Source organism: Micrasema longulum, unplaced genomic scaffold (genome assembly GCF_059751315.1).
Source record: "Micrasema longulum isolate JH-2025_06_02 unplaced genomic scaffold, ASM5975131v1 h1tg000131l, whole genome shotgun sequence".
Taxonomy (NCBI): Eukaryota; Metazoa; Arthropoda; class Insecta; order Trichoptera; family Brachycentridae; genus Micrasema; species Micrasema longulum.
In genome coordinates, this window is record NW_028277337.1 from 1,328,684 (window position 1) to 1,400,772 (window position 72,089).

The 72,089-nt window shown below is 31.2% G+C and overlaps 2 protein-coding genes and 1 long non-coding RNA gene across 5 annotated transcripts; 1 reads left to right on the forward strand and 2 right to left on the reverse strand.

The window, feature by feature from the left end:
- Window positions 1–11,955: 11,955 nt before the first annotated feature.
- ATPsyngamma (ATP synthase, gamma subunit) lies at window positions 11,956–26,363 on the reverse strand. The gene is made up of 6 exons (XM_088241694.1): window positions 26,252–26,363; window positions 24,119–24,282; window positions 21,695–21,831; window positions 15,629–15,789; window positions 13,742–13,906; window positions 11,956–12,554 (listed from the first exon to the last, which is right to left on the reverse strand). The coding sequence occupies exons 2-6, from the start codon at window positions 24,280–24,282 to the stop codon at window positions 12,288–12,290; spliced, it is 894 nt and encodes a 297-aa protein (XP_088097820.1). The 5' UTR covers window positions 26,252–26,363; the 3' UTR covers window positions 11,956–12,287.
- A 302-nt stretch (window positions 26,364–26,665) lies between these two features.
- On the forward strand, window positions 26,666–27,811 carry LOC148284331 (uncharacterized). 2 transcript variants are annotated; one of them, XR_015825164.1, is made up of 4 exons: window positions 26,666–26,830; window positions 26,915–26,960; window positions 27,084–27,414; window positions 27,512–27,811. It is a non-coding gene; the product is annotated as an uncharacterized LOC148284331 (long non-coding RNA). The 2 variants fall into 2 exon arrangements; XR_015825163.1 differs by having other exon boundaries at window positions 26,667–26,830; window positions 26,912–26,960.
- A 2,849-nt stretch (window positions 27,812–30,660) lies between these two features.
- LOC148284332 (uncharacterized) lies at window positions 30,661–37,350 on the reverse strand. Of its 2 annotated transcripts, none has more exons than XM_088241610.1 (3): window positions 37,150–37,350; window positions 34,803–34,849; window positions 30,661–31,720 (listed from the first exon to the last, which is right to left on the reverse strand). In XM_088241610.1, exon 3 carries the CDS (start codon window positions 31,688–31,690, stop codon window positions 31,172–31,174), a length of 519 nt encoding a protein of 172 aa, XP_088097736.1. In that variant the 5' UTR covers window positions 31,691–31,720; window positions 34,803–34,849; window positions 37,150–37,350; the 3' UTR covers window positions 30,661–31,171. The 2 variants fall into 2 exon arrangements, with proteins under 2 accessions (XP_088097736.1, XP_088097729.1); XM_088241603.1 differs by having other exon boundaries at window positions 34,795–34,849; window positions 37,150–37,348.
- Window positions 37,351–72,089: the final 34,739 nt, after the last annotated feature.

The window sequence follows — 72,089 nt, forward strand, 5'->3', positions numbered from 1 at the left end:
TCAGATTGTCGAAAATACAAAATAGAAATTTCGTTAGTGTTGCCAGGGTAGTAAATGTTTTTACCCTACTTTGCTCATTTAATGAAAGAATTAATAAAAATTGAATCTCGAATTAAACAACTCTGTGGTGGACGTTTGACCGACATCATCTTCAAAACATCAAATATTATTTGACACGATATAAAAATATCCGTTTCATGTCAAAAAAAATTTGCTTTATATTTTAAGTTCAAAATTCGTTAATTCAATTACTTTTATTAAATGACCCTTTATTTATTTACTATGTTGTGTCAATCAAGATATCGATATTGTTAAGATATTGGTTCGCCAGTACATGAACTTTAGCATATTCCGTCTTTTACTAGTGGTGACACGAAGTTACATCGCCGCGCGCAAAGGGATTATTAACCACAGTCTTTTAAGAGTTAAAAATATTCTGCCGACCTAAAAATCACTCTCACGAATTTATTTAAGTAAATAAAGTCTTATTTTCTTACAGTTTTTTTGTGCTTTTCTATAAAAAACATTTTTATTCGTCTCCGAAAAAACGAAGCACCTCTTGGCTCTAGATTAAACGCTGTCCTATTTAATCATCTAATAAGCGAGACGTTTTTAATTCCAGCAAAAAAGAAATATGAAACAATGGCTACCTACTCTTTTTCAAAGACGAGCAAAAGAATAGCTTCATAATTTTCCATTACTTTTTCGCGGCATTTTTCTTGAATAAACTCCGTTTGTTGTAAATTATGAATTATGGCATCTTAATTAGAAAGGCTTCACTACCTTTTATCTTCTAACAATAGTGGCGTAAAACCTTCCATCTCAACCCGAGAAGAATATACTTGAAGAGATTTGGAAGGGGTTAGAAAGCTCTTATTATTAAAACTCTTCAGCGGCCACTAAAATCATTATTAAAAATTCAATTTGTAATCAATACTGCAAAATTATTAATCGTTAAATAGTCTTTAAAGTAGGTAGGGTAATAAAAAAAGCATTTTTTAATAGAATGTTATTATCGATACCATAGGAAAATTCTGCTCGTCTGAGTCATAACTTTTAAAAGACTGTGGTAAATAATTACTTTGCGTGCGAAGATAAAACATCGTGGCACCACAAGCAAAAGATGGAATATTCTAAAGTTCAGACATTTGTAGAAAAAACATGGACATATACTATTTAAAAATTTATTTTCCATGATTAATAAAGTGGCCATTTAAACCAGCCGATGACAGGTCATTAGCCCTGAAAATGTCTAGACTTTCATATTCCCTTCTTTAAAATGTTCTACATCCCTATTGTATTTTTTAAATCTTAATGACTCCTTAGGGGTGAAATCCAGTCCTTAGTCTACAAACATTTGAACGAAAACTATTGTTTAAAACCAACTGGTCCAAGAAGAAGTTTAAAAGTTGGAAAATTATTTTCAGGCGTTGCCTAGCATGTGAAATAATTCGATCAGATGAATTTCTTCACAACAAAATGGTTTTAGCTCTTTAACTTCACTTAAATCAGCAGATAGAAGAATTGAAGAAATATGGATGTTCAAACATAGGCAAAATTATTCATGTTACACAATGTGTAAAGTGGCTACTTAAACCAGTCATTGACAGGTCGTAAGCCCTGTAAATGCCTAGACTTCCATATTAACGTCTCTAAATTGTTCTCCATCCCTGTTGTAATTTGTTAATAAAAAAAACATATAATTCAGACAGTTATGGCAAAATAAATTAAAACATATATCTTTATATATTTATATATATAATTCCTCTGTACATGTAATGTCACCGTACTCCTCCTAAACGGCTTAACCAATTTACGTGCGGTTTTCAGAGAAATATAGATCTTTGCGCTGTGCGTGTTTGTAGATATTAAAATCTTCAATCGAATATGTAAAAAAAAAGTAAGTAGCATAAATGTTTTATTTATTGATCTACCAGGTTTGCATTCGAGGAGAATGCATTTGCAAAAAAATGAAAAGATATTTTTTTTTTGTTTGTAAAAAATGTTTACACACAACATTTGTTTTTTGCGGATCTCAATCAGATTAATTCCTTATAATTTTTACCCATTTATTTCTTTTTATTGGATTTTTGGTAATACTAAAATAATATTAAATTCAAAACATTAATTTAAATCGTATTCCTATAAAAGAACACCCCGCTGTTGGTAAGAAAACCGGAGTTTGACGTTTGCAAAATGAATGCCATATTTGAATAAATATTTATTTTATGTTTTGGAATTCAACCATAAATAAGTACCTCGGTACCTACTTAAATTTATTATAATTTGAATATTAATAATTTTTAATTTTGGAATTTAATATCAATGAAATGTCCTACTTATCAATGAAGTGTCTTTTTCCAAGGTAATAAACTAGTTCTACATTATCTCTGGTAATAAATAACAGGCAAGCCAACGTTCGGGCAGGACAACGTCTGTCGGGTCAGCTAGTATATTATATAAATGTAAGAGGGTGTGTTTGTGTGTATTTGTATACGAGTAAGTATTCAGATGAAGGAATCATTGAGAGAACCTAAACCCAAGTTGGCTCTTCTTCACACCTATGGGTTCTCACCGTCCTGGGAGGCCGTCGATGACGATCTTTTGGCTTCATTCGGCGGAACTAAGGGACGCGATATTGACTTGGGAGGAGGCGAGAGTGCTAGCTGATAATAGGATCTCCGAGTGCTGGCTGATAATAGAATCTCCGGAGGCGTCTGGTGATTTCCACATGATCCACCTAGGTGGAGGAATGTTTAGTCAACTCAATGCCTTTCAGGCATTGTACACTGATAACAGAGGGAATTAGAAGTTAGTGGACTGTATGGAAATTGTTACTCACTTTAAAGTTCTTCCGATTGTTTCGTATATGGAGCACTTTACTTTTGCCGTAGCACGGATACCGGTATCGTGTAAATGTTGATTAACTGTATAATTTAGGCCGTTTATATAACACTTAACTTCATTTTGTACAAAATATGCTGACACAGGCTATGATAAAGATTTATCAGAGAGACAACTTTTCTCATATGACTTGCTCACAGGACGGTAGAAGAACAGAAGAAGGCTCCTAGGAGCGGATGACGAAAAAGAAGAGAAGACCGAGGAATATCACATCATTATTTCGCAACTGGCGGATTAGAATATTACATGCCACTTGTTCCAGTAACAATGGCACATCAATTAAGCCATTTAGGAAACTAAACATGAATGTGGAGTCAGTGTTATTCGTTTTTGTAAACTTGAGATTTTTAACATTGACTCCATATCTCTGTAATTATGCTCTTCCCTCTCTAGCTCAAGCCCAACATCCATGCTTTTATTCTTATTTATTTATTTATTTGACACTTTATAGACATATACAATATATATACATATTACATATAAGGGCGGGCATATTGCCTTAAGGAAATATCTTCCCGAACCGTTCCGTTTGAGAAAATTATAAATACATGAACATATTGAAACTTACAATTTTATACAAAAATTAAAAACAAAATGAAAATATATAAAAAAAAAAATTACCCTATACTATGAAGAGAGGAGAGGGGATGAGAAGGAAAGAAAGGGGATAAAGGAACAATTTAAGTATTTAGATAGTGACATTTCAATCTTGACTTAAATGTAAATAAAGAAGGGGCGTCTCTAACATTAGTGGGTAAATTATTCCACAGTCAATCAGCTACTGCTGTAAAAGAGGAGACAAGAAAACGAGAGTGATAAAGGGTATTGGAAGGGTTCTCTCGTTACTAGAACGAAGAGATAGTTCGTATAGGTTGGAAGAGCTCTCTCAGATAAACAGGCGAAGTGGGATTATTTAAAATATTGTGAAGAAGTGATAGAATGTGAATGTTTCTTCTATGCCTGATACTGAGCCAGTGTAGCAGACAATCTTGCACCGATTCAATAATTAATTTCGTTCCGCAATAAAAGTTGTATTATTGCAATCGTAAAAATTTGCTCTTAATACGAAATTCTTTTTAACGTTTTTCCCAATTTCTGAAAATGTAATGTTGAGGACAATCCAGGAGGATTAACTAGAACAATATTGAATCAATCACTCGACACATTCCAAGCGAGTAGAATGTTTAATTTTTCGATACAACACACACCAATTCCTGGCAAGGGATTTTATATCCAATTTTTTGAAATATTGTCGGCTAAAGTGTCGCCGTTGAAATATATCGTTCTTTGTATGGCAAATAAATTATTATTCCTCTGTTATTTATTTCTTTTGGCTAACGCTACCAGAGAAGGTAGAACAACGTTAGATTTATCTTCGATGTAACAAGTTTAATCCCTGTTTTATCATTTTAGCGACGACATTCGTAGACATTATAATATAGGTGTAGTGCTAAATTAGATAGGCGGTGTTGGCTCAATTTTTGTAAGTGGATAAATAAGCGGGAGTGGAAATGAAACACATTATTAATTGTAACGTTTTAATAGTATGTAAATAGGTTTATATTTTTAATTTATACATTTTAAGCTTGGTAGAAAAATAACATTTTAAATTGTACTAAAGCGGCGTTCACACAAGGAAAACACAATACTGTCCTGTCCTAGCATCGGACCTATTCTGCCGTCATAAGCAAAAAGGCAGTTTTTTTGACAAAAATCATAAAATGAGTTAAATGTGGTAATTTTCTACAAAAAATTTCGAACCATTTGATTTTCAAATTTAAATTGATTTATTTTACCAAAATAATATTACAAATAACAAAATATTTTAGGCGTTATATTGGGACAACATATTAAACCAAGACCACTTGAGCAATGGTTTGACATTATTAAGGTGTTTCCAAACGAAAATATGAAACTAGTTATTCATCGATGGAGCTTTTATCATTTTATTAAAAAATGCTATTTATACGCTCATTTTCAATGGGAAATTTACAAAACTTGGTTTGCGGGAACTTATCTTACTTTTACATTACTTTTTTATTGATTGTAACAAAAACCATAACAATATAATTTCGGTCGTTTTCACAAAATGGTGTACAAAACAAAAATTACTTGTCTTATTTTCATATGTATTTTTTTTTAATTGATTTTTTTTGTTTTTTACAATAAACATAATAATAAAACAGAGTATTAAAAAAAAGCATAATTACATATCAATGAAATACATATTAATAGAAACATAGTGAACAAAAAATCCCACAAAGGCATGGCCTGTTCGTGGGTATACAAGAAAATGTTAGTGAATTTTAGCTCCTCTAATAAATAATGGACAGTTATAATATTTTTCTATAACATAAGAAAGAAAAAATAAAATATTCTGTAAAAGATAATTTGGTATTTCCGTTTACTATCTTAAACATAGTTTCACTGATGTGAAAGATGTCGATCTCCAAAGTGATAATGTTCAGCTGCCTAGCTGATCTTCCAGTCGGCATAACCAGAGGCAGGTTGGTTCTGAAAGCTGAGGGGGTAAAACAGTATGTGCTGATGCTGTCAGAGATAACCATCAGAAACATAACAGTTGACACTGTCATCAGAAACAGAACACTCATTAGTCTGAAAAAATGAATCAGTGCGAACTGTGAACCCATCCTTTCTAAGTTGTTGATGGTTGCAAGCATGCCCAAGAGGAATGCTGTGGAATAGAGCCACGGATAACTACCATACTCCCTCATGTAGAGATACCTCAGATTTTTTTTGATCTCTCTCAAACATGGGGAAAAATCTCGCGTCGTGTGGACTCTATATCGCCGAGGCACTCTCAAGCCTGGTCCGAACCAACGAGTTGTACGGAATTCTGAGTGTATGGGGATTGTCGAAAACCCAGCCAGTTCGAAGAATAAAACCCATTATCTTCAGCGCAAGGTCACTTGTTCTCTCGACGTAAAATCAATCGATGAACATATAGCAATGAGCAGGAAAAAAAATCATTACGAAAAAACATATAATGTTTTTTTTTCAAAGTTTTTGAGCTTTTTAAGCAATAACACTACATCTAGGGATCCATAAGCAAAAACTCAGTGTAGTTTGACATACGCAGCTTTAGAAACAGTTGAGATACTGTGTTTTCAATTTTGATTATTTACAGTTTTTTTTTTCAATTTGCATAAAGTTAAATAATATCAATACATATAATACATAATAAATATCAATGCTAAAAGTGTCACATCTCAAAATATGACTATTGCAAATAACTGTTATTTTGTTTACGAGGGCAGTATTGTCCTCGTGTGAACAGAAATTTAGAGAACAGGATTAAGAACCTAGACATTGTCCCAGAGATAGACTAACAGACTCTCTCCGCAGGACAATGGAGCACCCCTACCACCGCGCGCGGCCGCATTGTCCTCGTGAGAACGCGCACGGACAGGACAGTAGGGCAATAGTTAAATGCTCGGCGCGAGGGTGTCGCTCCCGCGCATTTTTTTTGCCGAAAATGTCGTCAGAAAAAAATTTCGTTTATTATTTAGTTCGTCCTTTAACAATTCTAATACGTGTCATATTGATATAAAAGAAATAACAAATTTCGCAAACTCGCTCGTAACGCAAGTCACCGCGTATTCATTTTCACGGCGTTCCTCGTTTGAGCTACGCCCGGATTGTTGTATCGTCCCATTGTCTTGTCCTGCGCGGTCGAGGCTGTTAAGAGGAATCGCGGTCTGACTTTTCTTCATACAAAGGTATTCCCGTATTTTTTTACTGGCACCTGAGTGGTGATTTTTTTACACAATATACATATTTATCATTAGCGTGTTCCCATAGTTTTGCTTTTATGATAAATTGTTTCGTATATTCAAAAACCTTAAAAAGCGCCCCGTTTTATGTGCCGTCTTCGGACGCAACAGAAAGATTCCGAGACAGAAAATTTTATTTAATTACTTTTTCTTTAAAAAAAAAAAACAAAATCGGTTCAGTTTTGAGGGGCGGAAAACGGGACAACGAAACCCCGATTTTGTATTTTTTAGTTAGGCATAATCAGTCCGAAGTGTTTTTCGTACAATATCGGGGAGGCGTCCGCGAGAGAGGTACAAAAAAACTATGTTCAAATACCTATTAAACAAATTTCTCTGACACCGCGTATCCTCCTAACGGAGCTGGGACGAGACCGTATTGTCCTGTTTATTGTGTTGTCCTCGTATGAACCCAGCTTTACGATAAACATAATTCCATAACAAGGGTATTCTACTAATTAAGCATGATAACATCGACCAAAACAAGTTACATGGATTTACAAATTATAGTAAACAACGCAAACAGAAAGGAATAACAACATGAACACAAACAATAGACAACAAAAATAATATTTCTTCAGGAATAACATAAAATGATCATTGTAATAAAAAACACTAACTAAAAATAGGCACTAACAGAAAAAAACCACCAAAAACCTGGTAGCTCTGCGCCTTTGTAACAGAAAAATTATGCTTATTAGATCTATAAATTATTCACGCTTTCTAGCGTTTTATTTTTATTTTATTCCTACCCAATTATTATTCTTTATTCAATTTTTGACACATGTTTGTTGTAGCAGCATCTATTGAAAAAACTTCAAACTAATCCTTAAAAAGCCAACATGATTATTGAGAATTTTAGGTGTTTTCAGCTTCTACAAGTTTTCCACAGATGACAGGAATTATTATTAATTTATACCTACTTTGATTTTTTTATAAAATACATCTACAAAAATAAATAGTATCTAAAATATGGTTTTCAAAATAATATGTAGTTTTGCTAAAACTTCAATCCATAATTTTATGTGTTTCAAAATAGTTCCCAGTAGATTCAATCAAGTACCTACTTAATGTTGCATTTGGAAGTTTTATTTCAATAATTTTTTGGTGCCAATGGTCAATTTTAAATGCTCAGTACCTGGCGGTTTTCCCAGACATAACCGTGAAAGGTCTGTTGGAAATAATAGGCAGGCTACAAGGATTTCTTTTAAAAGTTGCTTTAAGGCACATTATCATCTTCAGTGAACTTTAAGAATTGAATTTCACTTCAGCTCTTTTCTCTCAACTGAATACTGGGAAGATTATCGTATTCAACTACACCCCCTTCTCCTAAATCTTCATCAGTGAGATATTCGTTGGCATTTTCCAAAGGAAAAATGAATTGAACATTAAAACTGTTTCAATACATATGTATCAGTGGCGTGTTGTCCATACATGCGGCGCATGCCTTTAATGCTGGAAAACTACGTAGGTAGTAAGTACATAACTTGTAAATGAAATATATGTACACTGTTATTGTTAGAGCTCACATAAGAATATGTTTATGTGCGCCCTATTTCAAGATTTAGAATAATAAAAATCATCAAGTATTTTAATTATAGATTATTTACGTAATTATAAAACGTAATCGCCAGAAGCATTGGTAACAAGTAATCACACCTTACGGAGGGCCGAGGGCGACTGATGCACTGACGGACTGACTGATGCTGAGATCTAAGATACGAATACAAAATACTTTAATTATACTATAATAGAGATTTTGAAAAGTTGGCGCCAGCGCACCAAAACTTGGACCGCTAATTCCGCCCATGTATTGGAGAGTTTTACACTGTTATAGTAACCTACACTACCAACTGTGCATGCTGCTCGGATTTAGCATTTCCAAAGATTGCCTACCAAGTAATAATAAATTATTTTTGAGATACTTTTCCATTTTTTGGGGTAAGAACTTTTCTGTGGTGTTCTGCATTTTTATGTTTATAATTAAATCTGTAAACTAAAGGTACATAGAGTAAAATATTTAAGAAACTAGATTTTGTGAATATGATTTTCAAAACATTGTAACCAAATGAGAATTTCAATCTGTAGTTCCATTGACAAAAAAAGCAAACTGCTGTTCTAAAGCATCGATATAATGTTGATCAAATGATCAGGTTGTGGTTCAGTGGCTAGTGTCTCAGACTCGCGGATTAAAGGCCCGTGGTTCGAATTCCACTCTACCCCAACTTGATTCCCATTTTCTTATAGTGGTTATTTACAACTCGTTGAAAATGGCCCTCAAAATAATATATTTGGGTAAATCATAAGAACTCAAATATTTCTTTATAGAAAAAAAAAAGATGTAAAATAGAAAAATGGTGTTTTTTTCCTTCCCATGATCGCATGCCCTGTTTCAAGTCACCGCACGCCACAGGTATGTATGTATATAATGTAGGATACAATTCGTATATATATACGTAAACTTACCCACAGTCACATAGAAGCATAGTTAAAATTTTATTTCCATAAGCCCATTGACATAATATTATAATATGTCAATGTGCATATATAGTATTTATGAAAAACAATACTTTTTTATTTGATTTTTAAGTTATTCACATTATATTGAAATGTTTATATTATTTTTAATATGTATCTATTTAAGGTAAAAGGCACTGCGTGCTGTGTATATTAATTAATAAATAAACCATGTGGACCGCACTTTTGAAATAGGTACCTTATAGTTGTCAGAGTATATAAAATGATGCATAACCGTCGATTCAAATTGGTCAACTTATTATTTTATTTAAGGCCGTTTTACTATGAGCACGAAATTGTACAAGATCTTGGGCAAGTTCTTGCTCAGTTTTTTTAACGATAATAAAATTACTGTGCCAAATCGTTTCTTGCAACAATCAATATAAGGCGTGGGTATATCTCTTTAGACTGTGCATAAAGCTTCTAAATCAACATGGGTAGTGAACATTTGCTGCTAGCAGATTTTGCAGTCATTCAAATAAAATGACACAAGCAGCAACAAATAATATCGTTTACAGTTGAGTTAAGTAGTCTGATAATGTAATCTGTGGTCTGATAAAAGGTAAGGAAGTCATATGACATAGAATTAAGAATAGTCCAGAAACCGCATACGTGCATCAAACAGAAGGCGACTAAACTACTCTTAAAAGAGTAGTTTTACGCTTTGACCCATTAGTTTCTTTGTAGACGTGGCTCAGTATGCAACTCCCGATTTGAATTCAAATAAGTGGTGTTCTCGTTTTAAAGTGTAGAAATACTACTGGTATCTTAAAGAAACAGGATAGTATCACATTTCATGTGTAATTAGCAAATGCATGTGTAAGAAAATATGCATTACTTAAAAATTGAATTATTTTTCCATCTGTCAGATTAAAAAAAAAAAAAAGATGGACATTTCGTTAGTGTTGCTAGAGGTGTAAATTTTTTTACCCTACTTTGCTCATCTAATCAGAGAACTAATGAAAATTGGACCTCTGATTAAACAACGCCGTGGTAGACCGACATTATCTTTAAAACATCAAATATTATTTAACATGATATTAAATTAATTATTTTATGTAAAATAAAATTTGTTTAATATTTTAAGTTCAAAGTTCACTAATTCAATTACTTAAATGACCCTTTACTTATCTACTCTGTTGTGTCAATCAATGTTTCTGTGTGCACAATAAAATTTTAGAGAAATGAACAAATTGCTTTTTTTTTACCTTACATTTGTGTAATGATTATATTTTTTCTCATCTGGCAACCTAACGCGGCTATTTCACAAATGCACACGGCGAAAGTGGGGCAAAGTGGGGGGATTTTTGGACACAGTCCGATGTATTTAAATATGATTCTACGCTCCTTCTGGACTATTCTTAATTCTATGTCATGCGATTTAACAATTTGAAAACGCACTGTTTTTTCAAAATCGCAAATTTTGGTTTATAAAAAAAAAACAATCATTTAAGTCACAAAAAATTTCTATTATTCCTTAATTCTATAAAAAATTGTGTATTTGGCACAGCGTTTTCCAAAAAAGATACATAAAATATTTTATTACACACTTACCTTTTCTTTGGAATTTTATTTTTTGTCTTTTTTTTAAAAGAATATAGTGTTTTTATCTCAAGTATTTTATTTTTACAGCATGTTCTTATCAAATTAAATTAAAAATATTTTGTATTATTTCAAGCAATACTAAAATTTGTAATTTTTTATTCAATTTAAAGAAAACATTTTTAAATAATTAATTAGTACTAAACCTTAAAAACACGAAAATATAAATTGGAGTTTTCATGAAATGCATACAACGATTTTTTCCCTAAATATTGGGAAATTTTATTTATATGGTATCACGTTTTTTAGTATGGCACCACAAAATTTCAATGGTCATTCACATCGCGGCAAAACTGTTTCACACTTTTATGGTAACTGTTTAAACTATCTTCTTTTCACATTATGTTAACTTCAAACAATATTTCTATTGCCCAATTTTTAAATTTTCTGCATCGTAATTTATTGATGTAGACTTTATTCTTCCTAAACATGCGCCAACTGCATGTCACTATTTAGTAAAATGACAAAATTCGACACTTAAACTAAGTGGTCAATTACACTGCACCTACTTTGAATTTAGTTTGAGACAATAATTTACACATTTTTTTATTTACCTCAATTTTATTCTCCATTCTCGCAGCGGCGCGCGGCTCGTTATCTTTTGACAGATCGAATGAGTTTTTAAACATTTTCAACATAAAACCGGGGTTGTGAAAAACGTAAAAATATGTTTATTGGGGGGAATATTTGAAAATGTTTGGAAAAATATGGGACCTAAATATTTAGATGTAAAAAGCGGGAAAACGTAAAATCAAGGAACGTAAAAACGAGGTTTTACTGTATTTTATCCAACTTGTGTTTTTACAACACAATATTTACTGGACCAAATTCTGCACACGATCATGTACTATTCACTGACAAATGTGATACGGGCTTTAGTGTCCTTTTAAAAGAAAACTATGCGGGTTTTAAAAGCATACTTTATCCATCCGCATTTTTATTTTAAAGATTAAGTTTCGGTTACATTTGAGGAATTTTATTCTGAACTTCTTCTCTAGAAGAATATCCAAGTGTGGATTGCTAACTAATTCATAAAATAAAATTAGAGAATTGAAGAGTCTCCAATACATATTGGTAAAATACGAAGAGTTTGGGATCATTAAAAAGAGTAAAAAGGTGTCTTAAAGAAAACGTGCATAGATTTTATTTTTTTGTATATTTATTATCTTTAAATAAGATGTATTTATATCATGATACTACATAACCCGGTAGATAACTGATTTACCTATTATTAAATTAATTATATTTTAATACACAGAAAAACTGCCAAAAAAATACTATCAATTTAATAATACACGGTTTAAATTAGGAATAATATCCCCAATAAAAAATGTTCAATGTGTAGCTACGAAAAGTTTTTAATGGAAATGTACATATTTAAATGTAGCTAACATCGAACTGTCGCGGCAAATAGTTCTGAATGATATAGACAAGATGGTGGAAAACTAATCAAACCGACTGCCGTTATGCTGTTTATTGTAAAGCGGCAGCTCCAGAAATGATTTCAATCAGTTCTCTTGTGATCACAGCCTGCCTAGTTCTGTTAAATGTTAGAGTGAGTTTATCAATCATCTCGCCGGCGTTCTTGCTGGCATTGTCCATAGCTGTCATCCTGGAAGACTGCTCGGAACAAGCTCCCTCCTTCATGGCGTAGAAAAACATGGAAGCCATAGAGAACTCCAGGTAACTCTGGATGACATCAGAGTCTAAAGAATCGTAGATTGACATTTTAGGTGCGGCCTAAAAACAAAGAAGAACACATGATTCTCTTTCTCAATCGGAATCAAATACGATAAAATTTTACATTTTCTCGGTTTTGACACCGAAATGTTTGTATCTTATTTTTTTTATATGCATATTATCATACGGATATAATCTTGAATTATTATTTTTTTAACATTTTTATCACCCCTTTTCACATTGTAAATTTATATCATGTATGAAAAAAATAGAACAAAAGCATCCCTTTTCATTCAGGCATCTTTAGTACACGCATTTATAGTATGAAATAGAAAACATATATATTTTTTTTTAAGGAATAACCCGGTAAAGCTTTAAAGGCTTGTCAGCGGGTGGGAAAAAGGTCATATGGAAGAAAGTTGTAAAAAAATACACAACACTCCAATTAAGAAAAAAATATTTCATTGAATTTTTGCACGCGGAGAACAGAACAGACGCCGAAGGCATGCGGTCCACCAAGGTCCACACTGAAGAACCGATCATCCATGTAGTGTGCCCAATAAAAGTAAATCAATGCCATAAAATCGATTAGCGTTCTGCCGCGGAAGATCGGCGACGAAATTTCTGTTTCTTTTCTCGAGTGTGGCGCTAGCCTTAGATGCTCTATTAAAAAGATTCATTACCGAAACTGGGATTTTTCATACAATCTGTAGTTAACCTCTTACCTGCACACTGTTATGGGCCTCCAAATGTCACCATACCTTGGGATATCTCAGTGCCAGAGCTAAATGGAGCCTTTTTCGGGACAAATATACATGGCCATAGGTTCCCGGTGTGTACTGCAGCATTTTCTAAATAAAATCTTTATTTGTGTTTTGACTTGTGACTTGGCAGTTATATGGAATAGTCAACATTTACTTTTCACAACACAACATCGTATTTTTACAACAATTCCACATCTTTAGTGGACCTTTGGTTAAACCTGAGGATGCGAGAGCATTCCCCCCATACCTAAGGGCTTGGAGGATGAGATTTACCAATAGATGTAAGCATTCGTCCTCCATCAGGTAGCCCTGCTCATTAAAGACTAAGGCTTGGGGGGCGAGAATGAATTTACGAGGACTCGGAATAGATTTGACACTTTTCGTAGTGAGCTTGTTCAGCACTCGCCCCCATTCAAAAGAATAAGATTTTTTCATATTTATATGTGGGGCATATTTGACAAAAAGCAAGAATATAATAATTACCTCTACAGCGCCCTGACTGAAAAGTGGGAGTTCATCCTGAGAATAGGACACCACAGACTTGAATTTGTTGTAGACGATCTTTCCGGATGAAAACTCATATCCAGAGTTCAGGATGGCAATGGTCAGCTTGGCAGCATCCAAGAAAGTGGGAGGCAGGCGGCCAACCTAATAAAGAAAGAAAAAAATAAATAATAAAACATTATTTATTATATAAATAAAAGACGAGTGATACTTAAATCCACAAATTTGGAAAATCCAGTGACCGGTTTCATCGTTTTCGCGACATCTTCGAGACTGGTATCTTTATTAAGGAGCTCAATGTATTTATACAAAACAGAGGTAAGGATAGATAATTCAAAATTATATGAAAGTAAATTAAATAAAGTTATTTTTATCTTAAGGATCATTATCAAAAAAAATTCGGATTAACTAATGAGTTGATATAATGCTATTTTAATGAGTTTAAGTAGAAACCGGTCACTGGATTTTCCAAATTGGTGTATTGAAGTATCACTCGTCTTTTATTTATATAATAAATTACAATGAACTTCCATCAAGAATTTTCACTTACAAACTTAAATGTTTTAGATAAAATAAAAAATAGATTAAAAAAAATTAAAAATTGGGTAGTTGATAAATACATTTAATTCAACTTTTCATGTTCTAAAAAATAGCAATTCGTCATTGTGCCGGCAATAACTGTATAGTTATATTTTTAAAATTGTTCAGGAGATAATTAAAACAATGTATCTTTTGTGGATGGATTTTTTTAAATACTTTTTTGATAATAAAATGGGAAATTACGTTTTTTTTTATTGTGAAAAAATATTTAAGCATATTTTGTTGATAGATTGAGTTTTTCTACTGACATTTCTTAGTAGAACTGCATTTGAATTATAATGATAAAAATACATATATAGTTTAATTCCACTTTTATTTATAATTTTTACCAGTGACCAGTGACAGAATTATATAAAACCATGATTTACAACCCCTGCTTGCACTTATATAACATAGAAATTTGTTTTATCTCCCACCAGTCTGACGATGTTGGTCATGACAAAACCCGGCCACTGGTAAAAATTATAAATAAAAGTGGAATAAAACTGTATACGTATTTTTATAATTATAATTTTTTGTTGAAATAGAATTATAAAATTTTAGTAAGAAATTAAAAATATAAAAAAAAAAAAAGAAAGTTCAATTAACAGACAACAGATACGAGGGAACGATAATTGAAAGATATCTCAACCGAGATAAAGAAATCATTAGGGAATGTGGAAATCAGTGCATTTAGAGGATTTATGACTTGGTCATTGGCTGGTTTGAACAATCATTTTACATGAGATCTAAAATTTTCAGTAAGTATGTAAAGCAATAACTTAAACAGCCAATGATGGGTCATAAGCCTTGTAGATCCCTAGATTTCCACATTCTTTAATAATTGGCGACCTCCATAGTGTAATGGCTAAGACACTTGACTAATGCACGGAAAGTTCTGGGTTCGATTATCGGTGAGAACACAAGAATCAAATGGGAAATTTCTTAAGCCTCGGTGTTTTGCGCTGTAATTCACCACTGTAATTGGGCCTCCTTGCCTGTTTGATGTAAAAAATAAATTCCATCAACTCGTTTGAGATATCTATCAACAATGGTTCCTTCGTCTCTGTTGAGACATCGATATTTAGATGAAATCTTATAAGGGTTAAATACTAATCAGTCTGAAAAAAATTTCTGCTAAAAATATTGTTAAATTCATTGTAATTTGATATTTTCTCCACATACCACGTGTGTTACTTATTAATATCACACCAGACAAGAATAAAAACTGATGACGGCAGTATGCATAAATTAATATATCTTGATAATTTAGTTAAGTTCTCTCACTTCCTGGGCGACCAGCATGATGTTCTTCCCGTAGAGACGCTGCAAAATGTTACGCGACTTGTCTCCGACACAGACGACTTTGGTGTTGGCCGCCACTTCAGGAGCCGAGAGGTCATTACGGATGACCTTGGACACGCCGGTATGAACGGCACCGCACAGACCTGTAAAAGCATAACCAACATGAGAAATGCGAGGATTTCATATGTAGTTACTATCGCCTAAATAAAAACATACCAGCAGCAGCACAGGGTTTTTAACCAGGGTAGGCAGTTACTTAACTGAAACAATAATGACCTATTTCTTATCTTTATGCAGGATATTTTCATAACGAGTACTTAAGCGACATCAATATAAAATGTAGGTAATAGCTTCAATTTATCCAAATTACACATATTGATGACTCCGAAAAACACACGTTTCTAACACACATGTTTTTAGTAGCATTTGTAAATCTATTTTCCTATTAGCCTCATAAGCAGTCACTAACATTTCAAACAGTTTTAATATTAATATTGATAAAAGGAAAATAAAAAAAAATATGGTTTTTGTAATTTAGTAAACAGCCTGTAATGTTTGAATAATTAATGATACACTAAGTTATCCCATGTTGGGTCATTATCAAGTACTCTTTATTATTGTTGTAAAAACACTTTGACTTTACACTTATGCACAGATCATATTTATCCAGACAAGTACCTACTCAGTGTTGCTATAATACATAACATACCTTTCCATTTAAGTTAGTAACAAGCTAACCATAATCTAATAACACAATAAACAAATAAAACAATAAATCATAACATAAATGTTCTTCATTTCATATTAATTTCCGGTGCCTCATTTCTTGGTAGTTTGTCACTACCTTGGGCTACCTCCGATTCTTCTATACTTCGCATTCTTTTCAATGCCTTCCCTGCTTGCATGTTTGCTTCTTCTGAGGTGCTTGGAATTCCTATAATATCTGCCCACCTCTCCTGCGGAGGGATCTCCACCATATCATCTTCCTCTTCTTCTTCTCTACTATATTGAGGTTTAAATTCCTCCATTCTGGCATTTTCCTGGACCTCCTTGTCTTCTCCATGTTTTAATTGATTTACATGCCTTCTTTGTGTGTCGCCATTATCTAGTTTTATTTCATAATTAGACGTACCAATAATTTTTGATATAACTCCTTTACTCCATTTATTAGACTTTCCGTACTGTCTGGCCCACACTTTTTCATTTACATTAAAATCACGTATTTCCACATTTTGATTATATTCTTTTTGGAATGTCTGTTTAGTAATATCTGCATGTGGATGAAACTTATCAAATCTTGTTCTAAATTGTCTTTTATTTAACATTTCTGCGGGTGTTTTCCCTGTGGTTGTATTTGGTGTCGTTCTCAAATTATATAATATTCGCGGCAACTTTACAGACCATGGTAAATTACTCATTTTTCTTAACTTTGATTTAAAGATTTGGACATATCTCTCTGCTTGTCCATTCGTTGCTGGATGGTAAGGTGCTGTCTTCACATGTCTGATATTGTTCTCTTTTAGAAAGCTACCAAATACCTCCGATGTGAATGCTGTACCATTATCAGATACCAAAGTTTCTGGCAACCCTTGCGTTGCAAAAATATCCCTTAACGTAGCAATTACTGTATTACTTGATACGTCTTTAGCAATTTTAATTTCTGGCCATTTGCTGTAGGCATCTACCAAAATTAAAAACTGCCTACCTGCAAAAGGTCCGAAAAAGTCTATATGCAATCTTGCCCATGGTTTACTTGGTGTAATCCACTGATGTTTGATTGAGTTAGGTTGCTTTCCTTGCTCTTGACAAATATCACATCTGCCCGTTGTTTTCTCAATATCAGCGTCTAACCCTGGCCAATAGAAATAACTTCTTGCTATTGCTTTGGATATGACGATGCCATCGTGTGATTCATGTAATAATTTTAATAGATTGCTTCTCATTGACAATGGTATGATGACTCTACTACCATACAACAAGCAGTTTCTTTGAATAGATAATCCATCCCTTTTTTTATGATACACTTTGGCTTCCTGTTCAACGTTTTCTGGCCATCCTTTTAATACGTTATAATATACTTTTGATAGCACTTTATCCTTACGAGTGGCTTCCGCAATATCTCTACAATCGTATGGGAATGTTGTTGGAGTATCTTCCAAAAGTAAGACTTCTGCTGGATCTCCTGGTTCTTTTATTTCTTGTTCTACCGGCCATCTGCTTAAAGCATCCGCATTGCCAATCTTATTTCCCGGTCGATGCTCAATACAATAACTATAATTATTTAGAGTCAAAACCCATCTCAACATTCTAGGTGATAATACTTCTGGCATTCGTTTTTCTGCATTGAAAATACCTAACAAAGGCTTATGATTGGTTATTATTTTGAAATCTCTTCCATATAGAAATTGCTGAAACTTCTGTACCCCAAACATTATCGCCAATGCCTCTTTATCTATTTGAGCATATCTTCGTTCATGTATGTGCATCGTTCTAGATGCCATCATTATAGGCTTTTCATTTCCATCTGGCATCACATGTGACAAAATAGCTCCAACACCATATTCACTTGCATCACAGCACAATACCAAAGGCTTATTACTATCATAATGAACCAAGGTGCACTCTCCTGTTCATTTTTTCTTGGCTTCTTCAAATGCATTCTGTTCCTTTTTTGTCCACTTCCACTCCTTGTTGTTGTCTAACAATCTGTATAATGGCTCTAATGTATCTGATTTTTCTGGAATAAATCTTTCATAAAATGTATATAAACCTAAAAATGCTCTAAGTTTCTTGGTATTACGAGGTGTTGGTGCCACCTGTATACATTTTACTTTCTCTTCCGTTGGGTGTATTCCCTTATCATCAATTAGATATCCTAGATATTTAACTCTATTTGTTCCAAATAAACATTTTTTCTCATTAAGGTGCAGTCCATTCTGGTGTAGGATTTTCAACACTTTCTCCAACCTATGATTATGTTCATTCCAATCTTTTCCTGATATTAATATATCATCTAACATAACTGATACGCCCTCTATATTTGCTAGTGATGTGGACATTAATCTTTGAAATATGCCCGGACATGTTTTAACTCCAAAAGGTAACCTATGCATTGTAAATAGTCCCTTAGGTGTATTTAATGTTAACAATTTGGCTGTCTCATCATCCACTTCCACTTGCAAATATGCTCTATCTAAATCTAATTTTGTGAAGATTTTACCCCCCGCTATTGTTGATAATGCTTCATTTATTGTGGGTAAAGGATATGTATCTAAATTAGTTGCTTTGTTGATAGTACATCTATAATCCCCACATAATCTTATACTACCATCTTGTTTAACAATTGGTACTATGGGCGTCGCCCATTCTGAATATGTTATTGGTTTTAATATTCCATCTTCCGTCATTTTGTCTATTTCAGTATTAATTTTTTCTCTTAGCGCCAGTGGTGTGGGTCTACATTTCATGAATATGGGTGTAGACTTTCCTTCTAGTAATTGTATTGACACTTTCGGTCCCTTATACTTTCCCAATCCTTCATTAAACATATCTCTATACATTTTTTTTATATCTTCCAGAAGCAGTCTGTCTGTTGTGATATTGTGTATCTCATGAATTCCTTCAACTGTGATTCCCAAGTCTGCAAACCATGCTCGTCCAAGTAGACTCGGCCCACTTCCTTTTGCTACTAACAGAGTTAACATCTGTTTATTTCCATTATATTGGACTTCTACCAACATCTCTCCCATAATCTCTAATCTACTTTTCGTCCAGGTTTGGAGTTTGGCATTATTGGGCCTCAATTCAGGTCCTCCCTTTGGCCACAACTCTCGATAATATGTGTAACTTATGATGGATGCGCTAGCTCCTGAATCTACTTGCATATCCACCTTGACTCCGTTTATACCGAGTGTTACATAATATGGAGTCACCTTTGCACTCCCCCATGCATGATACACGCCACACATGTCATCGCAGTTTTCCTCTACATTATTATTGTTATATTTATTTTTAAAACAAATTCTTTGTATGTGTCCTCTTTTCATACATAATCTGCAAATTGCCTCTTTGAAACGGCACTCGCCTCTATGTTTCTTTCCACAATGTTTACACTCATATATCTGCATATTATTTTTCTTATTCACACTTATTTCGTTTATTTCCATCGGCTCGCTATTATCTTCACTGCTCAAGGTTGAAAGATGTATTGTCTTCAAGCCCCTTTTTGCACTTTCAAAAGCTTGACAGATTTCTACTGCTCTTTCATAAGTTAATTTCTCTCTCGTTAATAAGTCTTGTTGCAAATTTTTGTCATTCACGCCGCAAACCAATCTATCTCTTAATGTCCTTTGTAAATCCATGAAATTACAATGCTTACTTATTTTTTTTAACTCTATAATGTAGGCATTTATTGATTCCTCAACTTTCTGTTGCCGGTTGTGAAATTTGTAGGATTGTATGATTTCGTTAGGCTCTTTATTGTAGTGTTTGTTTAATACATGCAGAATTTCTTCAAATGTAACTTCTCTGATGTTTTTAGGTAATATTAACGCTACTAACTGGTCGTAGGTTTCTTCTCCACAGTTTGCTAACAGGTTGGCCTTTTTGACATTTTCTTCTAGTATTTGATTTGCTTCCAGAGCAAAACAAAATCTGTCGATATAATGGCTCCAGGTTTTACCTGGGCCATATTCACTAAATCTTAGTGCCATTTTCCTCGTTGCCAATGTAATGTTTGAATAATTAATGATACACTAAGTTATCCCATGTTGGGTCATTATCAAGTACTCTTTATTATTGTTGTAAAAACACTTTGACTTTACACTTATGCACAGATCATATTTATCCAGACAAGTACCTACTCAGTGTTGCTATAATACATAACACCATTTTTTACTACACAATCCAATAGCCAATAATTTATTGAGTCTTAGTAGTATTTTTATTACGTAGATCCTTTACTTACCTACGCCTATATCACGAACATTAAGATAATTTAAGATTCTTTGACTCTTTAATTAGTTTATTTAAAACACATTACAAGGGATGAATAATATTGCATAGAATTTATGCATACTTGAAAAACTGATAAACAGTCATTCACTACCTTCATGTAGCCTATTAGATTTTCGTTATCTAAAACATTTAAGTTTGTAAGTGAAAATTCTTGATGGAAATTCATTGTAATTTATTATATAAATAAAAGACGAGTAATACTTGAATCCGCGAATTTGGAATATCCAGTGACCGGTTTTATTGTTTTCGCAACAAGAATTACTAGAATTACTAGACATAGAATTACTTAATGAACAGGTAACGCACGTGCATTCTCCATTACTATACCCATTGTCATATATTTTTACTTATGACTTTTTACCCTTTGTTTTTCAGAAATCATAATTGACAAAAATCCCACTCACGAAGGATGGGACACTAAAAATAAAATACTTAAACTCATTAAAATAGCATTATATCAACTCATTAGTTTCCCAAAATTTTTTTTGATAATGATCCTTAAGATAAAAATTACTTTATTTTATTTACTTTCATATAATTTTGAATTCTCTATCCTCTGTTTTGTATAAATACATTAAACTCCTTAATAAAGATACCAGTCTCAGAGATGTCGCGAAAGGGATGAAACCGGTCACTGGATATTCTTAATTTGTGGATTAAAAATCACTCGTCTTTTATTTATATATTAGATTTTTGTACGTTGATGAATTTATTTTTTAATAAAAATGTATAGCACCCTTGAAGTGATCATTCACGAAAACAGCGCTATGGAAACCAATTTCACACTTCTTAATAATAATTTATGATTATTATTAAGAAATGTGAAACTGATTAAAAGGGCAAAGAAAGTTCTTGAAGGAGTTGAAAAGACTACAAGTGAGCTGTCAGATGAGGCCTGAAGGGCCGATTATGGAATGGCTATATTGCGGTTATCACTGACCATTAATTGCCTGCTGGTTTTAATATTAGTACCAATGGATACTATGGATAAGATTTCTAGTTGGATACCTAATGAGGTTGACAAAAACCTACCCCTGTCAGAAGTGATGGCAACAATCAATTTTTGAGGCGCAGGAGCATTTTCTGCTACTTCAGCTTTTTCGTAAAACTGTACAGATCCGGCTCCATAGGGACGGGCCTGTCTTAGGTCTCGTTCTGCGCGGGTGTACCTATTTAAAATACGAATGTTTAAAAAGTAAGTACAAATTTAAAATTTATGCTATTTATTATATTATTCATTATATGATACACAAATATGCTACAGACAACAGAAATGAGAACTTTGCATGCTATTGCTGGGAAGACTTTACATGCTCGTGTAAGGGACACCACAATCCGAGACGTCTGTGAGGTTCAAGATGTGGTCAGATGGGAGTGACAGCGTCGACAACACTAGTATCAACATGTACAGAGAGTGAATTTCACAAGAATCCAATACATAGCTCTGCATGGAATACCAGATGGTCAGAAACCACCAGGGAAACCTTTAAAACTTGGAGATACCTGGAGTTAGCATCACAAAGGGATAATCCTGTAATAACAGGCTCTTAAGTCTATAAAAAGTTGAAGAACACAAATATAATATAAAAATGAATTCCATGCTGAGGACACATTATACTTGAATACTTTTATTGTTATTAGGAAAACATAAAAATATCTTTATTTTACTCTTCCACATTCATCCCTAAGTGAAATAAGCGGACTTCACCTGATGGACCTTCACAGACACCTTTAACATCCAGCACCATTATTGCCTCTATTCAAAGTTTGTTGTCCTATTATATTCGATTTATTTGTTCTTTTACAATTTATGTATTACTTTTTTTACATTAAACATAATGTTCTCTGGGGAGTCCCGTGACGAGGGAGACATTTTATTTCATTTTAAAACATGCCCTATTAAATATAATTAAAACATAGTCTCAAATACAAATAAAACATAATAAAAGCACATAAAACTCGCAAATAAAAACACTATAAATAAAAACATATTTTTACGTATTGGGTCTGATTGTTCATTTCGTAATAGCGATTTTATAGTGATAGTATTTACTTACTGGAAGACTTAAATGGAGAAGTAGACCAATTCTCTTTGACCAAAAGTTGTGTTAATTTTCAATTGCTTTTGCAGCATCAGGGTGGAATGTCTAGTAACTCTATTAATTATGTTTGGTGTAATGGGAGGTATTGAATAATTGTATGAATGCATTAATAAAACTTTTGCATTTACAGCGAACTCGGTTATAACAATTTCGGAAATAGCGAGATCTCCGATGTAACATTGGTTGACATTTTAGTTCATGCTTTTTTCCATACAATTGTTCACTGTTATAACGAGCTACTTTTCAGACATACCAAACAAAAATATTGTCAAAAATTACACGAAAAATTCTATTGTTAAAAACAACATTCTCGAAATAAGAACCTAAGTAATAAAATCCAAACGGTCGGCTAACGTAAAGAATAAATACCGCCGGGCATTGGGATCGGATTATGTTTATGATAGCTATGTAATTGTCTAAGTACCTAATTTGTATTTTTCGCCGACAATATTGAAAAATGAACACACATGGTTTTTAAAAAATCCAAGCTTTGTGAACTTAGTAAGTGCCAGTTGGGCACATTGTTACAATTTACAGCTGCTTTTGTAGTTTATGAATGACATGCTTGTTTCGGGGTTTTTTTTTAGATTTTTTAATGTTCAATGCTTATTTCAATACCCAATAAACATTACAAATGGGTGATGTCAAATGAGTCAAACTAGACCAGATCAGTTAAAACCTTACCCCTGAATTATTAACATATCTACTGACAAGAGGAAGTGTCACTCAATTCGTGAAAAAGTGGCAATTCTTTGTAAAATTGAATGTGGCGTGAAAAATGTGGAAGTGTGTAGAGTTTTCTCTATCTTCATCCACAGTGTCAACATTGTGGAAAAATAAGGATGTTAATTTGTCTGCATTTGAAAAAAAATATCACAACACAAAAAAATTTAGAAAGTGCGATCATACTAATGTCAGTGAAGCATTGCTCCAATGGTTTTGTATCCAAAGAAATGCAGGATTTTCCATCGATGGACCAATATTGCGCAAGCGAAAAAGGTCGCAAAACAATTTGGAAATGACGATTCCAAATGTAATAATGTTTTTATGTGATAGATATGTTTGTAAGCATTTATTATAATTTTCCCTAAGATTTTTTTTAAATTCTGTAATTATATATACACATATGTATTTACTTGTTTACTTAGTGACAATGTGCAATAGCGATTGTATTAAAAAACCTTTTTCTGGTATAACGAGTAACGCTTATAACGAGCAAATTCAATCGGTCCCATCTTCCTCGTAATAACCAAGTTCGACAGTATTTGTTTTACAGTCATAATATAAGGATTTTTGTACATGTCAAGAGAGCTCGTTCTGACAGGGACTTAATAGAATAATGAACAAAACATACTTGGCAGCCGACACCATCTTCATGGATTGGGTGATCTTCTGAATGTTCTTGACGGACTTGAGTCGCATGGAGATGTGCTTGAGTGTTGCCATATTACGGCTCTGCTGGGTGTTCACCAGCCCAGCTGCCTGGCTACATACTGCGGGTGCTACTCGGCCCAACATCTAAGGAAGAAACGCAAATTCGACAATAAAATAGTAATTGATTACTTTTTAGAAAATATAATTGATTCAATTAAGATAGAGATAAGCATATAAAAAAAGGAAAAATTAAGTTAAGAATAAAATGCAGATAATTTCAAAGAAATTACCATATTCCCTTCTCAGAAGAAAAATATTTGGACATACCCAAAATATCATGAAATGTAAATGAGTTGATAAATATCAAAAGCAGGTATGTCCACAGACCACAATGATCCACCAGTGTCCATGTGGATCTACTAGCTTCTGAATTAAAACAGAGTTTTTTGACAGTATTTTATTGTAATAATGAAAACATGTTTTAATTCAAAAAGTACTGAAATGATCTTTTTTTTCTCTACATTTTGTAGAACAAATAATTTTTTTTAAATTGGGTTGACATACCGGCGTTTGATATTTATCAAATCATATGTATTTGTTCAAATTGTGCATATATATTTATATACATACATATGTATTTGTTCAGTATTAGGTGTTAACATAAGTTTTGTTGTTTTTTTTTCAAATTTAAACATGAGCACTAAAAGTAAAACCACAGATATAGGTAAAACAAACTGGTAAAGGTCATTCGTAAGAAATTTTTCTTCAATACCAATTATTGTATTATTGCTTTTAAGTTACATAAATTATTTTATTTTATTAAAATGGAATGTCAAGTAGATGCGAGTGAGCATTTTCGACACGTTCTTTTCGCAAATTAAGGGAATAACGGAGAAAGCAAATCAAGAGAATACATAACTGAACAATTCATTGTAAAATAATGATGGGGAAATATCAGGGCGTAAGTATAGCTTGTGAGGGTCAGTATTAAATAAGAACGCCAACCTGTAAGTTTCATTCAAATTTATAAAACTTTTACCTTAAGTGATAAAATAAGTTGTGTCCTTTTTTTCCAAATGAAGAGAACAAGAGTTCAAATTACAACAAATTAGTCAACAATGTATTATTCTTCACTAACCATTAGCTTCAGTCCAATCGGAAGTGAAATATAAAAAAACAAAAGAAAGTTTTATGTGTCCTTATGAGTGCAACCTACTAAGTGTTCGGCAAATGTGTTAAAACATTATAGTTTTCACTCATTTTTATTTTCTTTATGCGCAGATATACTTTCTCATATATTTTTTCAACTGTCTTTTTTAAAGCATCAATTAAACTATGATTTTTTTTAAAATTCAAATGTTAAAAATACTCGCATACACCTTTTTCAAAATTCAAGCACACAAATCGTTCTATTTGCAAATATTAAGGACAAATGCTGCTCATATTTTACAGCTCTTTAGCCAGAAAACGGACTTGCTACATAAGATTAAAACTACATGTGATTATTGTACACGGGTCAATCCCGATTTTACTAGAGGGTCAAGATCACTGATCTAGTAATTAGAAATATTAATACTACGAAAATACAATTGTACAAAATAAGTAAGTGTTTTGGCATTCAAAACATAATTTCTAGGTCAAGAAATGAATACATTATGATTAAAATCCTCTATTATAATAGTTTTTGTAAAATAGCAATGACAGAATGAACTTAGTTGTGAGGATAAAATCAAAAGAAACCTTAGTTTAAGTCTTAAAGTGATAATCTTGAACAAGTCAAATAAGGTAACCAATTGACACATCGACACGGATTGTTTAAAGGTATTTAGATAAAAGATACATTTACGTTTGACATCCAGGATATCTTCCAATCCGATTAAAATAAAATTTTCATATTAAATTAATATTATTGGATATTCTTCGGACAGGTTATCGTAAAATTTACCGTCAACCGGGGTTATGTAAGAATCGTATAGCAATATTTTACGGACACCATAAACGACTAATATGTTTAAAATAAAGTTTTACATGCGCAGAAATGCCTCGAAAAAACTCAAATCCCTAAAGTGTTAAGCGTAACATGTTTTAATAAATGAATATATTTTCCACAAACCTTGCGAATTGACGGAAAATCGAGGCGGAGAATGGCCACAGAAAACACTGACGGGATCTACCATAGACAAAAAATGGCACATCCTACCGTAGAAATAAAAACTTTCTTTGCAGGTAGGTAGGTAAACGTACAAGATTTGTGAGACTTTACAAATTATTATTATATTGCAATTTACTCATAAAATATTCTATTTCACACTACAATTTATTATTTTTTTCTAACTTTCGTTTTTAATACTTCTTAACAGTTGATTTAAATAAAAATAATATTCCAAAGTATGTATAATAGTTGTGAATATTTTTAGAAAAAAATGTATTTGGTATCTAACTACCGTGCTTGTTTAATTTTGATGAGTTGAGTTCCATTTTCAAATGCTTTTGACAAACAAAAGAGGTTAATTTTATTTTAGCTTTATCTTTTTTCCATTTTATTTTCAGTTGAAAGAAAATAGCAGAACATGTCGGGAGTAAATATTTTTTAGACCTGTTTAAAACTCAAAATCTAAAGTGATATTCAAAATAATTTTTCATTATTTAAAAATTAATTTTCTAAGACAAAACATTAAACAATAATGCCTGGGTAAGTTTAATTTGAGCCATAGTTTTTTGGTTTCACCCAGTTAGTTAATCAGAGTTATTATTAATTTGTTTTTATTTGCAGTAGTTGTGGAGGAACTTCTTGCTATCGATATGAAGATAAAGGCTCGCCCGTTCGTAAATATTTTGTTAATTTATACGAATGTCTTTGAATATCCTTTGACAGATATGTTAAAATCGTTAACCAATTAATACGTATACAATTGTTCAATTAGTGAAACAGTTTTTTTTTTCAGATAAAAAAGCTTCCATTGTCGGCTTATAAAAGGAATGGCTTACAAGATAGAGTGTTTTCAGAATATGGAAGCATAAGATATCTGTGTCAAGCTTCGTCTCCAAGTTGCTCACCTTGTGGGCCTTGCGCACCTTGTTGTGGGCCTTGTTGCGGGCCTTGTGGACCGTGCGGGCCCTGCTGATTTTGAAAGAAATTTTCAGGAAAAATAAATATGAAGTGGTTCCTTCCAAATAATATCTGTTTTTGCACTACCATAAAATATGCATTAAAATAGTATGAAAATGAACACAAATAAGTCAAAAAACCATGAGCAGTTAATGTAAAGTACATAGGTAAGACCTAGGCACATATTTATTAAGTTGCTCACTCATGATTGATTCAAGACATTATTCTTTTGTAGGCACCTATTAAAACATGTTTTTGTTTCAGGTTTTGGATGTTTCTGGTTCTCTTATTTCCTATCAAATGAGAGGCTATGCATGAGGACCGTGCAAACCTTGTGAACCTCACAGACTCGAGAACCTAGTTCCAAAACTTGTGAACATTGCTGTTAACAAATTGCAACAAAGTATCTTCGTTTACTATTTCAAAACAGGATACAGAACATATTGAAAACCAGTTATAAAGAAAAAAAAACCGTTTGAAAAACAAGAATCGTTTTCTAATACTAAAAGAAAATATTTGTTAAAAATAAAAACATTGATTTACATAATAAAAAATCTCCCGGCATGTTATGTTTTAATTTTTACAATGTTAAAATGTCGTTTTCACGTACTTCCATGTTTCTAAAAAATCAACACAGCTAGGTCGCAGTGACGTCAAGAGCTAGGCTTATTTAGCGAGACATATATACATAGTAATTTGTTGTAGTTATATCTGTAGTCGATAACTTTACAACATCCCAGTTAATCTAAACACAGCATCCATCAGATGAAAGAATGGGTTCATTTGACTCTGTATTCTATGAGCCATTTTAGATTCTTGTTCAATATATGAAATTATTTATTATATGTACTGTCTAAGTCAATTATAAAATAGTTATATGAAGAGACATATGAACGAGAAACTGTAGCAAAAAATAAGGGCATTAAAATAATGGTACCTATGCAATATATTCATAAACACGATCAGCATATTATAAAACTTCAATCATGGCACATGGCAGTCCATTTTTATCCCACCCTGTGTTAATGATGAAGAGATCTACGAAAACCTGGAAGATTTATCGCAAAGAATTCAAAGTTGTAATGAAAATTCACTAATCTACAGATTTTGGACATTGGGACATAAAAATAAAAGTTACTCTTAGAAGATTTGATAAATAGCAGATTTTGATTTCTGGTAACGTTTGGGAACATGAAAAATATAAATTGCCACCATAGAATTAATTCTTAATTCTACTATTACAACAGAGATGGGACATCACATTTGTTTAGTTCTCAGTATAATATTATTTAATTATTTATTTGACGGACTTATGCAGTCCATTCTAACGATGGTAAATACAATTTCTATATTTTATCTATGTCAACTCTTATAGTAAGCTTACAAATCGTCGTTGTGCGTTGGAAACTGACTATGTGCACTACAACAAACCATCACGCCATTCTCTCCGTATGGATAGGCAGAGAGGACAAAACGCCATATCACTTTGTCTTTGCATACTTATTTTGCTTCCTCTACATTCATACATTTTCTCATGAGCGCGCGCCGATTTTTCCGACTTTTGACACGTCCATCTTCAAATATTTATCTATGTGCGTCCATTCTACTAAATACGTTTTTTATGCCAAAAAAAGATTTTAATCACTTTTTAAATTATCAAGTACCAATTTTAGTAAACGTTCTACAGTTTTAAAAAAAAAACAGTATTCTAAGACATTACTATTAAAATCTGTGATGTTTTTTGTTTCTCTTAATTTTTTTTGTGAAAAACAGCTGATTTACAAAGCGCAAAAACGAGATATTATTAATAATTAATATAGGTTCGTACAGATTGTACACATGAGTGACATCTCACGGAAATAATTACAAACAAAATAAATGTTTGATAAAATAGAAATCCATGGACTAATAGCTTGCAAAATAAAATCATAGATGTAATTTTTTTTTGTGATTTATCTTCGATCATTCCCTAACTTTTCAAAATCAATCTACCTACATAACAATTATTATACAACATTAAAACCAATTGCGTTCAATATTCTCAAGTCACATAGAATTTTCATGGTAAACCTGGGCATGGAATAGCGTCTTAAAATATTGTATTAATTTTTTTTTTAATATCACGGACCTGAAAAACATATTGTAGGTTCGTAAAAATATACAACTTTCAGTTTTCAACTTAAACTGACTATATCTTTTTATATATATAATATAACGCTTTCAAATTTTAACACAAATTTGAGTCTATGTTTCAGGTTACAGAAGCATACCACACGTGTCATCATATTCATATCCTTCAATTCATTTATTATTTTTTTGTTGTCCCAAATTACCTGGAAATGTTGCAAATATGAGACACAATACGAAAGTCGTAGTTTCCCATGTAGCATTTTACTACTTTAACCATGAGACAATAAAAAAAAATTCAGTTTCCACGAATAATATTGTAAATATGTCATAAACAATTAGAGAAATTAAATAAAACAAATTTTCAGCTTTAAACAGCAAGATATAATTTGAAACGCTAACGTCATCAAATAAAAAAAAAATCCAATCAAAAAGAAAATTAAACCTCTTTCAAAAATCTCAAAAAAATCATATTTAAAACTCAAAATTGAGACTGTGTAATTTGAGACACGTATAATGCTAAAACAATAAAAAAATATTAAAATGCATACACTATCTTCAAAGTCTGTACTTTTCGGTAATAAAATAACTACTGTAGTCGTAACTTATTAAAAAATAATTGAGTTTTCACCTAATTATTATTATTAGAGATCCGAGACTTATTGGAAATTATGCACCTAATTTGAGACAGTCTCAATTTACCTTCCAAAAAAATGCTTTCATTTCTGGAAATTTTTAGATTCACTCTACCAACTACGCCGAAAGTGTCAAACATGGCGTTGACTTGTTTACAGAAAAGTGCTTAACGAGATCGTATTATTAAATCGATTTAGATCACTACAGTTTTCTTACCAATAATAAAGTTTTGAGGCATATGCCATTCAGAAATATATTTGAATTAAAATCAATATCAATTTCTCAATAAACACTTCTTACTTTGTCTAAATTTCCTTTTGACAGCAATTATACCTTCACAAGCAAAAACTTTGGAAGGACACAACCAGTGCGGCCTGAGTAGCAATGATAGCATGTGTTATATTATGTGCCGCGGAAGTTTCGTCTCAAATTACATTCAAGTCTTATTTTGTATGCTTTTACGGTACCATACAAGTTTTATGTACTTTACTACCTTAAAAAAAAAGTAAGTATATTAAAAATTAACATAAAACAACCTCTCTTCCTTGTTTCCGAATTATAAAAATATTAGTTTTATAAATCTTTTACATAATCTTATGGTGCATTTTTAAAAATATTTTGCAAATTGTTTTTTAAAAACTGTGTTTTTTACATATTTGTTTTTCTGTAAACTATAGCTTACTTAGTGGTTGATAATTCTAGAATGATTTTTATCCGTATGGGCGGCTCTACAGCTGTACCGGCGTTACTCTGAGGCTACAACTTTACTATTATGACCTGTAAAAATATCCCATATATGCCCCATTACAGGTTTTCAGTCAAATATGCTAAAACCTGTAAAAATAGCCAAAACACATAAAATGGATGTAATCCCATATAGTGCCAATCGAGGAACAATGAAGTATTAAGTGGAGAACCACATTCAAAATTAATATTTCACGTTCACCCTGCCAAGAATCAAGCCTGTGACCTCAAGCATGGTAGGCGAACGCGCAAACCACTACAATTCGAGGCATTCTTATCTCCACACAATTTCCATTGGAATATACTGTATATACGAGTAAGTATAATTTAAATTGTAATTTGTTGTGTTGTTTGTATTAAATTTTTATTATATTAATTAGTTACAGATTTTATTACAGTTTTTTTATAGCAGGTATTTTACGATTTAGCGGTCTGTGGAAAACATAAGTAGACAGTCCGTGCACCATCTGAGAGCCCGTCCGATTTCTGCATCACGGCCTTCGTGCTATTGTGTTCGCAATTATCACAAATCTTTCTTTTATCTTTCGAATCAAGTTTTTTTCCGCATCCGGGACAGTTGGAGCCAGATCCCGAGGTCGGCGCGCCTTCAGCCATCACAATAACAACGTCTGTAGATCCTTCTGCGTTTCCATGCGCTCCTGGTGGAGTTTTGGCGTTAGCGCCCGGTTTGTCGTCGCATCTGACTTTAAAATGGTCCGGATCTCTCTTGATGCTGGCGTTAGGGGCATCTCGGACCCTCTGGAGCGCCAACAGACCCGGGGAGCAAGTAGGCCCCCCTGGGGTCAGGCAGGCCGTACCTCCTTGGCACTGACTCCTGGGACAATCGTCCTGAAGACCATTTCTTCTGATGCAGTCACATCCCGTGTACAATACCCCAGCGCGAAGCTCTCTGCTCTTTACTCCTTTTAGTTTCATTTTAGTTTCTTCGTCTTCGGCATTTGGATCCTGAAAAATATTGTTTATATTATTTCAATTTAAGATAACAGTTTTAAAACATTTCAAATCCTTCCTAGCATCTAGCAGATTGTCTTTTCTACTTTCACCCCTTTCTCTCGTCAAAGCGTAATGTACGAGGCATGTTCAGAAAGTAGTATACTGTGACCATAACGGGCTGAGGTTTTTTGCTTTTTTGAGGGTTGGCAACACTGAGAGGTAGAAAGGGATCTCTTGACAGAGCGAGCATCGCAGGAACACGGAAGTACGTAAACTCACGTTGTAGTGCCCAGTTGCGTGAAATATGTCGGTAAGAAATCCCACCAAGTGCGAGCCGCGTATTGTGGCCCGCTTCTTGCTCGCGGAAGGAATAACGCCTACCAATCATTTTCCCAAATTATTACGACGAGGTGTTCTGAACAAAACGACAGTGTTTAAATGGTGTAGGGAGTTAAATTCAAAACCACAATTTCGGGCATAAAAATCACGGCCCCAGTGATTCGGGACCAAATAGGCATCAATTTGGTAAAAAATCTACCTCAGGGGGAGACCATCAATGAATAACGATATTGTTAGACCCTAAACATCTCAAAAGGAGCATTCAAAACAAAAAGAGGGCAATGCTGACGAGAGGAGTGTGCTTTTTGCACTACGACACGTCCGTCTTCACACAGCCTTAGCCTTCTAGGCGCTCTTGGAATCATTTGGACTTAGCGTCTTCAGATTATCATCTTTTCACCTCCCCAAAGGCACACATGGGTGGAATTAAACTTTCGACCGACGAGCAGATGCAGAAAGAGGTTCTGAAGTGAGAGAAGGATCTGACAGGAGAGTTCTTTGGGGAGGGCATAAAAAAGCTTGTGCCACGGCTCGCCACACGCATTGACCGGGATGACGATTATGTGGAAAAACAGTCATAAAGTCTTTCAACAATAACATGTTTTTTTTTTCAAATAGGTACCCTTTTTCTAAAAAAAAATTAAGATTTAGTACACTTACTTTTTGAAGATGTTTAATCATCATTTATTAATTAACAAACCCCTATTCATTTATAAAGCTCGTCAAGTCACATTTGAACTAGAATCTATATTACAAAATATAAGAGACAAGACAAAAAAACACAACAAATTAGACAAAACATTCAACGAAAACGAGACAAGATACGGACTGTTTATTTAGAGTTGGTTTAAATCGTAATAGACTTCAGAGAAACGTAGAAAGATTCCAGATCTTGTCTTGACTTCATAATACGACAAAAATGGGAGATTGTGCATTGAGGCCATAGTTTGTTCTATGCTGATCAAAGAACATCGGTTCATTATTTATATTTTATAAGTACATATACTTTATAAATAAAAAAGGTACTTTTTTCATTTATTAAATTAAAAGAAAATACTAATAATATAACATATTATAACATTTTTATATAAACCATGTATTTTCTCAAATTGGAAGGTTTAGGTAGGTGGGAAGAAATTGCCTCAAGGCGATACACCCGCCCTTATATGTTGGTATATAAATTGCATAATAAATCCTATCCAAATTGTTTATTTATGTTCATCATTGTGTATCTATTGAGGCATATTAATTATAATAACAAACATATGTTATAGTTCCAGCAAATAAAGCAGAGGTTTAATGCTACAGGAAATTGGATATAAAAAATGTTTTCTTATGCACGGTAAAAGTTACAGCATTAAATTGTGCATTAAATTGTTTGAACGACTTGACTAATTCTTCCAAAGCCAATATACCAATCAGCAGAATTCAGCGACAAGACTTGTGACGTCACAGGAGGAGTAATTTCAAAATTACGAAACTTTAAAAAATCAAAATCGTTGATAATACGAAACATGAAATTGAAAAAAAAGGCTTAGTTTCATGGTCCGAGTTAAAAACAGAAAAGCCTCTAAGCTAAGAAAGTTTACATAATCGTACATGTGCAACGTTTGTGTTCATGTGTTAGTAATAAAAAGTGTATAAATAAGATAATAGGCGGCCTCCGTGGTGTAGTGGTCAAGACGCTTGACTCACGCACGGAAGGTTCCGGGTTCGATTCCCGGTGAGAACACAAAAATTAAAAAAAAAAAAAATGTGATTTTTCTCAAGCCTGGTTGTTCTGTAATGTAATTCACCACTGTCATTGGGCCTCCTGGCCTGTTGTGGTGCAAAAAAATGAAATGAAAATGAAATAATGAATGCATACAGTAGTTGTAAAAACGGTGAAAAATAATTTATGTTTCTTCGCAAATAGGTAAATATTAACAAATACCATAGAATTAAGAATAGTTCAGAAACCGCACACTAATATATCAAACAGAAGGCGACTAAACTACTCATAAATGAGTAGGTTTACGTTTTGACCCATTAGTTTCTTTGTAGACGTCGCTCAGTACACAACTACTGATTTTAATTTAACTATGCCGTATTGTGTCCTTTTAAAGTGTAGAAATACTGCTAGGATCTTAAAGAAACAGAATGGTATCACATATCACGTGTAATTAGCAAACGAATGTTTAAGTAGTAAATGCATTACTTAAAAATTGAATTATTTTTCCATCTGTCAAATTGTCGAAAAAACAAAACGGAAATTTCGTTAGTGTTGCCACGGTAGTAATTTTTTTTATCCTACTTTGCTCATCTAATGAAAAAACTAATGAAAATTAGACATTGGATTAAACAAAGCCGTTGGGGAAATTTGAACGACATTGTCTTTAAGACATCAAATATTATTTAACATGATATAAAAATATCCGTTTTATGTAAAATTAAATTTGTTTTATATTTTAAGTTCAAAGTTCATTAATTCAATTACTCTTATTAAATGACTCTTTACTTATCTACTCTGTTGTGTCAATCAATATTTCCGCGTGCACCATACAATTTTAGAGAAATTAACAAATTGCTTTTTTTTTACATTACATTGGTGTTATGATTATTTTTTTCACATCCAGCAACATTACGCGGCGACATCAAGAATGCGCGCGGCAAAAGTAGGGCATATTGGGGGAATTATTGGACACAGTCCAATGTATTCAAATATGATTCTATGACAATGACCTTTATTTTTGAAATAATGTACTTACTGACGAACCTTTCTGTTTGTAACACGGAGTTTCACCTTCAGCACAGGGACGACAACTGAAAAGAACCCAAAATAATCTATGATTAAAATATTGCAACAGAGATGGAGAACATAGAGGCATTTACATGGCTTATGACTTTCATTTGCTGGTTTCATTAACATACTGAGTAATATTCACCATATGATGTTAAACTAAATAACTTCCTAGGGAGAACACAATTTCCAACTATCGATCTATGAAGCATCATCTCTTTTTAATTATACCTCCGTGTCTGAGAGGACAAATTACAAGGGGCGCCACGCCGAGAATACCTCGAGGATTCATGCAAAGATACGAGCTACAGGTCATATGAAGACCTAAAGAGGGCTACACAGAACAGACTGGAGTGGCAGAGGAGATGCAGAGCTTTGCTACAAATCAATCCATCTTGGAGGATTGAAACCAGAAAAAGAGATAGATTATGACAGCATTACCCACGATTCTAATATCTGGATTTTAACCTTTGGTATATTTATTTATACACTAGACGCAGCACAAAGCACCCGATTTTCGATTATTATTTATTTTATTCGAATACACAGGTATTCAAGGAGCAAATTATGAACTTGACAGGGATGAAAGTAGGCTAAATGCTATCGAAATGCGATTTCTCAGGCGAATGTGTGGTAAAACTATGTACGATAGATGCACAAATGTTGAGATCCGTACACTATGTAAGGCTGAGACAATCATTATCGACAAAATCAAGAAAGGAGCTCTGCGCCGGTTTGGACATGTAGAACGAATGGACAGCGAAAGAACGGCTAAGAATATTTACAGTGTTAATGTTGATGGATGCAGAAATAATGTAAGACCAAGAAAGAGATGGCATGACCAAATCCAACAAATACTTGAAGATGGGCATGTCAAAAGTCGGAATAATCGGCGCGCGTGCATGAGAAGCCTACTCTTACGGGGAAACGGCGTGATGGTTTGTTGTTGTTGTTGTTGTTGTTGTTGTTGTTGTTGTATATTCAGGAAGAAAGGTTTATTATTAATCACATATTTTACTTGCACCTAAATGACTTCTGCGTCGCTTTCCCATGTTGACAATCTACGGGATTTAATTTTTTATCAGTAGCGCAAAACACTCCTCCGTTTGGATCCAGTGGATTCTGTCTCTTCCTGTAGACCTCGTTTCTTTCATCAAAGAGTAGTTCTTCACTATTTATTAGATTGTTGAGCTTTCACTTAGTCCAATTATATCATAGTATTTTGCTCTTATGTTTAGTTATATTTCATTAGTTTTTTTACTGGTTCCACCAATATTCCACCAATATTACAGTGGTGAATTACATTACAGAACAACCAGGCTTGAGAAAAATCACATTTTATTTTTTTTGTGTTCTCGCCGGGAATAGAACCCGGAACCTTCCGTGAGTGAGTCAAGCGTCTTGACCACTACACCACGGAGGCCGCCAATTCATGTAGTATGCAGTAAAATATATTTTAGGAAGAAATGGAAATCAACCGTAGGTAGATAAAGAAAAAAAGGTTTCAAAATTATTTAAGTATCATTTATTTATTGTGTCCTTTATGTACTGCAATTTCTTTTCGGAGTTAATTACATAAATAGGAGAGGTGAAGTTTTGGCGCATAAATTTTTTCCCCCTCTTGACCATACACATTGTATGTTTTTTTCTTTTGTGACTATCTGGTAAGGAAAAATATTGTTTTGTTCACTGATATATATTGGTTTTTTTCCCTCAGAGGCGCTAAGGTGAGTGGTATTTAATTTATCAGAATTCAATTTTGATTTTCGATTGAAGAACTTTACTGCGACCAAGACATTGTCTTTGTCTAACTCTTTTAAAAAAGTTACAATAATATTCAACATAGGTTCCGGAGCTTATTTTGTATTTGGTTCAGAGTAAGCGGCATAAACAGTTGGACCTTTTTAACTTACTTTGCGTTTTGCACTGCAATGTTGTTGCATCATCTCTACTTAATTATACATCCGAGATTTCGACAAGTATTTTAAGGCGAATAGAAAAAGTTTTTAACAATACTTAAATTTAAATAATGAAAAGCAATAGTATGAATGGAACGTGTTTACTTAATGTGAGGGTTCATTTCAAATGACAGGCGCCGCCGCCGTGGCGCAGTTGGTTAGATAGCTAACCATGAAACTGGCGTCGCGGGTTCGATTCCCGCCAGTTACAAGATGGAAATACAAGAAATATTATTTTCTCAATTGGTCAGGGTGTTTGGTATATTTTTTTAAAATTCCTTCTACATCTTATCTTTCCCACCTGCTAAATAGACTCTAAAATAGAGGCTTAGCGGGTTATTGCTTAAAAATATATTTTAACTTACCCAGGCATTTTTATTTTTTAAAATAAAATTTCGTTATCTTATCAATTGTTTTGCGACAAAAAAGTTACACATAAAATTTTGAATTGAATCTAAAAATGTTAATATATAATTATTCACTATTAATTTTGAACTGCCGACGTCTCCGCATATTTTTGTGTGTTTAGTTCGTTAAAATTTCGATAACCATTGTTTTATTTTGATAATCTAAATTGAAATTCGAACAAAAGATGAAAGTAGGTTCTTAAAAAATAATATAAGAGTACGAAGGTATTTAGATACTAGGCATTATTGTTGAAAACAAAATGGAATGAACGAATTATTGATTTATTATTCCACACAGTCATAATTTTAAGGTCGAATGATTGTGCACTTGAATATTTACTACAGTTAAAATGATGCAGTCAAAAATACAATAATTAAAGACAAAGTTTAAAAAAAATAACAATATAATTTAAATTATTTATTATAATTAAGCTGGATGTCAATTTTATGATAAAAACAGAGCTCAGTAGCTCAATCACAAATAACTATCAACGTGTTAATGAGCGACGTGATAACGATTTTTCACCATGGTTGTTTATCGTATTCGCGATCACAATGGAACATCCGTGAACAAATAATATTAAATGTCAAAATATTTACGTTTCGCGACGTTAGCCCTGCTGCGCAATCACACATTTGAATCTCACCGGTGTAAATATGGAAAATATTCCAGAACTGCTATTTTTATTTATTATTTATCATGCTATATTGCATTTAGCCGGCGGTTGGCAAGCCAAATGTCAAGAAAAGCAGTCGCCATAGTAATTGTAATTTAATTTTCCCTTTTTTGTATTAGATACTCCTTACTTTTTTGCAAATGCAATATAAGTATTGTATTATTTTTATAATGAGCGCTGATTTTTCGCCAATGAACTGTATTTATTTACGAAGAAAACAAAAAAAACTGACACGAGCGTTGACTTAGAGATTACACACGCGTTGACTTACGACTGCGATAACTTAAGTATGTTCATTATTGTTTATTATGATCGCTCAAATGCTTAGCATGTTTTTAAGCACGTCGATAGTTATTTGTAATTGAGCTACATAACTTTTGTGGAAGTGAACAAAGAAATTTCTAGAACCAAGACTGTTCAACAAGCTTTCCATAGTGCCGAGGTGAAGAGCTCTACCAGGCTGGAGCAAAGATCATCAAATATCAAGACGCGGTCGGACTTTTCTTCATAAAAACGTATTCCCGTTTTCCTTCCCTGAATTATGGCACCAGAACAATGATTTTTATATGTGGTATATATAATCACCATGGGCGTATCTCTATCGTTTTTTTTTTTGATAATTTATTTTAGGAGCTAGGACCATCCAAAAATTCTAAAAACCGCCTAGATTTATTTGCCATCGTCCGACGTGCGGTATACGAATATGATTTAAAAAAAAAAAAAAAATTTGCCGACACAGTAAATTTCTGTGTTAGTTTTTGGAAAAAAAGTAATAATAAAAAAATAAATAAAATAAATAAAATAAATAAAATAAATAAAATAAATAAAATAAATAAAATAAATAAAATAAATAAAATAAATAAAATAAATAAAATAAATAAAATAAATAAAATAAATAAAATAAATAAAATAAATAAAATAAATAAAATAAATAAAATAAATGAAATAAATGAAATAAATGAAATAAATGAAATAAATGAAATAAATGAAATAAATGAAATAAATGAAATAAATGAAATAAATGAAATAAATGAAATAAATGAAATAAATGAAATAAATGAAATAAATGAAATAAATGAAATAAATGAAATAAATGAAATAAATGAAATAAATGAAATAAATGAAATAAATGAAATAAATGAAATAAATGAAATAAATGAAATAAATGAAATAAATGAAATAAATGAAATAAATGAAATAAATGAAATAAATGAAATAAATGAAATAAATGAAATAAATGAAATAAATGAAATAAATGAAATAAATGAAATAAATGAAATAAATGAAATAAATGAAATAAATGAAATAAATGAAATAAATGAAATAAATGAAATAAATGAAATAAATGAAATAAATGAAATAAATGAAATAAATGAAATAAATGAAATAAATGAAATAAATGAAATAAATGAAATAAATGAAATAAATGAAATAAATGAAATAAATGAAATAAATGAAATAAATGAAATAAATGAAATAAATGAAATAAATGAAATAAATGAAATAAATGAAATAAATGAAATAAATGAAATAAATGAAATAAATGAAATAAATGAAATAAATGAAATAAATGAAATAAATGAAATAAATGAAATAAATGAAATAAATGAAATAAATGAAATAAATGAAATAAATGAAATAAATGAAATAAATGAAATAAATGAAATAAATGAAATAAATGAAATAAATGAAATAAATGAAATAAATGAAATAAATGAAATAAATGAAATAAATGAAATAAATGAAATAAATGAAATAAATGAAATAAATGAAATAAATGAAATAAATGAAATAAATGAAATAAATGAAATAAATGAAATAAATGAAATAAATGAAATAAATGAAATAAATGAAATAAATGAAATAAATGAAATAAATGAAATAAATGAAATAAATGAAATAAATGAAATAAATGAAATAAATGAAATAAATGAAATAAATGAAATAAATGAAATAAATGAAATAAATGAAATAAATGAAATAAATGAAATAAATGAAATAAATGAAATAAATGAAATAAATGAAATAAATGAAATAAATGAAATAAATGAAATAAATGAAATAAATGAAATAAATGAAATAAATGAAATAAATGAAATAAATGAAATAAATGAAATAAATGAAATAAATGAAATAAATGAAATAAATAAAATAAATAAAACAGATAAAATAGATAAGATAGATAAGATAGATACGATAGATACGATAGATACGATAGATAAGATAGATAAGATAGATAAATTAGATAAAATAGATAAAATAGATAAATTAAATAAAATAAATAAAATAGATAAGATAGATAAGATAGATAAGATAGATAAGATAGATAAGATAGATAAGATAGATAAGATAGATAAGATAGATAAGATAGATAAGATAGATAAATTAGATAAAATAGATAAAATAGATAAATTAAATAAAATAGATAAAATAGATAAGATAGATAAGATAGATAAGATAGATAAGATAGATAAGATAGATAAGATAGATAAGATAGATAAGATAGATAAGATAGATAAGATAGATAAGATAGATAAAATAAAATAAATAAAATAAATTAAATAAATTAAATACATTAAATAAATTAAATAAATTAAATAAATGAAATAAATTAAATAAATTAAATAAATTAAATAAATTAAATAAATAAATACAATAAATAAAATAAATGAAATAAATGAAATAAATAAAATAAATAAAATAAATAAAATAAATAAAATAAATAAAATAAATAAAATAAATAAAAAAAATAAAATAAATAAAATAAATAAAATAAATAAAATAAATAAAATAAATAAAATAAATAAAATAAATAAAATAAATAAAATAAATAAAATAAATAAAATAAATAAAATAAATAAAATAAATAAAATAAATAAAATAAATAAAATAAATAAAATAAATAAAATAAATAAAATAATAAAATAAATAAAATAAATAAAATAAATAAAATAAATAAAATAAATAAAATAAATAAAATAAATAAAATAAATAAAATAAATAAAATAAATAAAATAAATAAAATAAATAAAATAAAATAAATAAAATAAATAAAATAAATAAAATAAATAAAATAAATAAAATAAAATAAATAATATAAATAAAATAAATAAAAAAATGTTTATAAATACATATATATATGAAATAAAAATGATAAAGAGAGAGAGAGAGACCCTTAATAATTTAAAATTTAAAAAAAAAACTTGATATTTATATATTCGTATTCATATCTTTATATAATTTTATTTAAGTTCTAATGAACGACTTATTTGCTATTTTTACGAACTATTTATTCAATAACAATGAGGAAAAATAATAACCATGCATAATGAAAAAAATGTCTTGACAGAGGAGCCTGTTGTAGTTCAGAAACTGATCGGTAATAAAATAAATAGTATGTGGTTAAAAACTATGAGCCTTTATTTTCATTTTAATATTACCACCAAGTTTGAGCTACAACCGTAAATTTTATAATTTATTTATTCGTTTATACGTTTTCAAAGAATTTATCTGTATTAAATATTTGAATATTTATGAATTAGGACACAGGTTCTGAATGTAATTTAAGCCTATAATGAGAAAATTATTTCAACAAAAAGCACAAGTTACTTTAGAAAAATACCTTTAAAAGATAACGCTCAAATTTGAACATTCGCAAATATAAGAAAACCCTTAATAAAGATTAAAATTTTATTCATAATAAAATCAATATAATTAAAACTAAAGGAAAAACTATACACATGCTTTTCCGGCTAACGCTTTTAGCGGAATAATTTGTGAGTCGATTCGATTATTTTTTCAATTTTGTTTTATGGAAAAAGTGAACATAATTCATGGGTGACTTCAATAGACCTCATGGGAATGACAGCATAGTAAATATGAGTTACAGCTTTGGGTGTCACGAACCCTTGAGAAGTAGCTTCCCATACAGAATATAATAGATTGAGTTTGTACCCGTTATAAAAATACAGTAATTTGTCATTTTTAAGCGAAGAAATAATTCAAATATTAATTAATGTCAAGTTTATTTGTGTGTAGCCACAGTTCTGTGTGTGAAATGTGAAAGGGCGACAAGAAATATTTGTTTAAAAAGTGGATTTATACTGCAATATTTCACTATCCTTGGACTGGCGGCTCAAGTGTAAGAATGATCACTTTACCGCCATGTAACAGATATTCAAAATACGCTGCGTTTGGTATGCTAATAGTGCCCTATGAATCATTGGGTACAGATATGGAAATCACGATGATGACCCTTGAATTAAGAATAGTCCAGAAGGAGCGTAGAATCATATTTGAATACATTGGACTGTGTCCAAAAATCCCCCTTACTTTGCCACACTTTCGCCGCGCGCATTCGTGAAGTCGCCGCGTAATGTTGCCAGGTGGGAAAAAATGTAATCATTACACAAATGTAAGGTAAAAAAAGAAATTTGTTATTTTTTCTAAAATTTTATTGTGAACGCGATTGATACAACAGAGTAGATAAGTAAATGGCCATTTAATAAGAGTAATTGAATTAATGAACTTTGAACTTAAAATTTTCAAATTATCAAAATGACCAAACTGCAAAGTAAATGCGATCGAAATGTTAGAGCACCGATGGGAAAAATGTATTAACCTTCAGGGGGACTACGTTGAAAAATAAAATAATCAGAATTAACATGTGAGTATTTTTTCTGGGTCAGGGATGGGATCAGCTAATAAATATATGTATTTTTGATAAAGCTTAGTAAATATCCACAAATATTTTTGTTGTTTCTTAGAAAATTCTATAAATATTATTTTGTTATTCTGTTTCGATTGGCGTCTTATTTTTTCAAATTGGTGAACAAAAAAGTTTTTTCATTACTTATTCAGACCAATTCTCATTAACAACAAATTTATATCTACCTGTAAATAGTCGTCCCATTTCCTATTTCCTAGGGCAGTTCCGCGTAACAATAATAACGTTTGTAGTGCCTGTAAAAAAACACTTTAAATTCAGTAACAAATTAACACTAAACATCCAAACAAGTGATGTGGGCCAAACACAAGATATAACAATCGAGATGTGCCATCGTCCACCCGTACCGCAAGCTCCAAATAAAAATTATTTAATATTTTTATTTTGCTGAACGTGTGCCGCATCATAAACTTTGTTTCCACAAACCACCAGTGTTCAGCTCCAGATCGGGGGCCTGTCCTAGTGTTGGTGCCGCTCGCAATTGACCTGTCGGACCACCGCAATTCCATCAAGAACGAACCACTGACATCCATTCCTAAAACATCCCATTTGTTAGGGTTGTGACCGATTGACGCTGCATACCGCATATCGAGGATATTAACTTATTTCATTCAAATTAAAATACAGTCCACTCCGCTGAATAATATTGTGGAAGCCATAGTGCTTCACCCCCCGCAATTTCTCACCCCGCATCCGCGTGCCAGCGTCACACGACCGCTAGCGTCTCCAGAAGGTTCCAACACCACGGCACGCCTCAACACAATAGGAGATTTAAATTTTTTTTAAAAATATGTATTTGGACCCCTGTATTTAGTAACCTTACGTGTCATGTACAAGGCTTGGGTACTCGGAAAAATCGTTTTTGTTTGTCTTGGAAATGGGATGTTTGATCACTGATTTTGGTTTATTACCTTTATAAGTCCAATCACTATTGTGCAAAGTTCAAGAACAATGGAGTTTCATGAAGTTTCGCATAAATAAATTGTCTATGTTTTTATGAATGTATGTATGTGTATGCGCATGGGTGTATGTACGTGTGTGTGTATGTACATGTGTATATATGTGTATATTTATATATATGTGTGTATATATGTGTATGTCTGTATGTATATGAATCAAAATGTGTATCCGAATAAATTTATATTTTGTTTGTCTGTGCTCTATATTAATTTGTTGACTATTATAATATATTAAAATGTAATTGCCTAGCTTGGAACGGGGCATGTACCCTTGTTAGCTGGGCAAAGTGAACATGGAATTGTATTTTTATAAAGAGTGTGAATAAATAAATAAATGGCGCGTGATAACTACTTTTAACTACAGTGTGGATATCTGTTAAGGATATTCCATCTTCCCTGCATTCTGCTTCAAGATTATGGCGTTGCAAACTGAAAAATGAGTACTGAAATAACAGATATTCGATACTCTGCGAAGAAATATCATCGCATGGACAATAGTCATCATTTCTTAATTTAAACCTATATAGATAACTTCTCATAGCTCCGTGTCCGGTAAAAATTTGGGTCGTTTCGAAAGTACTTTGGTGATGATGACGGAATATAATAATACGGACAATAGCAGATTAGTGGAGTTGTGCAACCTTTCCCTTCAACTATGCAGTCCATTTAACATTTTTCTCCTACGAGGTATTTCTTCCCACCTAGATCACTCCTCAACATATCCCACTTTAATTTTCTCAACTCAAACTGACAAAATCTCACAAAATATACGTACCAATTCACGAATTGATCTTCCACGCCGGATTTTATTTATCCGAGATAGTCTATTTCACTGCGAACTTATTTGTAAATCGTAGATAAGATGGTTTAAAGTAGATCCTGTAAATAGGAGTTCGTTTGGAAGATTTTAATGAATTCCCCATCTGTTATAATTCAAGCCAGGTTTTGAAACTTCGACATTGTGAATTTTCCTACTTTTCAATTAGCATAGTGAGGAGAGTCCTAAGGGGTGCACCCGGGAGCATAACTGGAGTGCTTTTACTTAGGTTTATAAATATTTCAAAAAACTTTTCCAAGCTACCCGTCTCTTGAATGATTTTTTTTAAATCGGGTATTTGAGTACACAAAAATAAAAAATATCAGGTTTCAAGTTCATAAAATATTTACTCGTTTTTAAATATATTTTTTTTTTTATGTTACAGAAAAGAAGGGTGATATGCAAAAATGTGTCAAGCAACAAAATCGAAAAAAATTAAGTGTCAGAATCATAATTCAAAAATGACATTTGTATATAACCAGTTACAGACTTGTCTACTGGTTTTAAGATGTACTTAAAATTATTATTTTTTTATTTTTCCATACATATATTTACATATTATGATTTTAATTACAAAAATACATCTTAAAAATTAAGCTAAAACATAAATTGGAAAAAATGCCCACAAAGACTTCAGCGTCTGAGCGTGGGCTTTTCCTTTTAAAATTATTAATAAGTTTATAGCATACAAATATGGTATGACATGACCATGAAAAGAAAAGAAAAGAAAGAGAAAAGAAACTCTTCTCCTCGTCAGGACTACAATTTAACTCGGCAAGTTGGTTTTTAATTTTTACTCAACAACTATGGCGAAGGTGTGTAGTGGGTTTTGCATGTTAGTTCAATTGGTGTCCTGATAAAGGAACGGACAAAAACCGGTAGACTTAGAAAAGTCGCTAAGTAGTTATAACAAATATTCAATAACATTTAGTCAAATTTTTGATCACAAAGTTAATGCTTTAAATATTAATAACGTGATATTCTTACTTTGAAAAATTACTTTGATCAGTTTAAACTTATAAATAATCTGTAATACCTCGATAGGTTAGCCAAAAAACCATGCAACTGGACTTAAAATAATGTTAAACTTAAGATGCTTAGCGTATGGTTGCAAATTACGATTAATATGTGGCTAACATGATAACAATATTGCAAAAACGTGATTAGATTTATTTGCTGAATTGCCAATTTACGGCAACTAACTTTTCGTAATTTGGCGATTCGTATTGGAAGTAAATCCCAAGGTATTTATAACGTCTAGTTAAGACATTAAGCATTTATTTCAAAAGTTTTTTTTCTGAAAATTTTCATCACAATAAATAATAATAATATATTCATACCATTGATAATTTTACATTAAAAAATATTAAAAATAAACATTTGCATTTTTTTCTTTGAGAAGTAACATTGCTTAAACCATTTTCTTTTTTTTTCGGTAAAAATGTGTTACCCCACTTTTTTGTAAAAATTTTATAATAAAAAAAAAAATACGAAAAAATTATCACTTTTTTGTTCTATTAAGTACTTTTTGTATTAACTTAACTGCCAAGCTAAAAAAATAAATCATATTCTTGCCAAATTATTATATTGTTAAACATAAATGATCTCAATTTGAGGTTGATGTGGCTCAACGAATTTTTGCATAACACCATTCAAAATGTATTTACATTTACATAGTTTCAAGAAATTCGTAAATAAAAACATTGTCATATATTTGAAATACTGAATAATAAAGCATTATTTTTTTTAAAATAAAAATTATACTGCCTTAGTACCTAAATGTCATGAAAAATGTAAATATTATTTCACTGTTATTAAATACATGTTTTAAAAATGTAATACTTCAACGCTTAAAAAGTCTTGTTTCCTATTAAAATTAAAAGACGTGTTTTTTGTTGATTTTTTTTTTTCAATAAAATTTAGGACCGAGTTTTTTTTTTACTTAAAAATGCGCACTATTGCCGAACGGCAACAAACGCTTTTCCCAATAAAAAGTATTTCAAATTTAAAAAAAAAAACAATATTTTTTCATGTATTTTTCCCATTTTTCCATGACTGATACGATTGATATTTTTTTTATTTGAAAAAAAAAAAATCGTGCTTTTAAGGGTTAGTCAAGAAAATTCATAAATATAGTTAAACTTGTTAAAGAAATAAAAGACGAGTGATAATTTAATCAACAAATTTGGAATATCCAGTGACCAGTTTCATCGCTTTCGCGAAATCTTCGAGACTGGTATCTTTATTAAGGAGTTCAGTGTGTTTAAACAAAACAAAGGTAAAGTAGAGAATTCAAAATTGTATGAAAGTAAATTTAATAAAATTACTTTTATCATAAGGATCATTGACAATTTTATTTCGGGTTAATTAATGAGTTGATATAATACTATTTTTACGAGTTTAAGTATTGTACATACAGAATTTTTTTTATGCGTCCCATCCTTTGTGAGGTTGATTTTTGTCAATTATGATTTCTGAAAAACAAAGTGTATAAAGTAATTAGTAAATATATATCACAATGGGTATAGTAACGGAGAATGCACGTGTGTTATTTGTTCATTAGATAACTGGACATTCCAAATTTGTGGATTAATGTATCGCTCGTCTTTTATTTCTATAATCAATTAGAATGAACTTCCATTAACAATTTTCACTCACAAACTTAAATATTTTAATATAGTTCAATCAAAATCAATATATTGTTTCGGGTTGTTAGAAAGGCATTTAAGTTAAGCCTTAATTATTAATACGATGAAAGTGATAAGTACCTACACTTTCTTTGATTATCTATCAACAAAGCTTGCCATTTAATTAAAGAGTCATTATTCATCATTATCAACCCCTTAAAATTGCCAGCCAATCCATTGAAGAAATATCCAATCTAAAATGGCGTCCGTGTTTATTATTGGGTTAATGTAAGTTTGGCTATCTCTCGTACAGAAACAGCTATTTATGCAAATATTGTGGAGGAAGTACTCGTACATTAGATACGCCAAGGTAATGTAAAAGTCATGTTTTTGAGAAAATAATTACATAAACAATAAGAGTTATTATTCTGAAATGTAAATTTTAACCCCTCTGCAGACCTCAATTAATTCCTGTGTGAATAAAAAATATTTTGAATTCTCAACAATATTTAGAGTTTGTCCAAATTTTTCGTAGACAAGGACTGGACTCAACTCCCTGTAGAGCTGTTAATATTAACATGTTGTAACAGAGATGAAGAACATTTTAGATGTGGTAATATAGAAGTCTAGGCATCTAGAGGGCTTATGACCTGTCATTGGCTGGTTTAAGTAGCCACTTTACACACTGTGTAACATTCACCATTCTGCCCATCCAGTCCTTGTCCTAGTCTACAAAAATTTGGTCAAACTCGAAATATTGTTGATCAATAAATCCACCTAGTCTATGGAAAAGTACAGATATTGAAAAAATAAAATTTTCAGGCGTTGCCTAGATGTAGGTGAAATAATTCAATGATACTAATTTCACCCACAAAAATAAAGGTTCCAGCTTTTTAACCTCACAAACATCGACATATGAAAGAATTGAAGAAATACTGATGTTCAAATATGGGCAGAATGGTAAATGCTACACAGTGTGTTAAGTGGCCACTTAAACCAGCCAATGACAAGTCATGAGCCCTGTCGATGCCTAGAATTCTATATTACCTTCTCTAAAATGTTCTTTGTCTGTGTTGTAATATGTTTATTTTGTTTTCTGTTTTTACTATAGGAATTGTTCAAAAAAAAATGTTATTTAAAACTTTAAGCACAATTTCATTAAATTTTATTTTTATTTAATACATACAATACTGACGATTGCTTTCAGGTAAAAATCCTGAATAAAGAAATCAAATTAGAAGTACAGTCAGGAATACAATATATTTAAGAAAGAAGTGAAAATTTACATCTATAATTATTCTTCTTTATGTAACACTGATTAATAACATCGTTTATATATTTTTTGTAATTTATATATGTTATCCTAAAAATATTATTCATTAAAATAAATTAAACAATTGTAAGACGTCACTCCCCATTATGTACACAAGAATTGTTTATTTCTTTTACGTAATGGGAAACGTTAATGTAAATATATGTATTTGATTAATATAAAAAAAAAGAATTTAGTTGTAATATTGTATTTTTTTGTTGTTATTAATAAAAAAAAAATAATAAAAAGTTCGTCTCATAATCTAGTAGTTAGTGGATTTGCCTACTTTGCTAGAGTTTTTAAGTTCTATTTCTGGCAGAATGGATGCAGAATATTGGTTTTAAATGTGGTTTTACACTGAAATGTTTCACAGTTCCTGGAAAAGCGTAAGCTATTTTGTAAAAATACAAAACGCTGCAATCGGAGTACAAATTCAGTCGCTATGCACCATATCTTGCAGACAAGGAGATTATATTTCGTTCTCTTAAGAGGACTACATTTTTAAATTTGCATTTTGTTATTAATATTAATTAGAGAAATTCCAGCAAAATAAACTGCGCTTGTAGTTTTGTGAGAATATAAATAGGTGCATGATATTGTTATGGATATTGTTATTACATAAACATATTATGGTTTTTATTATTATTATGGATAACTTATATAGCGCCATTTTCGTAATATAATACCTCAAGGGCGCTTTACATATTGATTCTATAGATAAAGAAATCTAATTAAAGGTTTTAAATTTGTAATTAAATTTAAACAATTTATTTTGTTGTCACATGCTACGGATTTATTCCAATGATTAAGAGTACAAGTGGGTTTTAAGTTTTTTCCGAAACATCACTTCACTTTCACAGCCTCGCACCTCTAAGCTGATCTAAGCGTGAGACGCCTGTCGGCTAGGTCATCTGGAATGCATAGTTCCCTTAGATATTCCGGAGCAGAGTTGTGCAGTGATTCATACATAAGCCAACAGAGTTTGTATTCGACCCTATGTGTAAACTAATGGTATAATGATTATGATAAAATTATAAATAAACTTATCAATGAAACTTCTTGGTTTGGTTTTACTTTTTATTATTTTGACCAACGAGCGCTTTCGCCTAAGTAGGCATCTTCAAGACTGGTGAATTGTTTACAACATTTCCAGTTTTTATACTATTCTTAATATATTTTGGAGATAAGATCAAATAAGTATTTTAACAGGGGACAGAAACATAAATATTTACAACTAGTTTGCTAAACAGTTCATTTTTGGACCAAAATTGGAATTAAGTTTTTATTATTTAAAAGGTGGGAAAAGAACACATGGCGAAATACAACAGAGTAGGAAATTTTAACAGATAAAGTTAGCACAATACTTGATTTTCGACAGGGAAGTTGACATACCTAATATAATAAAATAATAATAAAAGTGTAATCCCAATTTCAGTCCAAAAACTCCCAAAAATAAACTGTTTAGCAAACTAGTTGTAAATATTTTTGTTTCTGTCCCCTGTTAAAATACTTATTTGATCTTATCTCCAAAATATGTTAAGATAAGTATAAAAACTGTAAATGTTGTAAACAGTTCACCAGTCTTAAAGATGCTTGCTTAAGCGAAAGCGCTCGTTGGTCAAAATAATAAAAAGTAAAACTAAACCAAGAAGTTTCATTGATAAGTTTATTTATAATTTTATCATAATCATTAACTATGGGGTTTTCCCAAGAAATATCAATAAAAAATATCAATATTACTAATGGTATAAGTTTAATTTTAATGCAATATAACAAAAAATGTTTTGAGCGATTCCAGTAATTAAAAAATAAATTCACTGCTTTTTAATTTCGTACTTAAGTAAGTAGTAGGTTTGTGAGAAAATAAATCTTAACTTTCATGTATATTTGAATTAACACACGAGATGAAAGGATTAACGAATTTTGTACTTGTAACAAGTTTTGCTCAATGCATATTAATTTCTGTAAACAAAACGGCGCAGGGCTAGTATTAAAACATTTATTGAGCTAAAAATTTTGATCGCCATCGTTAAAACTTTATTCTCATCCTATGGTGCACAGGGCACTGCAAAAGTAAAGTAAATGCAGCGTATCTCAATCATCTGGTTTAGGAAGGTAATATGACCAGTCTTACTCCTCAGGTGCCAGTCAATTATTTTTTTAGAAGAGACGACGGGACTAGTGTCATTCTTTGAAAAAATTGACCATTAAATAACCCGTTATAAATGTTGAATAAATTAAATGACTGATATCAGTATATATAAAACTAATCTAATTAAATATTTACTCAACCTTCTTGACAATATCATTAAAATTAAGACGGACAATGTGCTCCAGATCTGGCTGTAAGAGATCCTGGAACTCTCTGTCCCTCTTGATGGCAGGGTTCAGAAAACCGGGTTTTAAGGTTTTTCATTTCACAAATAAAACCAACAAACAAACGATCAATGTATGTTAGAACTTTTACGAGTTTCTCAATAAATTTGATGCGACGGACTTCAGTGAATATAAAGATTGAACAACCTGTAAGCTATCGTCTTCTTCTATGACAATGATGAAAAGTTTTAATATTTTATCTATATAAAATTTATTTATATAAAAGTTTTAATGTTTTAATGACGTCCTTATAGCGAATTTTCAGTTATTTAGTTTGAAGAAAAATTAAATGAGCGATTAACTGCATAACGTAAACGGTAATAAACTTAATTTTTTCACTGTTTAACTCTTAAAAGTGCTAAAATAACCATTTAGGTTCGATGCTGTAAAATCGCGTTAAACCAAGCAAAAGAAGGAATGTTCTGATGTTCAGATAAAAAATATACTGACATACGGTTTTATAATTCCTTTTTTACAATTTATAAAAACAGCAATTTAAATTAGGCATGTTATATCAAATTAAATTACTGCCAAAAATCGACTGATTAAACGAATGAGAAGAACACAGACGACTGACGTTTTTCTTGTCCTTTTTATGCATGGTACATGTATCTATCGTGCTATCTGGATGCTGCTGTCTTTTTCACACAAACACCGGCCTCAAAACAGCGTCCCTGTCTTCCATGTTAAAAGTTATATTCTCGCACTCTTTTATTCATATAATTACTCTTCGGATATCAAAAATAAATATTTTTTGTATTAAAATCCTTTATATTTATTAAATCAATATCCATTTGAAGATTACAAAAAATACAACTTCATCATTAAAAAAAATAAGAGAGATATATCAAGTCTTGAAACCTATGTAGACTCGTGTTACATTACAGCCACACAAGAGTTTAAAAAAATTGTCTCTAGCGTATAATCAAAATGTCTTTAAATTTAACTTTTCTATGATCAGCTAACTAAAATGAAGTACTAAGATACTATTAAAAGTTTTAAAAAGTTACATTATTTATATTAATCGAACAATTATTATTTATTTATTCGACGGTTTACGTCTTGAACGAAGTATTAAATAATAACAAAAAACAAATATAATTAAACAAAATACAAAACACTTGTACACAAGTGAATAAAATATAGATAAATAAAATCAGCAAAAACAAAATATAACAAAGCAAAATTAAACCAGAAATTATAGTAAAAGTATGCAGCAAATTAACAATAAATAAAGAGTTTAAATATATAAAGTATTGAAGTAACAGAGGCGATGTATCATAGTATGAACAGTAAAACAAGTATGACACTTAGTACATTTTTTAAATTTAGAAATTAAGTGATTAAAAAGTAATGATTTTAATTTGTAAAAAGATAAAGGAAATAAATTTTAATTTCCACGTTTATTTGCTAACATGTGGAGCAGTGGAATAGTTGAGTATTTATTTAGCAGTAATTAGGTGTTTTTCGTAATTTTTCCGAAACTTGCGCTACAAATAATGCGATGCAAGAGTGGTGAAATTTGTTTCGCGTGGTTATGATATTTATATAGAATGATTTTTTTTACAATGTTTTGTTACGAGGTGGCGTGTAAAAAATAAATGACTTTATAATATAAATTTTATAAAAGAAGCACCAACTTTGTGGTTTTTCACTATAATAAAATAAATAAAACAACTTTTTTTAACCACATTTTTTTTTCACCGATCGGTTTCAAAGCAAACAAGCTTCTTCGTCAAGATTTATGCGAATAATAAATTCTTTCCTATTTTATTTTTATCATGTTAACTAAATACTGCACGTGAATAAACAATATTTATTTTAGTCCACTCCTGTCTAGCTTAAAAAATATTCATATAATATTACCACCCTTTTAGGGAAAAAAAGATTTGATTTATTGGCTCCACGAGTAGTATTTAGTTAACACGATGAAAATAAAATAGCAAAGAATTCATTAGTTGCGTAAACAAAGAAGCTTGTTTGCTTTGAAACTAGTTAAAAGTAGTTAAAAACAAAGTTCTTTTATTTATTTTATCAAAAGATTTCAACTTATTTTGTTTGGAGTATTTACAACCTAATCGACATACAATAAAGTAAAATACAACGATTGAATACCGAACAATACTGTATGAATTCGTAGAAATTGTTATAATTTGACGTTAAATATTATAAGTGAGAAACAATGTCGTTTTGAAGCTAATCGGAATCAATGGTGGTCGGAGAGTGTCTGGTTTGAGTCTCCGGTCGTTAGCGCCGTGTGGCGTCTCTGTGTTGGCAGGCCTGTCACCTGGAGTTGGATGTGTCCAGTAGAGTGGGCCGATGATGTATGAGATTTTTTTTTTAGACATCAAAGTGAAAGGGATCTAAAAAATTGCATTTCGCATCACTTTGAACGTAAAAAATATTAAAAAAAATATTCCATTCTACTTTTAGCCCTCAACCGAGGTTTAAAGTTTATCACTGTCTGAACATTTTGTTAATTATCTGTGTTGATAAAATTATTTTGGGTTAGTAAAGAAATAACTTAATCACATTACAAATTCGAACGCGCTTTAAAACTACCGAAATGGAAAAAGTTTACACTCCGCGGAACTAATTCCGTCAAGCGCCTGGCTAATATTGACGAAAACAATGGCCTATTAAAACAATGCTACCCATTTATTATAAAACAAAGTGCAACTCACGCCTTTAGATGCTTATTTAATAAGATTTGATGCACATTATAACATTTAATTAGACTGATTTTCTTACTATAATACGAAATGACAGCCGGTTTACCCAAAAAATCGACTTTTTCGAAAATTTCAAGCTCTGGTTGAGGGCCAAAAGTAGTATTGATTTTTTTTTTGATATTTTTTGCATTCTGAGTAATCTAAAAGGCAACTTTTTAGACCCCTTTTATTTAAAAATTCTGAAAAAAAAATATCGACCCATTCTAGTGTCCAGTGTTGCAAGGGCCCATACAAGATTTTTAAAAGTATTTTTGCTGATAAGTATGACAGTATGCAAGTTTTGAGCCCGGTTTGAATTCAATGATAAAAAAACCCCTGTTTTCGATGCGTGTTGATACCTAATTCTGGTCATGTCGTAAGTAAAGCGTGAAAACACAAGCGTGATTCTATGTGTAGAATATTCTCGAGAGAGGTTTGTTAATTAAAGGTATCAGGTATACATAATGTTACTATAATAAATAACGCCCCAAGATGATGCATATTTACCTTTCACCCGTGTTACTAGAAACTAAGCTCAGACAAACTTGTAGGGTAATATTCTAATACCACGTGTGCATGAAATATTAAATAATAGGGCAAAGTAAAAACCATCTTCATTTCTTGAAATTATGAAAAATATTATTCGATTACCTTCTTTATATATATAATTCTTCTGTACGTGTGATGTCACCGTACGGCTGAACCGATTTACGTGCGGTTTTCAGGGAAAAATAGACCTTTACGCTGTGCGTGTTCGTAGATATCAAAATTCAATCGAATATGTAAAAAATAAGTTGGGAGCATAAATGTTTTATTCATCGATCTACCAGGGTTGCATTCAAGGAGAATACATTTACAAAAAAATGGAAAGTTGTTGTTTTTTAGTGTATAAAACAAGTTTGTTTTTGAATTTTTACCAACAGCATTTATTTTCAGTGGATCTCAATCACATTCTTTCCTTAAATTCCTTATAATTTCTACCCATTTATTTCTTTATACCGGATTCGTTGTAATACTAAAATAATATTAAATTCAAAACATTTTTAAAAATCGTATTCCTACATAAGTACACCCTTCTGCTGGTGAGAAGACCGGAGTTTGACGTTTGCAAAAAGAATGCCATATTTTAAAAAACACTTTTTTTATTTTTTGGAATTCAACCATAAACAAGTACCAAGGTACCTACTTTTAAATGAAAAGTCTTTTGCTAACGTTCGGGCAGGACAACGTCTGCCGGCTCCGCTAGTACCATTATATATTGTGAACTTCCTTTCCTTTTAAAAAGGTCTAACCTTAAATGAGGAACTTCAGTGGTTAAAAAAAATCTTTTTCGGTAATTTTTTAAACATTATTAAATATTGCATTATCAGCGCTATAATTTTTTGAAGTTTTGTATTTCTGAAATAACTCCGCGTGTGATGTCAGGGGTTCTCTTTCGCTTAATCTTTGTCAGTTCTGCTGATTGGTCCGTTTACGTCAAGCAAACCGGATATTTTTCACAACTCTCTTATCATTGGTTGATTCGTGTGAACCAGAGACGTCGTTCAAAGTAGTTCGTTTTTATTTAAATATGTATAGTTTTTTTTTCGTACATTTTCAAGAAACTTTGCATTACAATTTAATTATCTAATTTTTACCGCGCGCAAGGAAACATTTCTTGTATCCAATTTCCCGTAGTTCAGTTCCTCACTGTAAAAGATAAATAATGCTAATTTCGGAAATACGTCAAAAGTAACTTAAAACAAAAAAAAGAAAGAGTATAGTACCTCAAATTAAAATGAATAAATTTTTAATAAATAAATTAATAAATAGATATATTTTTAAATTTCAATATCATTAAAAAACTAAATTTCACCGTTGAATTAAACCATAATGTAAATGGGGCCTTACTTACTTACCGTCCATGCGCTCTGTAGCTGCAAGACGTGTTGGGATGTTTATTTATTGTACAGCGCCCTTGAGATTATTTTCACAAAAAATGGCGCTTTATAAGTTACCCAACTTTGATAGTAAAAAAAATAATAAACAAATATTTTTTTTTTATTTATTTAAAAAAATTATTGCAGCAGAGAGAGTAAACATTTTTGAGAAGTCCAGGTAATTACAGGGCCTATGACCTATCATTGGTTGGTTGGAGTGGTCGCATTACACACTGATAAACATTCACCACTTATTATCATTCCCTTTTATAGGGTACTGCATTTGTACATCAATCGCATTATATTTTGATATTTTTTGTAACATTTAAGTAAGATAATCAATCTTACGCTTCAGGTCAAGAGACTATGAGATATTCATGTATAAAAATACATTTTTAAATAAATATTTTATGTCAACCATTTCGGGAATCGAGCCCAAGACCTCTTGCATGGTAGGCAAACGCGCTGACAACTACACCACGAGGCCGACTACTATTCACTACTCTGCCTATGTTTGAAAATCCACATTTCCTCAACTCTTCCGTCTGTTGAGCTAAAACCTTTATTGACGGTGGGTAAGATTCATCTGGCTGAATTATTTAACCTACTAGGCATGGCCTGAAACCTCTCTGGAACTTGCTTATTTTTTTACGTTCAGGCTAGGAAAGGTTAAAGCATTTTTTAATTAGACACTACGGCATATTTTTGCGTAGCATCACGTCTGATCATGATACAAGTCCGTTAGATAATGAAAGCACGGAACGCTCTTTTGCGCTTGTAAAGTGTATGTTTAATTGAACATAGTTATGCAGAAAGCAGCCAGCCATAGAAAAGTGAAACTGAGATAATAGCACTTTTATGAAAATAGTAAATATTTAAAACATTTAGAATGTTTTTTGAGATGTCTATCTATGTTTTCAATTCAATTGTCTTATCAAAAACTGAAATTATTTTTTCCTCCTGGGTAGTAACTGTTTTATTCTCCGGAAAATCCTAGGTACGTTTCATCAATTTTTACTGCTTTATTGATAAGGCTGTCGATCAAAAGAAAGAAAGCGTGATTTATCTACACGAAAACGTGATTAAGCTGAGATTCGAGGGGGTAGTTTGTAATCATCAAGGTATGAAAGGTCTACAGGATGTTGGACATAAAAGATAACAAAATTGTTAACCCTTCAAACCCGGTCTCAACATTGAAAAGAGCGGCAAACCATCACATTCTCCAGAAAAAATAGTATTTTTAGTAATAAATACAGCATTGGTGCTAACTAACCCTTCCAAAACTGAATTAATTTTAGTAGATTTAAAATATATTTTTTCTTCTATTTTAACAAGAGGATTCATAAAATTTACATGTGAAGCACTAACTTTGTGGTTATTCATTGTAATAAAATGATTAAAAATCAACTTTGTTTTTAACCGTTCTCATATTGCTAAATCTCCCCTTTAAGCCCAGATTCTTATAGTAATGGTCTATTAAGTAGGGGCGAGCGCTCTAACATTCTCAGAATTAACTAGTGGTCCCATGAGGATGCAGGTTCTTCTATGATATAAAGCATCATATTCACACATAATGTACAAAGGTGTTTTATTATTTGCACCACAGAACCTTCACCTAGAGTATTTAGAAAGGTTCTTCGTTCGTTTTTTTCATGGCCTTTTCACTTCTCAATTCGGGTGTTCTGGCCAATTTAAAAAGGTTCATCTTAGCAAGATGTTTATTTAATTTGCAGTGCTCAGTAAGGGCTTCAGTGATAACCCTAACTTAGTTTCGGCTAAGTATTATAAATAAATACTAGACATGAGCAGGGTTGCATACTTTCGCCAATGTTTTTATACTTATATTCCGAATTCATATTCGGGAGGCCTTGCAAGATGTTGACACAGGAATTGACATAAATGGCAAAGTAATAAATATTAAAAGATACACTGATGATACTGCCATTATATCAGGGGTGAATTGTGTAGAGAAGCAATTATGCGCAGCAATTATTTGACTAACCATAATAATGTTTTATTGTAACTTTATTTACAGAAAAATAAATAAATAATTAACGTTTATTTTAAATCATTTCCACCGTTTGTATTTTTATCCTAATGTAAATAATTAATTTAAAAAACGCGACCAGCGCCCGCGGTGAGCCAAGAAACTAGCCAATTCCAGCTTATTTTTAATACAAATAAGTATACTACATTTTGAATGTATTAGCCAGAGCGGCTTTTTTCTCCTTGATTAAACTTGCAGATTACACAAATTATTTGAAGATTCTTGATATGGAAAACAGTATTTCAAACATTGTTTCTTAAGGACTATTTTTCTTTGAGATGATACTTTTAACATAAGACCATAATTACTTTCATGCGTCATATTGCAGGACATACAGCGCTCTACGCGGCCGTTTTTGCACTATCAATTACTAGAATAATTTGGCCAGTTGACATTTCAATTGAATACCTAATATCGACTGAATTCAAAGTGGTATTTTCTATTTATTTTTTAATTAATTATGTATTGAAGTAATGGATAATATATCTTTATAATATAATTTATCACGAAATTACATCGTTTGAGTTGATTTCATGGATGAGAGTTGTTGTATCACACAGAACCACAGAAAAATATCAATTTATAGTATATTTTTCTTACATTTTATTATGTACCTCCTATGTAGGTACAAATATAAATTATATTTTTTATAGCTAAATAAAATTACCATTTGCCACCGCATTATAAAGCCGATGCCGCTAATTATCTCTAGCTTTTTTCGGTAAGGTAAATAATGCACGTTAGGAATTCGGACGAATTTAAAAAAATTGTCTCTAGCGTATAATCAAAATGTCTTTAAATTTAACTTTTCTATGATCAGCTAACTAAAATGAAGTACTAAGATACTATTAAAAGTTTTAAAAAGTTACATTATTTATATTAATCGAACAATTATTATTTATTTATTCGACGGTTTACGTCTTGAACGAAGTATTAAATAATAACAAAAAACAAATATAATTAAACAAAATACAAAACACTTGTACACAAGTGAATAAAATATAGATAAATAAAATCAGCAAAAACAAAATATAACAAAGCAAAATTAAACCAGAAATTATAGTAAAAGTATGCAGCAAATTAACAATAAATAAAGAGTTTAAATATATAAAGTATTGAAGTAACAGAGGCGATGTATCATAGTATGAACAGTAAAACAAGTATGACACTTAGTACATTTTTTAAATTTAGAAATTAAGTGATTAAAAAGTAATGATTTTAATTTGTAAAAAGATAAAGGAAATAAATTTTAATTTCCACGTTTATTTGCTAACATGTGGAGCAGTGGAATAGTTGAGTATTTATTTAGCAGTAATTAGGTGTTTTTCGTAATTTTTCCGAAACTTGCGCTACAAATAATGCGATGCAAGAGTGGTGAAATTTGTTTCGCGTGGTTATGATATTTATATAGAATGATTTTTTTTACAATGTTTTGTTACGAGGTGGCGTGTAAAAAATAAATGACTTTATAATATAAATTTTATAAAAGAAGCACCAACTTTGTGGTTTTTCACTATAATAAAATAAATAAAACAACTTTTTTTAACCACATTTTTTTTTCACCGATCGGTTTCAAAGCAAACAAGCTTCTTCGTCAAGATTTATGCGAATAATAAATTCTTTCCTATTTTATTTTTATCATGTTAACTAAATACTGCACGTGAATAAACAATATTTATTTTAGTCCACTCCTGTCTAGCTTAAAAAATATTCATATAATATTACCACCCTTTTAGGGAAAAAAAGATTTGATTTATTGGCTCCACGAGTAGTATTTAGTTAACACGATGAAAATAAAATAGCAAAGAATTCATTAGTTGCGTAAACAAAGAAGCTTGTTTGCTTTGAAACTAGTTAAAAGTAGTTAAAAACAAAGTTCTTTTATTTATTTTATCAAAAGATTTCAACTTATTTTGTTTGGAGTATTTACAACCTAATCGACATACAATAAAGTAAAATACAACGATTGAATACCGAACAATACTGTATGAATTCGTAGAAATTGTTATAATTTGACGTTAAATATTATAAGTGAGAAACAATGTCGTTTTGAAGCTAATCGGAATCAATGGTGGTCGGAGAGTGTCTGGTTTGAGTCTCCGGTCGTTAGCGCCGTGTGGCGTCTCTGTGTTGGCAGGCCTGTCACCTGGAGTTGGATGTGTCCAGTAGAGTGGGCCGATGATGTATGAGATTTTTTTTTTAGACATCAAAGTGAAAGGGATCTAAAAAATTGCATTTCGCATCACTTTGAACGTAAAAAATATTAAAAAAAATATTCCATTCTACTTTTAGCCCTCAACCGAGGTTTAAAGTTTATCACTGTCTGAACATTTTGTTAATTATCTGTGTTGATAAAATTATTTTGGGTTAGTAAAGAAATAACTTAATCACATTACAAATTCGAACGCGCTTTAAAACTACCGAAATGGAAAAAGTTTACACTCCGCGGAACTAATTCCGTCAAGCGCCTGGCTAATATTGACGAAAACAATGGCCTATTAAAACAATGCTACCCATTTATTATAAAACAAAGTGCAACTCACGCCTTTAGATGCTTATTTAATAAGATTTGATGCACATTATAACATTTAATTAGACTGATTTTCTTACTATAATACGAAATGACAGCCGGTTTACTCCAAAAAATCGACTTTTTCGAAAATTTCAAGCTCTGGTTGAGGGCCAAAAGTAGTATTGATTTTTTTTTTGATATTTTTTGCATTCTGAGTAATCTAAAAGGCAACTTTTTAGACCCCTTTTATTTAAAAATTCTGAAAAAAAAATATCGACCCATTCTAGTGTCCAGTGTTGCAAGGGCCCATACAAGATTTTTAAAAGTATTTTTGCTGATAAGTATGACAGTATGCAAGTTTTGAGCCCGGTTTGAATTCAATGATAAAAAAACCCCTGTTTTCGATGCGTGTTGATACCTAATTCTGGTCATGTCGTAAGTAAAGCGTGAAAACACAAGCGTGATTCTATGTGTAGAATATTCTCGAGAGAGGTTTGTTAATTAAAGGTATCAGGTATACATAATGTTACTATAATAAATAACGCCCCAAGATGATGCATATTTACCTTTCACCCGTGTTACTAGAAACTAAGCTCAGACAAACTTGTAGGGTAATATTCTAATACCACGTGTGCATGAAATATTAAATAATAGGGCAAAGTAAAAACCATCTTCATTTCTTGAAATTATGAAAAATATTATTCGATTACCTTCTTTATATATATAATTCTTCTGTACGTGTGATGTCACCGTACGGCTGAACCGATTTACGTGCGGTTTTCAGGGAAAAATAGACCTTTACGCTGTGCGTGTTCGTAGATATCAAAATTCAATCGAATATGTAAAAAATAAGTTGGGAGCATAAATGTTTTATTCATCGATCTACCAGGGTTGCATTCAAGGAGAATACATTTACAAAAAAATGGAAAGTTGTTGTTTTTTAGTGTATAAAACAAGTTTGTTTTTGAATTTTTACCAACAGCATTTATTTTCAGTGGATCTCAATCACATTCTTTCCTTAAATTCCTTATAATTTCTACCCATTTATTTCTTTATACCGGATTCGTTGTAATACTAAAATAATATTAAATTCAAAACATTTTTAAAAATCGTATTCCTACATAAGTACACCCTTCTGCTGGTGAGAAGACCGGAGTTTGACGTTTGCAAAAAGAATGCCATATTTTAAAAAACACTTTTTTTATTTTTTGGAATTCAACCATAAACAAGTACCAAGGTACCTACTTTTAAATGAAAAGTCTTTTGCTAACGTTCGGGCAGGACAACGTCTGCCGGCTCCGCTAGTACCATTATATATTGTGAACTTCCTTTCCTTTTAAAAAGGTCTAACCTTAAATGAGGAACTTCAGTGGTTAAAAAAAATCTTTTTCGGTAATTTTTTAAACATTATTAAATATTGCATTATCAGCGCTATAATTTTTTGAAGTTTTGTATTTCTGAAATAACTCCGCGTGTGATGTCAGGGGTTCTCTTTCGCTTAATCTTTGTCAGTTCTGCTGATTGGTCCGTTTACGTCAAGCAAACCGGATATTTTTCACAACTCTCTTATCATTGGTTGATTCGTGTGAACCAGAGACGTCGTTCAAAGTAGTTCGTTTTTATTTAAATATGTATAGTTTTTTTTTCGTACATTTTCAAGAAACTTTGCATTACAATTTAATTATCTAATTTTTACCGCGCGCAAGGAAACATTTCTTGTATCCAATTTCCCGTAGTTCAGTTCCTCACTGTAAAAGATAAATAATGCTAATTTCGGAAATACGTCAAAAGTAACTTAAAACAAAAAAAAGAAAGAGTATAGTACCTCAAATTAAAATGAATAAATTTTTAATAAATAAATTAATAAATAGATATATTTTTAAATTTCAATATCATTAAAAAACTAAATTTCACCGTTGAATTAAACCATAATGTAAATGGGGCCTTACTTACTTACCGTCCATGCGCTCTGTAGCTGCAAGACGTGTTGGGATGTTTATTTATTGTACAGCGCCCTTGAGATTATTTTCACAAAAAATGGCGCTTTATAAGTTACCCAACTTTGATAGTAAAAAAAATAATAAACAAATATTTTTTTTTTATTTATTTAAAAAAATTATTGCAGCAGAGAGAGTAAACATTTTTGAGAAGTCCAGGTAATTACAGGGCCTATGACCTATCATTGGTTGGTTGGAGTGGTCGCATTACACACTGATAAACATTCACCACTTATTATCATTCCCTTTTATAGGGTACTGCATTTGTACATCAATCGCATTATATTTTGATATTTTTTGTAACATTTAAGTAAGATAATCAATCTTACGCTTCAGGTCAAGAGACTATGAGATATTCATGTATAAAAATACATTTTTAAATAAATATTTTATGTCAACCATTTCGGGAATCGAGCCCAAGACCTCTTGCATGGTAGGCAAACGCGCTGACAACTACACCACGAGGCCGACTACTATTCACTACTCTGCCTATGTTTGAAAATCCACATTTCCTCAACTCTTCCGTCTGTTGAGCTAAAACCTTTATTGACGGTGGGTAAGATTCATCTGGCTGAATTATTTAACCTACTAGGCATGGCCTGAAACCTCTCTGGAACTTGCTTATTTTTTTACGTTCAGGCTAGGAAAGGTTAAAGCATTTTTTAATTAGACACTACGGCATATTTTTGCGTAGCATCACGTCTGATCATGATACAAGTCCGTTAGATAATGAAAGCACGGAACGCTCTTTTGCGCTTGTAAAGTGTATGTTTAATTGAACATAGTTATGCAGAAAGCAGCCAGCCATAGAAAAGTGAAACTGAGATAATAGCACTTTTATGAAAATAGTAAATATTTAAAACATTTAGAATGTTTTTTGAGATGTCTATCTATGTTTTCAATTCAATTGTCTTATCAAAAACTGAAATTATTTTTTCCTCCTGGGTAGTAACTGTTTTATTCTCCGGAAAATCCTAGGTACGTTTCATCAATTTTTACTGCTTTATTGATAAGGCTGTCGATCAAAAGAAAGAAAGCGTGATTTATCTACACGAAAACGTGATTAAGCTGAGATTCGAGGGGGTAGTTTGTAATCATCAAGGTATGAAAGGTCTACAGGATGTTGGACATAAAAGATAACAAAATTGTTAACCCTTCAAACCCGGTCTCAACATTGAAAAGAGCGGCAAACCATCACATTCTCCAGAAAAAATAGTATTTTTAGTAATAAATACAGCATTGGTGCTAACTAACCCTTCCAAAACTGAATTAATTTTAGTAGATTTAAAATATATTTTTTCTTCTATTTTAACAAGAGGATTCATAAAATTTACATGTGAAGCACTAACTTTGTGGTTATTCATTGTAATAAAATGATTAAAAATCAACTTTGTTTTTAACCGTTCTCATATTGCTAAATCTCCCCTTTAAGCCCAGATTCTTATAGTAATGGTCTATTAAGTAGGGGCGAGCGCTCTAACATTCTCAGAATTAACTAGTGGTCCCATGAGGATGCAGGTTCTTCTATGATATAAAGCATCATATTCACACATAATGTACAAAGGTGTTTTATTATTTGCACCACAGAACCTTCACCTAGAGTATTTAGAAAGGTTCTTCGTTCGTTTTTTTCATGGCCTTTTCACTTCTCAATTCGGGTGTTCTGGCCAATTTAAAAAGGTTCATCTTAGCAAGATGTTTATTTAATTTGCAGTGCTCAGTAAGGGCTTCAGTGATAACCCTAACTTAGTTTCGGCTAAGTATTATAAATAAATACTAGACATGAGCAGGGTTGCATACTTTCGCCAATGTTTTTATACTTATATTCCGAATTCATATTCGGGAGGCCTTGCAAGATGTTGACACAGGAATTGACATAAATGGCAAAGTAATAAATATTAAAAGATACACTGATGATACTGCCATTATATCAGGGGTGAATTGTGTAGAGAAGCAATTATGCGCAGCAATTATTTGACTAACCATAATAATGTTTTATTGTAACTTTATTTACAGAAAAATAAATAAATAATTAACGTTTATTTTAAATCATTTCCACCGTTTGTATTTTTATCCTAATGTAAATAATTAATTTAAAAAACGCGACCAGCGCCCGCGGTGAGCCAAGAAACTAGCCAATTCCAGCTTATTTTTAATACAAATAAGTATACTACATTTTGAATGTATTAGCCAGAGCGGCTTTTTTCTCCTTGATTAAACTTGCAGATTACACAAATTATTTGAAGATTCTTGATATGGAAAACAGTATTTCAAACATTGTTTCTTAAGGACTATTTTTCTTTGAGATGATACTTTTAACATAAGACCATAATTACTTTCATGCGTCATATTGCAGGACATACAGCGCTCTACGCGGCCGTTTTTGCACTATCAATTACTAGAATAATTTGGCCAGTTGACATTTCAATTGAATACCTAATATCGACTGAATTCAAAGTGGTATTTTCTATTTATTTTTTAATTAATTATGTATTGAAGTAATGGATAATATATCTTTATAATATAATTTATCACGAAATTACATCGTTTGAGTTGATTTCATGGATGAGAGTTGTTGTATCACACAGAACCACAGAAAAATATCAATTTATAGTATATTTTTCTTACATTTTATTATGTACCTCCTATGTAGGTACAAATATAAATTATATTTTTTATAGCTAAATAAAATTACCATTTGCCACCGCATTATAAAGCCGATGCCGCTAATTATCTCTAGCTTTTTTCGGTAAGGTAAATAATGCACGTTAGGAATTCGGACTCAAAATGATCGCTCTAAAAACCAAAGCTATGATAATCAGCCAACGGAGAGGCATTAATCAACATCCGTCTCACTGTAAATTGAAGTAAGTTGTGCAGAAAGTAGCCAGTAAGTAGTAGAAAAAGGAAACTGAGATAATAGCACTTTTATGAAAAGAGTTAATATATTTTTATCGTCGGCATATTTTTAGTACGGTTGAATATATTTTATTAATTAAGGATAATAATTATAAGAATATTAAAATTAATTTGTTTCATACAGTTGTAATTATTTGTGCAAAATTTATCGAGCGTTTTATCGCGGTCTCGTGTTCAAACACCTTTAATTAAACATTTTCATTGTAATGGGTCAAGTTGCATAAGGACTTTTTAACCACGTAGATAAACATCTGTGATTGAGCAACAGGATGTCCAATTATAGTGGAACACCCAGCTTTGCGAAAAATCAATGTACCTTTTTACCTATGCATTAGATATTTGACATCAATCTTTTTGGTTTCCATTATTTTTTTTGGCGTTAAGCTGTGATATATTTATTATTAGGCCATATCTACGATATGTAGGAGATTATAAAACAGGCGTAGTGGCTAAATTTATTTAGGTAATACAATTTATTGATGTTTTATGTTGATACAGTACCCTCTGGGGCGTATTTATGGACCAGTACGCTATTTACTACCTTCAGATTTAGGGGGAAATGTTACGATACCGTCATGTTCAATCCATTTACACAAAACGATAAATCTTTCCTACACATATAATTTGATATTATTTTAAGGTTTCCATATTTTACATCTACACTTCTGTGGCCATCTTGTTATTATTAACTTATATTGGAGTCTAATTTTAACTTTTTTTCTGGTATTGTGATCATGTTCATGTTGGCCTTGATATTTTTTTCCAAAATTCTACCTTTTTTTTAATGAATAATATTGTACACAAACATCATCGCATTGTAAATTTTTTTGCTTTCATGTTAGTACATTAATTTAATTAACATCGAATTTACACTTGTGAATCGGTTTATTTTTAAAAATGTTTACATTTTCTTGGCTTGATAAAAATAATATGCTGCTACGGTAGTTAATGTGAGGTTCAATAATTGTATTGTAAATAATTTTGCATGAATCCTTATCATCAAATCTTCTAATTATTCTGTAAACTGTTTTTTTTTTGCAATCTTTTTCATAACTATCGTATTTTGATGAAATGTAAGTTTGGAATACATCAACACACTCAAATATTTAATTTCACTAACTTTATTCAGTTTTTCATTATCTACTACAATTGACGGCGTTTTTTTTTATTCTGCTGTTTCCTTTTGTTATGTTTATATTTAATTTTCACCTGATATATATTTTAAGGCATCGTCTGCAAAGAGTCTTTATTTTGAATATTTTAATGTCATTACGATAACATTAATGTATAAATAAAGTAAATATAACTGGTCTGAGAACAGATCCTGTACAATAGCTTTTTCTAGCGGCTCAAAAACTTCCTCATTCACTTAAAAAAAAAAAAAAATTAACTGTTTTGCATTATCTGGAAACCGGTCGAGTAAATGGTTCTTTATTTGGTTTAAAAAAACTAAGTAACTAATTTATGAATTTTAATGACATAGCTACAACTTAAATTTGGGCAAATTCTAGAATTAAATGTTTTACTTGCTAAAATGGAATACATCACATTAGAAAAAATACAAAAAAAAAATAAATTATTGCACAAATAATAATATGCATTAGACAATAGTAATAAATACAAAAAAACCGTTATTACTAGAGTACGTAATTCCCTAACTGCGGATTTTTTTTATGCCATTGTATTGTAAAATTAAGGTGGAGATAAACATTCTTCATTTCAGTGAAGTTGATAAAACCACCTTCGAACTTTTGAAGCACAACGAAACATTGTGTAGAAAAGAGAAATGTAGATCTATAGAACTTGTTCTTTTCAGGTGCTATTCACATGGAAAACTATTGTTCTGTTCAAGGGTGTACTAGTCTTTCGTACCCCGTACTTACTTTTCCATACTGAGCGAGCCTGGAACAAATGCATTCATTCTTCGTCCCATAAAAAAATACAGGATGGCCGTGTAGTAATGGGACAAAATTATTATTTTTTTAATGAAAGAAATGTTGAACATCTATTGCGTTTGTAATATTGAACAAACGTTTCTCATATACATAAATGTAGAAATAGAAACATTGTCATATGTTTATGACACTGCTATTATTGTTTTTAAGAAAATATGGGAATCAACCTATAATGACGCTACAAAAAGTATTACGATAGTTAATAACTGGCTTGAAAATAATATACTTACTTTAAATCTAGGAAAAACCATTCATTTGCTTGTTTAAATCTCAAACTTGAGTGGCCCTTCACAGAATTTGTCAATTAAAATACATGATATAAAATGTAATGTAGATATCTGTTTATAAGTGCTACAAAATAAGTTCAGCAGAAAGCTATAAATATTTGGGTATTTACATAGATTGTAGGCTAAATTGGGAAAAACATATAGCTAAACTAACAGACAATATTAGATATTTATGTTATGTTTTCCAAAGATTGAAAAATATTTTAACCTAAGAAAAATTTAAAATGTTATTTTACGCTTTAATTCAATCTTCAATTACATATGAGATAATAGGATGGGGAGGAGTCTTGGACGTGCATAGTCACTGAATATAAATTGAACAGAAAAGTATGATTAAGATCAGGTACAAAAACAGACCATTTTCAAGTAATGATTATGTACTTCGGTAGTCAGATGGCAGATAAGACCATCTGTATTTTTGTCTATGTTTAAGTTTTCAAAAGTTTTAATTAATATTTCAGCAAATACACGCAGAAAAAAGAAAAAAAAATCAGCGTCATTATGTATGGTAATTTATTATTGAAAAGCAATACTAAAATATTTTAGTTCGTGGATTAAAGTCTTGAAATTGATACGTATTTCAGCTCTCTTGATCATTTTTGAAAATTACAGATTGTCCCTTCTGCCATCTGACTACCGACTTGTAGGAGGTATAGTGAGCGGTGATAGCGAGGTGGTCCGCTGTCATTTGGGTAAACATTAAAAAATATTTAAGCGATTGATCGTGGATCGCCTTGCTTTTGCTTCTTGCTGAGCTGCATACTGACACCCCACTGTTACCCTCACCATAATGTACAACTTACATCTATCTTGGTTCGGGTTTACCTACATAGATAGATGCAACAAAATACATTATATTGGAATTTAAAAGACAACGTTGTAATCTTAGGGATTATATATGAATATTTTTAAATGTAAATTTCCATTGTATTATTTTTTTTTTTTAATATGTAAGAGTGTTTTTTTTCTTAATGCCTAATTTATATTATAATTATTATCAAATGATATGTAGACTCATATAATATCGTAGCCACACAAGAGTTAAAGGATAGAAATAAAATAAAATAAAACAATAACATTCGAACATCCTATGCTTGAGTTTTGTATGTCTAATAACTACCACAAAGGCAGTTTTGTTGAATGTATCTACATACTTGTATTAGTATGCACACATAATACGTCTTACGGTACACGTATAATATACAATGCAAAAAAACGCATACTCATTGGTGATTGATATTTTCTGGGGCTTGCGATAACAAAGAAAATGCGAATATAAAAAATAATTGCGGCTTTTGTACGGATACATTAAAACAGCTAACAATCTAAAGGTACACAACTAAAATATGATAATCGGAGTTCAAATGAATGATCTAGAAAGAACAAAAAACGAATGAAAACATATTGTTTGTGTGTTCAGATAATTTGTAAAACTCCGTTCTAAAATTTGGTAAGGGATCCTAATTCATAATTCAATAAAACACCAATGCAAAGTTTCAACCATTTTTCAAAATAAACCTTCGTAAATGAAATCAATATTAAAATCTAATTAATATTTCAATTTTTAAAGCTGCAATCCTGCAAATATTTTTAATAATGCAAGGCGTTCCGAGTATTTATTAATTTATTTATATTTAAACAATTTTGTGTTATATTTTTTATACAGAAAAATGTATAGTGAAAGAAGATTGATTACTGGGTTGTCCCGTGCCGAGGGAAACATTTTACAATACGTATAATGAAACAAGCCTTCAGTAAGTTATTTAACATAGTTTAAATAATAAGAAAATGAAAACGTTATTCTAATAAACCTTATTATCATGGAAAACATAAAAAGCAAAATAAACTAAAATTATCATAAAAAACTTAATAAATTTATATAAATTTGAAGACAAAATCTCATAATCAGAAAACTATTTTTGACCTATTTGGCTTGATCCACCTCCACTATCCATTTCATAATAACAATTGTATATGTAAAAGCACTTACTAATTTATTGTCTTTATAGACAATTGAAGTAGATTGTACACTTTAGCCGAGTAGTAGGCCAATCCTCTTTGACCGAAAGTTGTATTAATTTTAAGTTGTTTTTGCAGCATCAGGGTGGAGTATCTAGCAGTGGCGAGCGGTGAGTTTTTAAATTGTTAAGCTATGAAAATTCTGATAAAATGTCCGTAGCGGTAATATGGCATATAAAAAACAAGTCTATTTTATATTTAATAAATAATTCCTAACAAATGGCTCCGGCGGCCAATAGTTTCAGTAAAGATATTTTCTAATGTAGCACAAATATTTGATTTAAAAAATACAATTTAAAAAAACATAATTGCAAACAAAATTGGAACTCCTATGGACTCGAACTCCCGCCTACGTCATTAGAAAGCAACGACCAATCCACGCAGCTATTTCGCATTTCGGGCTATGTGTCGAAAAAGTAATTAATAATTCATTAGCGGACCGGTGCATCTTTATTTAAGTCAGACTATTATAATTTGTCTTGAAATAAAACACTATTTCTTAATAAATGATAATAATTAAATAATTTAAAAGTATTCGTTACCACGTACGATAGTTCACCAAACAAAACATAAAAATTCGTTTTAAGAATCATTGTTTCATCGACTTTTACATCACATTATTTTTCACAAAACGACATAAGGTATACATATTATAATTCTTTATATATATTTATTCTTAACACTATACACTAGTAACGTTTTTATCATAACTCTACCCAAACTTTAAAAGTTTAAATGGATACTGAAGAATAACCGACAATATTCAACTGTCATCGTATGCACAAAAACGAATTAAAATAAAAAAACAATTAGTGAATCTTTGTTTTTTAAAACCCACTAAAAGATTTATACTATATTTTGGATTAAAATATCAATTCGTTTCGATTAAAATATCAAAGTATTTATTTATTTTAAAGCAAGTTTACTTTTAAGCCACCGAAACATAAGTATGATCAATTACTTACTTATTATTGTAACTTCCGTGTTAAGACACACAAAATATATTCGTTATCTCTTTCTAACACATAACGAGTGCGTATATTGTCACCTCCCTTAGACTGTCGTAAGTCAAATTGATGTATTTTAAAGAATACTAGCCCTAATGAAAAAGTATTGAAAGACTAAATTGCATTAATGAAAGCTGCAAGATTTTACTGTAATCGCAAGTGTAATTTTTCGAACGAGATTCTAAAGTTTTAGGTTAAAGACGTATTTGAACTAGTGATTTTAAAGTGAGCAGAGTAATCTCGTGTAATCCAGTAGTAATAATTTTGGCCAATAGTGGCGCAACTGGTCGCTGTATGGAATAAAGGAAGGTTTGAGGTTCAAATTTTACTATACAACAACTCTGTTTCCATTTTTCCAGCACAGGTTTTTTACGACGCGTGACGTTTAGGAAATAGTCTGAAAAGTTAAATATTTGAGTAAATAATAATTGAGTATTTCTCTTTTAAAAAAAAAGTGCTTGTTTCGCAAAAAATAAAATACCTACCGAATAATAAAGGCCAGGCTTGTGGTGTAGTGGTCAACGCATTGGTCCCTTCCAGAGAGGGTGATATTTCTTTTTTTCCTTCAATCCGTCAGCGCTTAAAATTTTCTTGAGTTATTTCGATCATTGGACTATCAGTTTTTATCATGTCATAGAATATTTAAAGACGGATGATTTTTTTTCAATATTGTTGATTTCCCTGCTTCGGGAATCCTAAGCTAATTAAATACTCTCTATGATTACAAAATGAAACTTCTCGCTACTATCCGTGGCCCTGTTAAAGGTCCTGTTAGATATACAGATCTGGTTGCTTCCAAAAAGAATTTCAAGGCTTTTAAAAAAATTAGTAATCATTTTGGCGAATTGATCATGTTCAATAAGTTTAATCCCAGTCTAAAGAATTCACTTCCCTCTTTTCTCAATCTAATGAAATGAATATTATGTATTTCTAGATTACTTTTTTCAGCACAAAGATGCCAAGGCTACTTCGGGCAGCTTTTCTCGTTCGGTAACGAGCAACTTTTCCGTGTATGTAGGCACCGCCAAGGAGACTTATGTCCTCAGATGCGGTGTGCAGTATGGTGTATGTGGTGGGCAAGCTGCCCAGGGTTTGCGACGTGTGTGTCAGTAGTGTTAATAACTGAATTATGGATAACTTATACAGCGCCATTTTCATAATAAAATACCCCAAGGGCGCTTTACAAAGTGATTATATAAATATATAAATTTAATTTAAACTTTTTAATTTAAGAAAAATAATGTACTTTTTCACCACATGCTAAGAATTTATTCAAATGATTTGGACAACAAGTGGGTTTTTAGTTTCATCCGAAACATCACTTCACTCTCATAGTTTCGGACTTCTTCTGGGAGAACATTCCTTGCTGTAGGGCCTGCGACCGCAAATGCACGTTCGCCAAATTTAGTGCGCTGTTTGCGTAGAGGTAAGATAAGTGTTGCTGAGGAAATGCAACTGGGCGTTCACAGCATTTTAAAGAATTATACCCTTTAGCAAGATGTGACTGACTGGGACCCTACTGACAGTTCGACCCACTTTTTTTTCTAATAATCCCTTTTTAACTAATTTCTCATATATATTAATAGTCTGGCTTCCCCTAAATGAGTTTTCTGTGGTGTCTTCATCAATAAGCAAATGCGGATTTTTCCTTATCAAGGCCACAGCCGACTTTTCTGCCAGATCTTCACAAAATAGTTAGAGCAGTTAGAAAGAACATACTATCGGAGTAAATATACGTTTTGTCTATCTATTTGGCAACTGTCAGTCTTCGAAAGACGATGATGATGTATGCTTAATTAAAAGACTAGGAAAGACAGCTTTTTCGGTGACTGTATAGTCTTATACGGGACCAGCATAGTCAGCCACATCTCTCATACTTACAGGTTATGGGAGGGACTCCCATAAGTCGCTGTCTTCCTCGCAGCCATTTAAGCCTCAAACTTTTCAGCAAGAAGTCTTCGTGTGCCACTTTTCTCTCCTTTACGGATTCTCTCCACACATCTCTATCCCTGGCAAGATCTTCCCAATGAT

What these genes read in the sequence shown, in the direction of transcription:
- LOC148284332 (XM_088241603.1), bottom strand. An exon ending in ACAAACAGAAAGGTTCGTCA is followed by an intron (nt 31,721 to 34,794) that starts GTAAGTACATTA and finishes AATATTTTTCAG; the next exon opens with GATCCAAATGCCGAAGACGA.
- ATPsyngamma (XM_088241694.1), bottom strand. Translation starts at nt 24,282, where the DNA reads ATGTTGGGCCGAGTAGCACCCGCAGTATGTAGCCAGGCAGCTGGGCTG. An exon ending in TGCCATCACTTCTGACAGGG is followed by an intron (nt 15,790 to 21,694) that starts GTAGGTTTTTGT and finishes ATGCTTTTACAG; the next exon opens with GTCTGTGCGGTGCCGTTCAT. An exon ending in TCAGTCAGGGCGCTGTAGAG is followed by an intron (nt 12,555 to 13,741) that starts GTAATTATTATA and finishes CTTTGTTTTTAG; the next exon opens with GCCGCACCTAAAATGTCAAT.